Source organism: Solea solea, chromosome 14 (genome assembly GCF_958295425.1).
Source record: "Solea solea chromosome 14, fSolSol10.1, whole genome shotgun sequence".
In the NCBI taxonomy this organism is placed as follows: Eukaryota; Metazoa; Chordata; class Actinopteri; order Pleuronectiformes; family Soleidae; genus Solea; species Solea solea.
In genome coordinates, this window is record NC_081147.1 from 22,226,778 (window position 1) to 22,296,973 (window position 70,196).

Here is a 70,196-nt window from a genome sequence, read left to right on the forward strand (position 1 = left end):
ACATATTTGGAAAAATATATCTCACTAAAGCGAGGGAAGAACTGTTTCAGCTGTGACAGTCATGTGCCACTTTTAGATCATTTTAGATCTTTGAAATGCATATAGACAGTCTTGTACTTGGACTGTCAGAATAAAAGCCTCTTTCTCTGCACAGCAATAACTGCCCTTTGTTAATCCTCACCCCTTCCCCCCTCCTCAAACATTCCCATCACTTCCTGCTGCTTTGGTGCTCAAATTAGCCCCAACGTAGCCCTTTTCTCCCAGGGTGGACACTTTGATCTCGCCATTTTCCTCCCTACATGGAAGAGTCATGCTGTGCCATATGAACGCCTGCCCGTGCTCGAGCCCTGCAGCGGGCTGCCGCACCCCGAGTTTACCCTCCGAAGTTACTCCTGCAGGAATTCTGGCACGGCTTCAGAGGATGACGACGGCTGGTTGGGGAACTTCAACTCCAGGATGAGTCCAGAGGTGCGGCCTCCTGCAATGCTGGATCCCAGGTGTGTATTCCTTTTTTTGTGGACTGGAAATCGACGCCAGGAAGCGGGACTGTGGTAATGTGAGAAGGTTAAGAGAGAAATGTCAACCATAGATGATGGGAGGAACTCTGGGGGTGGGGGAGCACTAGGTTATGTAAACGGTGCAAATGCATCATATCCTCCATCTGCTGGCTGTAATTAAAATATACATGTACGACTTTGACTGTCTGTCACTGATGGGCAGGAGAACACCTGATCATATCCACTTCTCTGACAGTAAAACGCTGCCTGTAGTGGAGCAACAATTAAAAATAAATAAATAAATAAACTATTAGTGAAGAGTCAAAACCCCCACTGACAATTTAAGACTGACTAGAACAGACTGAGCAAATATTTTAACAGTTTAATCTTCTGCAGAGAAGGCAGGAGGTGAATAAACCAGATAAACAACTCAACAGACGTCGAGTTTCAGTGTTTTATGCCAAAGTAGTAAAAAAAAACTTCTGTTTGCTACTGTTGTAATATTTGAATGATTCTTGTTTGAATAACGTGTTGTCCTCTTGCCACTGTGCTGAATGTCAACTGAAAAACAACAGGATTGCTCTTTCAATATGTCCCAATCTTAGGGCGGCTGGAAATGATTGGGATTTGTGATTACAGTCATTTTTATGTGATATCGATTCTTGCGAGGGCAACACTAGCAATTTCTTTCATGTGGAACCGCTGCTTGGAATATTGTTTTCCACAAAGGGCAAATGGTTACTGACAAAGCAATTTTCCACTCAAGGTCTCCGTAATACATTAAGTAAGGCGATCAAACGACATTAACTGGCTGCGTGCCTCGTCTATGACAGGGCTGTCATTAGAGTGGGACGTAAATTAAAAGCCGCTTTGATACAATACGTACGGTCTTGTAAGGAACTTATACGTTGAGCAAAAACACCTGAGAACCCAATTAACCTTTGATTAATCCCTTTGCTTTGTTGAAAGGTTTTACTGAAATGCACCAAACGGAAGTGCAGTCAGCGGGTACAATGTTTTCTTTACTCCTCCGGCACGCTGGGGTTTCAAATGACACAATAACTTACGAGGATAAAGTGCCGACTTTCAAGTCGAATTTAAAGCCGCTCTTATCTGTGTTTTTTTATATACCAGCCATGAACGAAGCGTAAAGGGGGCCATTCATCGTCACAAAGCCACAGAATTATCACTGAACAGCAGTTCTCTGGCCTGGAAACCTCCCGTCTCTTTCCCTCCAATTCATATACTGTGTATATCCCGCCTTGCACAGCCAATCACTAACATTTATCTAAAATGGGGGGTGGATCTGAAAAAGGAACCGACATGTGAAATATAAACTTCTCCCCCATGTGAAATATAAAACTGCACAAGCCACATTTTTCAGTTGGAGCCAAATCAAAGCCACATGCAGCTACTGTAAACTGTGTTTGTAACCAATTGTTACGACTTTTTTTTTATCTATGAATAAAAGGTAATGTAACTGCGCGATGCAGCAACAAGCACATGTTTTATCACCTACTCACCAACAGAAAATAAACTGTTGTGCCAATTATTGCTGAGGAAGTGAGACCGCGATTATGATTCTAAAGATGAGCTATTGTCTTTATATGTATCAGTGAAATGTTTCATATAACATCTACTAGTCTCTGACAGCATCTCAGTGAGATAAAGATCTGGGATTTTAAGTAGAATTACTGGATTATTATGTATCGTGTTACATGGTCACTGTCAGTCCACTTGGATCATTTTTCTCAAGCATCCTTTGACATGAGGACGAAATAGCAGATTTTATGACAGTGATTGGTTTTGATCTAAGATCCTTTGTCTCTTTGTCCAAATAATTCAATTTTGGATTCTAAAACACGCTCCAGAAGTCCTGATCTAGCCAGGTGTTCTCTGACAAACGTGGTCTCTTCTTTATGGTAAATAAAGGTTGGTTGGACGACGGTGGAAGTCGTTTTATTTGTTATTTGTCATTTATTTCCCAGATTGCAGAAAGACTGAGTCCAATTTTTTAAAGATCATTTCATCATATTCCTTTCCAGATTCCACAATCTCATTTCATAGAATAGTAGGGAGCTCTATGAATCTCACCAGTTTGACAACCCACCAGCCAAAGCAGATGTCTGAGGTTTAAAACAAGACATTTTACGGGATTCCCTTAGTTTTATGAAATAGTTTTCCTATAAATGACATTTTAAAAAAAGAATCATTTATTCGGTTTTATTTGCTTAGTTGCATCACATCCATTGCTCAGTTTTGTTAAAATGAAGATCAAATGTCCATATGTAAAAAAACAAACATGTTCCTAGCATTTTCACATGACAATAAGTGAAATAAAAATATATGGTGCTGCTCACACTGTAAACCCGTCCCAAACAAGTTCATCAAACTTGACCAAAAACCTGATTTCAATTTTGAACTTTGCCCACAACATTGTGTTGCATCCCGACAGTTTTTTTTACGTGAAATTCTATAACCGTCAAACATCAGAGTGAGCACTTAAACCTCTTTGAGGGATTTAAAACCCCTTTAGTGTTTAAGTGAAGCCGGACGAAAAGAAACATGTTACACGCTGCATACATGTACCTGTGAGTGAAACGTGTTTACAACAAGACGCTCGATCAGTTGCAGTGAAACGCAAAAATCTATGGTCCGCTTTTTTTTTGTTTTTTTTCCTATCTTCCTTGGCATAGTGGTCGGGGGACGAGAGCGGCCGAGGACAACGTGGACAAGTCTTTCATCAAACATCCGTCATCTCGTCTTCCATGTCGTCGCCCTCCGTTTCACCTTCTGCCTCGCCTTCCTCTTCCTCGTCCTCCTCCGATGTCACATCCAGCTCGTCCATCTGGGAGACGCACTTTGGACACGAGCAGACAAACAGGTAGTTCTCCCTGTGTGAAGACAACAGGAAACGATTAATCTGAGGCGTTTTATGGAAAAATCTGCTGTCAAGAAACCGCCGTGCACCGGAGCAAATTAATGTTTAATACAGTAATTAACACTTGTGGTGCAGTTAATACTTCAAGCTGTTATGGAGGGGGGGGCGGGGCAGAGGCTGGTGCCCGCAAAAAACCAAAACTTTATGCAGCTCAAAGACCTGCAAAACAAACTTGCTCTCAGCCCTGAGGACTGGAGTGTAATTCAACGATGACATGACATCATGTTGATCAATGAAGAGCTGGAGCACAGGAGCAGCCATCAGACCCCTAACATTTCTGCCCATTATCGCCTGGGAGGCTTTTTATTGATCCAGATGGGATTTTTTTGCAACAGTGCGAGGCCCCATTCAAGTGATTCATCCGAGAGATTACAGATGTTTACCTCAGGATTTTGTGTCGGCTATGGCGGCTCCGGTCCCGCTGACAGCAGTCCAAGTAACTGATGCAGATCTCCTGGAAATTGGAGAAAGCAAAGAGTTGAAGTCGTCCAACGTTAATGGTATGAAGTTAGCGAGCCAAGGCGACTTAAGGTTTAGGCCAAAAAAACAAAGAAAACAAAAACATGATACTGTTTTTCTTTCCAACGTCTTTCCTTCTGCTCACGCAGGCGCTTTACGTCTTTAAACTTCATTTACACGACTCGTTGCTTTGTTAAAAAGCATAAATTCTCCTTTACATGATCCCAGTGTGTTAGTGGCCTGGCATCCCTGCTCTCTCCATGCACGTGTCATCAAGATGAATCACACATCACAACTTTTTTTGTTTCCATCATGCAAACAAAGCTCCTGACTCAGTTTGAGTGGATAAAACGACGAAGCTGTGGGGTGAAGAAAAACTAATCTACTGTCCATGTTCAGGGGTTGTTCTTTTTTTGATGTTTTAATGCATAATTAATTTATCAAGGCTGTGCAGCAACCTCCGTCATCTCTGCTGCTTCCAGGTTGCGGTTGCTTAGTGATGACGGACACGAAAAAGGAGTGCAAACCCTCCCCCCCAGCATCTCTGGCTTCTTCCATGTAATTTTCAATCTTTTTTAGACACTGTATGTGAGCAGCCCCCCAACCCCCCCACCCACCCCTAGCCAGCTTTCAAAGGGGAGCTTTGCTGTGAAAAGCAGTGTTGTTGCTATGACATTACTGCGCCGCGCAGATGCAAGGCATCTCAATCTTTCCGACAGCTTGACAAACCCACTCCAATCCTCAAAGTCTCAGCCTTCTAATACTGCCCGACAAGGGAGCGCACAGAGCTAGAGAGGGAGGTTCTGCCTCGTCTATCCCCGGCCTGAATTTATCATCCCACAACCAGTCGTGTCAGCTGACCTCTCCCGGGTTGATGTCACCGAGGGCACTGAGGTGAAGCAGGAAATTGTTGTCGGGGAAGGATGCCTCTGCGTTTGGTAAGCAGCTGTGGTTACCTGCGGAGGTCAAGAAGGCAGCATGAGGAAGGGGAAAAAACGGGGGTCACGAGGTAAGGTGACACTTTACAACATCACGTGCACTTACATGAGCTTTGGAGCAGAAAAAGTCCAGAGCCCTCGCAGTTTAGAAAGTCTCCCGTTTCTACACACAGAGACAGAGAGAGAGAGAGAGAGAGAGAGAGAGAGACACAGAGAGAGAGACATTACACACAGATGCTTAGATCTACACTCACTCAAATGTTGCAGGACTGAGATAAAACTGTGACCTTTCTCAATGTCCTTGTACAGCTGGTCAATAAAGGAGTCCAACTGCTCCCTCTGCTGGACAGCAAGCTCAAGTGCATCACAGGCGTGAACCCACTGACTTAAGGAGCTGGAATTGAAGCAGACAAAAAAAACAAAAAAACAAAACAAACCAGGAACATGTATGAGAGATGGTTTGGGATCCGGAGCAGGTGAAGAGAGGAGAGGACGGTGTTTGTTTACCTGGTGCCGACGCCTTGTCCGTTGGTTCCCACCAGAGCAAAGAGAGAGCGAAAACCCTCAGGAGTGAACCACTGTGAAATAATAACACCTTTAACTGATCAATATGAGGAAAACTCCGCCACTCATTTAACGTTTATGACAGCTACAGTATCACTTTTCTGTCTGGATTTTACAACACATACGTATTCATGGTTAGTCAATCGAAAAGAAAGGAAATTAACTAGGAACTATTTTGAAAATGGTTGAATTACTTTAAGTTTTTTTGTTATCATTATTGTAAGTTAAACATTTTGGGCCTGAGCACTGATGACAGAGCACACATTAAGCTTTTCCTCAACCTTTTAACCAGCACAATAATCAATAATTTGAGTCATTATTTGCAGCCCATTCAGGATTATTTGACTCAGCAACTGGTCAATCAAAAATAACTTTGAACTCTGCACTGAGTTACAACCTCAGAGATATTACTGGCAGCTGTTCAGCCTTTGGAAAATGAATGTAATGAATGACTGACGCTTAGTCAAGTAAAAAAAATGAAACAACATATGGTGACGTTCTTACCCGACTGAGATGGTCGTCATAAAGTGCTGCTTTAAAAAGGCTGTGTAACAAGGCCAACTGCCCCTGCAGAAACAAAGTGAAATACAGAATGATTCCATTTTACATAACAGCAGAACACACATCACAGGCATCAGCGGGGGATTAAAAATGTGTCAAGGGAGAGTTTTACAGCGTGCTGCTTTGCTCACTGACCCATAACATAAGAGCGGAGAGGATAATGTCTTTGAAGTTGCCTTTGACTTGACACATTTTTTGCACCTCAACAGCTCACTGTTTCCAGCGGAAATAACGCGGCGGTGAGTGACTCACTCTGAACTTCTCTCCCAGGAGCTTGTGTGCGATCTCTTCTTCTTCGTTGGCGGCGCGGCTGCAGAAGTGAGAGAAGAGCTTCTGCCAGTGGGCTTTGTCTTTAGCCTGCGAAACGCAATCATCGTTATTAATACGTTAATACTAAATGTCACTCTGGTTTTTATGGTGTATTTTATAGTGCACATTAATGTACTCGTGGTGTCCATGTGTGAGTGAGTGTATTTTGTTTACATTTTAATTGGGAAACAATAAGAAATCAAAAGTTGCAGCATCTTAATTCCAAGTCGTATACACACGCTTTCTCTTCAAACTAAAGAAAAACACTCTCTTCCCATTTCTCATCTTAGAAAGAAATTATTTTCACAACCAACTCGCTTTGCTTTCAAACCCATAAACTTTGAATTTAATGTATATGCAATATTGTGGAGTGGGCAATAAAAAATCTAATTCCATGCAGCACGTGCTGTCTTTTTATTTTTACAGAGGTCTTTTTTTATGTGCGTGAACATCTGCAATTATTCCCAGAGACGCACAGGAACAGGATGAATGAACACCGACAATAATCAGTTACACCAGAGTTTGACTCACCTGTTTGACCACAGCTACCATCCTGGCCATCAGCATGATGCTCGAGGTCTCTGGAGGATAATGCACACTCCTGAAGAGGAGGAGACAAATATATATATGTTGTTGTTTTTTGACAGGATTTAACAAATACTGGCACATAATAACCCAATCTGAGAATCTGCCAATACAGAATCCTAATCTGATACTTGTATCGAGCAACATAACAGAGCAGCATGTTACAACTTAACCCTTGAATGTATGACCTACCCATACCGTCACTCTTCCATGACTGGGGTCAAATTGACCCCAATAGACTCAATGCAACTTAAGAAATGTCTTGATGATGAGGATTTTCATCACTTCCTATCATTCCTATCAAACAAAAGATTGATTTGTACTCAGGGTAACCCCCTTTATACTGACAGTCATAAGAATAAGAATCAAAGGTTCCTAGAGCTTCCATAAGAGATGCTTGGGGTCATTTTTGACCCCGCTTATGGAAAATAATAGTGATACAAGAAACGGCAATTTCTTAAAATTAATGGGAAAAAAAAAAAGAGAGAAATGCAAATGGCCTCATGTCACAAACATGTTTTATGGGGAATACCTGGAATATGAAAATGTAAAAACTTTTAATTTCAAAGATTTTGAAGAATAACAACCCATGGGGTCATTTTGGACCCCACTTACGCATCTAAGGGTTAAAAAAAACTAGTATCCTGACTATATACAATCCTGACTGAAGTTTAGAAAGGAAGAACAGAACAGAACTTGTGAAAATGTTGCTTTTCTGTGTGTTGTGGTTTAATACCACATTGTTTACATTTATATTGTGTGCAAACACTGATTGTAAACTTAAGTTACAGCAAACTGTGTCCCCACTTAGAGAGAAAATCGTGTGTGTGTGTGTGCTTTAGAGAGGCAGAGAGGACACAGTGAACTGGAGTGGACCAAAACAAGGAATCAAATTAAAATGTGGCCAATTAAACACAGTAAATATGAGATTAATTCCACTATGAGTGGTGCCCTAAATAAAGCAGTCCACAGCTGAGCTACACCAGGAACCTGACAACTAAAAATAAACACACACAGCTGCCACTGCTGATCCCCGATCAATTTAAACTTGAGAACGGGGCACGACATCGTTACCTCTGTATAAAATGTTGTCCGGTAAAACTGAGCAGATCTCTTGGACTGCAATACATTGTTGTACCACTGTGGCCTCACCTCCATGCATCTTTGAGCTTGTTGATGGGGTGGTCTGGATCTTCCTGGGAGGCACCCAGGCACAGAACCCGATGGTACTGGTCTGCTGCAGCTTGTCGACACTCGCTGCTGCAGTACATCACCTGCAGAGAAACACTTGTTCAGAGTATGAAATACTGAAAATGTCCTACACAAAAGAAATGTAAATCATTTGAAGTGACAGGTGCTGCCATACGAACAAATACTCTCAACAGCTGCACCACTTAATACAGCACCGTTTCCTCCACCACATACTGGGAACAACCATTGCTTAGCAACAACTATTATGTGAGGTGGATGTAATCAGGGAAATATTGTGTGTAGTAGGCAGAGGTGACGTTTCACATCTGCCAGACTGAATAAAGCAGACGTGAACACACCTACACAAGATTTTACACAGCCGGACTACAAGATATTTTACATTTTTTTCTGTATCTCAACAGTCTGTTTTAGGCTATTTCCTGTAACATGAGTTCAGAGCTGCACTTTCCTACATGATGTGAAACTGTATATAACCAAGTGTGTGCCTTTCCAAATCCTATTTAGTCAGTTGAATTTATTTACTACAAGGAAGCATCTGGGAGGAGATTACATTCAATGTTATATTTCTTTTTTCTGTTTTACTTACATTGAAAAATGTTATAATGGATAACTGAGTGTGGAAAACTATGCCCTCCCAACACATGTCTAGTCTTGTCTTGTCTTGTCTTAGAGAATATTGATTTCACCACTTTCTCCTTCAAATACAACATCAGTCATTCAGTTCATGATCAGACCAGCAAACCTGACAATGAGGGCAGGCTTGGTGCAGCTCTGGTCGTACGCAGCAGAGCTCAGGGTGAGGAAGGCTGAGTCCAGGTTTGCCACTGAGTCTCCTCGCATTCTCCTCCGCCGTCTCCAGAGCACGAAGGCAGAATTCACAGGCTGTAACAGGAAACGGTACGAGAACATGAGCAAAAGGTAACACGATCTCTTTCTAAATGAAATGGTCCAGTTCCCACAGTCAAAACTGTGATGAAAGATTTGGATTGAGCCCGAGAAAATCTCTCACCACCACTCTGGTTCAGGTGAATGTAATAATGTAACAATATTGTTATAAAATGTAAATAAAATAAAGTTGTAATCATGTGTTCAACGGTTTATAAACGCAAAGAAATCCCAATAAACTGGCAGCACCTCACCTTGCTGATGCCAATTTATGTGCATCCAAAACCACATAGCATGCAGGGTTTTTTTCTAAACTGGGTAACAGGGGGCACTGCACCCTCTTACCAAAATGCTGATTTAGCATTGGTTGAGCGTATATGATGAATAGTTGTCACTAAGACGTACCAGAAGTCACCTAAATTGGATTTTCAGTCCTGCCCCCACTGCTAAAAACACCCTAGAGAAAACACTGTACTGGAGTATATCTGTTCACTGTGACCATAACATACCAGCATCAAACAGGAATTTAACACTAATTTCTCAGTAAATCATCATTTTATTGACGGACTCATACAAATCAGCACGTTTGGGTCCTGGGACTCACTACACTGAAAACCTATCATCATCATTCATGCCGTTTTGATGCCAGTAAACAATATTCCCGTCAAAGTAAGTGATAATACATGTACTATAGGTAAGCTGTCTTGATTAGTTATTGATAGTTCATAATGATTTTAACCCTTGTTGATCTACACTCAATGATTCATCATTCATTAATGTACAAAAGTCATTAACTGTTAAAATGTTGTATTATTTGCCATTTAATCTTACCTCTCCCACCTTTAAGGTGAATACAAGAAGAAACAATACTTTCACCCCCACATCAACCCAAGCACCACACGTGATTCTGAGTTTTAGTAGACAGAGACAAAAAAGAAGCACTTTGTTTGCATCTCACCTTTATATTTATATAAAGAATTCCATAAGAACTGGGAGCAGACGAGAGGTCGCTCAATGAAAATGGCGTCTCCCTTCTTGATGCTCTTCTTTGCAAAGAGACCTTTCCCCTAAATGTGAAAGAGAGAAAAAGCTTTACATTACACACAAGTGGGGGCTGCGTGATATGGACAAAAACAATCTACATATATTTGATGTACTTTTTATATCATTATTATATATTAGATGTATAATATTATTGTTGACATGCATTGTGATATAAATCAAATCACTATTTCTGTCAAGCTTAAGGCTGCGCGATATGGTTTATAAGTAATACCTTAATATTTTTAAGCTATATCACAAAGCTTGCCATACACAGCAAATACAATATCTATCTACAATGACATGCTTAAAATACAGCTATTACCCTTCATCTCACATAATACCTGGTTTATTTCTTTGGCCTTTTAATGTTAAATGCAGGACGTTTTAACGTGTATTAGAACCAGTGTAATTCCACATAAATACGGTCAAATTGAAATGAAAAGTACTGTTAAGTGACCTATAACATTGTATATGTCATATTTAACTTGTACATTTGTTTATTTCACAAATGTATTCAGTTATAATAATAGTAATAATGCAACAGCCTTTATAAACCAAGTGTACACATTACCTGTCACACACAGTAGCCTCATTTACACAATTACACGTCACAGTTTATGATGACAAGTGTCAAATTTCATGCACAAACCACCACAGAGGATCTAAAAAAGGCTATTTTATAGCTATAAATCAAGTACACTTCATTTAAACACTCAAACTACACCAATACAAACACAGTTGTGGAGGTTTTGAACAATAGCAACAGTTCATTGTTGTCACATTTAGTAAAAATGAAGATGACGTGGTTGTGCTTCAGAGAGGCGACACGCGCACGCAGCCGCGCCGCCGTACAACCGCTCTCTGTTTTTTTTTTTAAAAAAAACGTCGTCACTTTTGAAATAAAACAACGCGCTTTACCTTGACATTGTCGATAAATGTGACTTCCACGCACGCGGACACTTTGCCGGGATCCACGCAGAGGGAAAACATGTCATCCACGGGAGCGGCCATGTTTGTCACGACCTCTCAACTTTGAACCCTCACAGCACAGAGAAGCTTGCGCGTATGAGCGCAGAGATGCAGCGCCCTCTGCTGGTGAGGCCTGCAAGAGCAGCTTTCTTTCTTCTGTCCATGAACATTAGGACCCAGACTGAGATTGAATTTGAATTGAATTGAATGACTTTATTCCTCCCCCAGGGGGGAAAACACATTCACAACAGCTCAGTTAAGAAAATTAGAATAGAATAAAAATAAAAATAAAATAAAATAAAAATAAAATGAAATAATTTTTTTATATTGATGTTTTGTTATGTGTGAATGAATAAACTAACCCTTAAAACATAAAGCAGTATCAGGTCTGAGTCAGTGAAGTAGAAAATTATCCACAAAAAGGAGAAAACAACTAATCATTAAACCTGTTACTTAAAGCTGCACAATGTTTTATCTTAATACACAATGCTTTACAGATATTAGACCACCTGTCATAAAAAAGAGAACATATATAATATTTTAGAAACCTTTTATTTATTTGGCAAATAACAAACTGAGTTCACCTTTTATACCCACATTTGAGGCGACTTCTTCTCTGAGAAGTCAGAAGTTAATCAAGCGTAACATTTGACCACTAAAACTAAAGATTTTCTGTTCAGGAATGCAAGTAAATAACTATAATCTGACATTTTAATTAAAGAAATAATATTGTGTTTTACTATTTTTGTTATGCTGTATAACAATAATAATTATATTTCAGTATTAAAAATATAATTTCGGTTTAAGAGCTTCTGCATATCGGCGTGTTAACCATTACAGGAACATAAGAAATGAGTTTGTTAAATAAAAGTTATGTTACTTTAGGGCAGCTGTGGCTTTGTGTGGTGCTCTAATATATTTGTTAATAACTTTCTAATTTATATGACTACCTGTTTAAATAAGGGTTACATAAATAAATACAATTGTTTCATCTGTAACTGTTGTGACAGCAGTGCTAATGCTTGTTCCATATATTTTATTATGAGGAAATGGTGTAAAAAAAAAACAACTTAATACTTTACGTTGTCAAATATTCTGTCAATTAACTTATTGATTAAGTGAGTAATTGTTACAGCTCTAAAAAATAATTTCTCTTTTACAGTAACCACTTTAATGCAGCACAGAAAAACATTGACCTTCTTTGAGAAATAAACTATTTTCTAACAACACGGAGGCAAAGGTCACAGTGTAAATAACCCAAACTGTCTGTACATAAAAACATCACAAAACAAGGTGAATAGAGAGATTATTTATTATGTGTTTTTATATGACTATTATACTGTCAGTGTTTCACATTGTTTGACTGGCAAACATTTAATAAACATTGCAATGCTAATAAAACTGTTATACAAAAGAATGTAAATCATCATCTTCATCATCATGATCAGAAGTATAATATATACTGTAAGTTATACATTTAACATTTAAAATACTGCAGTAGGAATACACAAAGTCGTCAGTAGTGGAGTCAAATCCCTGTCAGACAGTAGTTCATGGCTGTTCGAGGAAACGTGGAAAACACATGGTTGATTCATATTATTTAGGTAAACGTACTTCACATTAGATCGTTGATTAAAAATCTAAAAGAATGTAAACTAATCTACAGTACAGTCTCTAAATGGCCCCTGATTGTGGCTTTACACATTGAGGTGTGATTCTTTCATTATGAAGGTTTCTCATTATACAATATATAACGTGGCGATGATACAGTACATCAGAGTCTGCAGAGTGTCCCTTTGCCACTTTCTCCATCACAATAATACAATTTAGCACATCATTTGCTACTGGCAACAGTTACTGAATGTCGTATTCTGAAGGAACCCTAATAGAAAACAAACAAACATTTACATTTGTTATTATTTGTTATTATTCAGGCTCTAAAACAAGCCTCTAAATCTAAAAAGCACATAATATGTGTCTTCCACTACGTTATGGCTCACACTCAGGAGTAAGGACCAGCAGGACTGTATAATGTGAGGACGGACAATGTGGAAGCATCCAAAAGTGGAGCCTAAAAACACCTGGATCGCCCCCTTGTGGCAGCATTTTATGGCCCCCGTCACGTCAGCTGCAGCTGTTGTTATATATAAAAATCCGCTGTAGTAGAAAAGAGTATTTTAACTGCTAAATAACCAGAGATTTTGGAGCATTAAGAGCAAATGTTGCAGTACATAATGTGTTGATCTCATGTCGACATTTAAACTGCATTTATGAACCAGTCTCTCTTTTAAAAAAGGCTCCAAATACACTTGATAAGCCACAACTATACATGGCTTATAAATACTGCAGTGTACTGTATATATTAAAATCATCTTAATTCAGTAAATGCTAAAAAAAACACAACAGATTTTTCAGTAAATATATATTAATATCTATATGCAGAGCTTAAAAAACAAAAGACTCACTAGATTTTGAGGCTCAGATTAAACCACGAGTCAAATTAAAGGTTAAGAAACCGCGGCTGAGTATGTGAAGATCAACTCTCAGACGTTGGGAGGAGGAACTCGACTGTAGCTTCTCAATCCTGCCGCTTCTCCATCATAAACCTTTGTTGTAGGTTACCACTTTGCAATCTGTTGCCATGGCAATCTCCGGCTCAAGGCGAGACACCTCAATCTGGAGGAGGAGGAGAAGAAAAATCATTAAAAACTGAATTTAGCTCTATATTCATTCAATCATCACCCGCTTTGTCCTCCATACGAGGGTCGTGGGGGTCGCTGGTGCTAATCCCAGGTGACACGGGGTGAAAGGGCGGGGCTTCAGCTCGACATCTACGACTGAAATCAGCTTGACTTTTTAATTAAAAGACGTAGGTAAACACGAGGCGTGTGGGTCGAGGCTGTTCATGTCCAGTGGTGTATGTGTAATGTGAATTTTTTATTTATTTTTTTTCCCCAGCTGCTTCCCTCAGCCATCTGGCCCTGGATTCATCATCAGCAGCAGCAGCAGCAGAAGGAGGAGTTTGTGTGACAGTACGATGAACCCCGCACCTGAGAAATCTGCGGGAACAGGCTGATGGCCACAGGCAGCGAGAGGCCGAACGTAACCAGGCACACGAAGCTGTGGACGGGCAGCAGCAGTCTGCGGTGACTCTGCAGGAACCTCAGCCTACACGAGTCAAGACAGTGAGACAGAGGCGTGGTGAGCTGGTGCAGTTTGAGCGTTATTTATAGATCTGAGACAAAAAAAAAAACCAAACCAAATACATCTTTCTGCAGATTTGAGAGAACTACTTCACGCAATTAGTGGGTGGGATTTTTTTTTTTCTGTCTGTGTGAAAGTTCCTCTTGTGGGTTTATGAGTCAGACTCTGCAGATACTGCACCCTCATTACTCCAGATTCTTCGTTTTTTACACATTTCATGTTTTCTTTAAGGGACCGTTTGAATAAAATACATCAGGTTCACTTTGGAGCACAAAATGAATTCACTACAGAAATGGTGAAGTTGTGGGTAAATTACAATTAAATGCATTTTAAAGCAGATTATTCTACTCCTTTGGACAAAGCTGAACATGTGGAGTTTCTATCTTATTTATTTCGGAAAATAAAGCTTAGTTACTGAGCTTAAATCAGGAAACTATAGGTAGGTTTGTGAGGACCTGTGACCTTTTGTTTTTTTATAATTTTTTATAAAGTTGACATGCAGTTCTGTACATTTTAATTGCGTTTTGAGTTAAAAGATTTTAAGGAGGATTAGTTAGTTAGTTCTGGATTTTTGGATGATAACGATGTCGGATGTAATTCAGTGTGCAGTGTTTTAAAATGGAAAAATGGATGTACTTGATTGGTTATTTTATCCATTAATTAGTAGACAATCTATCCATATTTACGTTTTGTGCAAAGATATACTGGTTCTTGCCTCTCATATCAATTCAATTGTCTTTATTTTTCCTTTAAAGTTTTGATTTCCTACAAAATACTACATTATAAAGGTGTCCGATTCTGCCCTGGGACTCTGTGATGTGAATTTCTCACCATTTTGCAGCCACTTAGTGGAGCCAGCGATTACTCATAAAACAGAAAAATTGTATATTTATATGCAAACCTCTCTAGGTAGGACATGATGATGGGAGGCAGGACAAAGATTGGCATCGGGAGAACCACACGTGTGAAGGCTGTTTCCATGATCGCCTGAGGGAAAAAAGATGAGAACATTGTGCACACGCTTCATTTCAACACTGCACGGAGTTTTTCATGAAATCCGATGGGAGCTGAATAAATATGAACTTTGCAGGAAATGATGCATTTTCACAATTAGAAGTTATTCAATACGGTTACAAAGCAATAAAGCAACGCGGACGCCGAGAGAGCAAGGACATGACTTCTTTATACTTTTAGTATTATGTATACTGATTTACACTAACTGCATACATAATACTATGTATGAACACTAATATTCTGTCTCAGAATTCACATAGCACCTTTTATATGCTGCAATTTTTATATTCAAGCTTACGTTCGTCATCTATTCGGCAAATGTTTGGACTTAAATGTGCGAGCTGCGTTAAAGTTTTTATTTTCTTGATATTTGTATGTTTTTTTTTCCATATCTTAACTATTAGATTACATTTTCTGCTTTAATGTTTACACCAGCACGTTGGACTGCGAAAAATGTTTTTTATCCTCACCCTAACCATGACAAATCTAAAAAGCTTACTCACATGTCTTGCAGCGATTTTGGACGATCCCACCACGTTCCCGTTGTTGTCCAGCACATCAACACCTTCAGACAGTTCGTTGTGTCTCATCAGCCCCACGTTACAGATGTTTGCACTGGCTGCACAGGGCAGACAAAAGAACTGTATGAACACTACTATTAGTAGTACCAGTAGTATCAAGGTGTTGTTTGAGTATTAGGGCCACATGTAAAAAAAAATTCAAGAGAAAAAAGTCAGAATTTTGAGATTACAGTCAGAAATCTGAATTCTAGGATTAAAGTCAGAATTTTTCAATGTATTTGTTTTGAATGTGGCCCTAATACTCTTCCGTACATGTGGTCCGTACATGTGGCCCTAATACTCTTTCGTACCTGTGGCCCTAATACCCTTCCGTACCTATGGCCCTAATACTCTTCCGTACTTGTGGCCCTAATACTCTTCTGTATATGTGGCCCTAATACTCTTCCTTACATGTGGCCCTCATACTCTTCTGTATATGTGGCCCTAATACTCTTCTGTATATGTCGCCCTTATACTCTTCTGTACATGTGGCCCTAATACTCTTCCTTACATGTGGCCCTAATACTCTTCTGTACCTGTGGCCCTAATACTCTTCTGTACATGTAGCGCTAATACTCTTCCTTACATGTCGCCCTAATACTCTTCTGTACATGTGGCCCTAATACTCACATTAACTATTAGATTATTTTTTTTGCTTTAACCCTTTAACACCTAAGTCCACCTGGACTTTTTTAAATAAATATTATTACATTATATTTATTTTAAATGTCTTTAAGCTGCTCCCTCTCTAGGGGTCGCCACAGCAGATGGTCCGTATATTTGATTTGGCAACACTCCCATTTATCCAGGCTTGGGACGGCACATGGAGACCCTGATTTACACTATTTTAAAAATTTTCCCACAAAAAAAAGAAAACAGACGCTGAAGAAGAAAGAAAACAAACTTAATCAGCAAACCTTTAACACTGGAACAGTGTTTGTGTGCGATTTAACTGCAGCAAAACAAAACCTACCTACAGCCGGGAACGGCACTAATCTCTGTATTATCATTCTGGTGGCAGGGGACAACTTGTTTGCCTTCTGAATCAGCACGTTCAGCCCGACCTATAAAACACAAAATCAACCTAAATATGACAAATACACGCACATTAATAAGCAAAAACACCTTTGGTAACAGACATCAGACTGAACTAATGGATGAAACATATCAGTACAATGTCGTTTCGATTTTATTTGTAGGAGAGCTAAAACATTCTAACATTTCACAAATTCACTTCTTATACCAACTACTGTTTGCAAAAACAAGAACACAAGATATTAATCAAACTCACGGCGATGGAGACAGCACTCGTCACAGCTCCTATGTAGCCTTGAAGGAACTTAGATGTAGGCGTGGGCTGAAGTGGGACAAAAGAAAAAATACTGTTTTTCAGACTAAAATGATGTTGTTTTTTCTTCTTTCTTTTTGAGAAATCTGAGTACAGTTTCTACCTTGGTGGCGTTGCGGTTGGCATAGTTCACACAAGCATTGTGACTCTGATTCAGCCACTGCAGAAAAGAATAAGGAAGGAAACAGGGAGATATGGTGGTTACAATACAGCATGAGCATAAATGGAGGACATGAATGAATAAAACAGGAGAAAAGAGAACAACTTTCTATCTAAATAGCTATTTAGATAGATGTGACCAAAATGCACCACAGGCTAAATGCAATGGATTTACGGTGTTTACAGTACCTGCCATATAATGGTTGACACCACAGTCTGATTTGGGAGGAGAAGGCCAATGACCTACAGTAGATGAAACCAGAGAATAAGATCTTATTTTTATAGCAAAATAAGTCCAGTCTCCTTTCATCTATCCCCAAAACATGAGCACATGAATGGACCTCTGCACAGCCACGTTTACTTTTCTCTATGAAATGTGTGTTGATTTGAATGTGTGATTTGAATGCGGGACTTACAATTGGCGTTCCAAATGGCACATAACCTGCACAATGAGAACAATGTGAAAGAAAAAAACAACGGCTAAATGGACGAAAAACTTCATCAGCAAAGATCTTCATCTGAGGTCGTACCTGACATTCGAAATGGCATGAAGATCTTCTCTCCTGTGTCAGGGTGAATGATGGCCTGCGTGCAGAGAGCATGGCATCATCCTCATGCTGTCAGCAGCCAGAGGCTTGAATGTATGAGAGAGTGCATACACGGGAACCTGTGCTCACTTATGACTGCTCTGCCACTCACTTACCTGCTTGATCTTCTGGGCTTCCCACAGCTGCGCAGGTTTGCAGCACATTATGGAGAAAAAAACACAGTTCACAATTAGGCTTCCTGCTTCTGTTTTTTGGATACGTGGCATTTCTTTATGATTTAAATAAGGTGTTTGGATCTGGCCAGAACTTTGTTTTTCAGGATTCAAGGTTTGTAAAACTTTGTAAACTCAAATTCAAGCATTTTAAGATATTTCAAGGTTTGTTTTTTACGGAAGAGAATTAGGGCCACATGTAAAAAAAAAATGAAAGAAAGAAAAAAGGAAAAACAGCATGAATTCTGAGAAAAAAAAGTCAGAATTCTGAGGTTTAAAGTCTAAAAAAAGTCAGAATTCTGAGGTTTAAAGTCTAAAAAAAGTCAGAATTCTGGCTTTTGAGAAATTTAGAGAAAGTTTGAATTTAGAGGAAAAAGATTAGAAGTTTAAGTTTAAGTTACCCTTAAATTTAAGAATTATGAGATTAAAAAATCAGAATTATGAGATTAAAGTGGGAATTCTGACTTTAAAGTCTGATAAAAAAGACTGTTGTTCATTTTAGCAAAAGGATAACAACCTGTATACAGTAAAAGCCTGTGACTAAAGTGTACTAGTGTAATTTCTTTCTGTGGTATTTAATCAAAACTCCTTTGAGGATCAAATGTGACCATATTCACCTGAAGATCAGTGACTCCAGCTGGGAGAAAACCCTGTTTGTAATCATCGAGGAGTTTGATGCATTCCTTCAGCCGCGTCTGTAAACAAATGAAAGACAGAAGAAAACTCTTTAGACTTATTTGACTGCATTTTTGACACTGAATAAATAGCTGAAGTGGAAAGTTTTTGCATATCCAAAGCTGCAGAGACCAGTTGCTGTATTCACATTATGTATTAATCTTTTTAAATGCTCGTGAATTTTTCATTCAATTTTTGGGGTTTTGGGGAAAAAACTGAAAAAGACAAACTTTTAAATATGAATAAATAAAAAATAGTTTGTTCGATTCAAACCTTGGTCAAATCATTCAATGGACGCAGCATGCAGATAACGATACATCATTTCTGACCAAACCGATTAATAACAACAACAACAACAACAACTAAAATTACATACTGCAGTTTTAATATTTTGCCAGAGCCTCGGCTCAAAAAACATCAGTGAGGTCTCGTCACATTTGCTTGAAAACTAAAAAAATGATGATGTATTGACTTCCTGTCAGTTGCACATTGTGTACAGCGTTGATAATATTGACAAATTGATTTTTACCTCTGACACAAACAGGGTGCTGGGGTCAATGATGTCTATGAAGTGTCTGAGACGCCCAAGGAAGGAACCCTGGAAAAGACAAAAACAAGAGTTAATTCTCAGTGAAAATTGACTCACGTCTCCGTGAGTTAAACATTATTCCCGTGAGTCCTCTGCACTGATTTATCGCCACTTTACCGCTGTACAACATGGCTCTTTATCTGTCTCCCACAGACGCTGTGAAATAGTAAGTATGAAGTCACTGTGTGCTTAAAGTATCATGTACAAGTACAATTTAGTGTTTCGCATCCACGGAGCCACAGCCGGGATTACGGTTGAACTACTGCTTAATTTTTATCACGTCGTATTAATTAATTTAAACTGCTCAGTTGTTTGTTTTTTTACTCGTAATTCAGCACACAATTCTGCACACTCAGTAATACCATCTGTGAAAAGTCAAATCCCTGCAGGACAATGAATTGCTGCTAAGAAAGGAACCAAATCATTGATTAAGGATCTTTTTTAACTTAAATTCTGTAGAATATAAAGTAATTTTGCCCAACGGTCAATGTCTCAGTAGGAAAAGCACACGTGTTACTCGAGTTACTGATGTTACTGAAAGTGAGGACAGGAACAGAACTCTGCCATCGTTCATTTCATCATTTACTGCTGTGATTTTCCTTCCTGTGACTTTCTCTCCATTTATGTAGAGATTTATCCCAAACAGGAAGCAACAATAAATATTCCCTGGTGTGTTTGGCATAAATTGATGGTTCCATTAGAATGGTACAGTCATGGTACAGTTAATGGATGGCAGCGTACCGCAGACACTCGTATGAGAACCACCATGCAGGACAATAAATGCTTATTTTGTCTATTATTAATGAGATCATTTTGCTCTGTCATCGTCCTCCTCTTCCTCACATTAACTTAAAAACACTGGTGTAGTGAAATTAGATTAAGACGGAGCGAGACATAAGTAGGGTTGTGAACGATAAACCGATGCAACCGGATATTCGGTTCAACAAGTGAGCTCGATTACATCGATTACAAATGAGATCATTACTATTATTATACTATTATAATTCCTAAATGAATTGATGGTGGAGACCCGTATGTTAAAATTTTGCACCTTTGTTACCTACTTCTAGTGTTGAAAACACTATGCTCACTATTCTCTCTGTGTTACTTTTAACACAGAGTTAAACATGATGTTGATGCAGCCAGACTTTTTTCGGTCCATGTCTAAAAATAAATACATTGACATGTGATTTTGTGGTTGTTCTTTTTTTTTTTTTAGATTGCATTTTTGCTGGAGCCATAAAGCAACAATGCTTGGGGATATGTGGACTTACACTTACATATTTGAAAAGAAAATATTGTACTGTGCTGTCACTTTCATAGAATTGACAAATATTAACTGTAGAATCAAATCACATTGTATCGTTCTTATACTGTATCGATTGGTATCGAATCAGTCTGTAATAAAAGTATATCGTTTTTGAATGGTATTGCAACCCATGTGTCTAGATGCGTATTGGATTGTTTGTGCAACCCTAGAGATAAAGTGACTCTACTTATTATTATTGAAGTTATTGTTGTTGTTTTTTTGTTATTTGTTTTGTTATTTTCTTACACACTCCAAAGTCAAATTTCCTCAGCTGCACTCCGAGCACAGTATTTCTGATTTTCCTCCAAGCACCACCAGAGGAAGCTCATGTACACGTACCACAGTCTGAGAATCTGGTTTTAGCCCCTCATCACCTCACACTGTTTCCAAAGGTCAAAAACTAAACAAAACAAACACAATGTATTGATATGCCGGCGTAAAATCGATACATTAACACCACGAAATGCCAACAAACGCGGCGTTAAACGCTCAGATGTGAAATATCGCGACAATTAAAGAAAAATAAAGACAAACGAGGAGTCTTTGTTGTACAAGGGAAACAAAAATACTGCTGGAAATGAGCCGTTTGAGACAAACACTTAACAGACTAAGTGCTGAACATATTCTTCAGAGTCGTGCTTGGAGCTTCTGGTGAAGTGTTCTCTGTTTCCCTCTGCCGTCTACATCGGCATGCCAATTGCTAAGTGCGGCGTGCGTGCCAGCAATCTGAAAAGGCCCAGTAGCAGTTTATGCCAAGAGTGTGTTTGGTGAGCCAGATGGGGGCAAAAAAACATGGCAGCTTTCATCTGATTCCCTCGGACACATTTATCAGTTATGAAGTGACGGCTTCTCTATATTCAAGTATCTCTCCAGCACAGAGTCCTAATGGAAATGACTGGGAAAACGACCTCTGGTCCATCTAATGACCATCTACAGCGTGTCTCTGTTTTTTTCTGGCTTCCATCCTCCTCCTCCTCCTCCTCCTCCTTCTTCTTCGTCTACAGGCCGTATGCGCTGCTGCAGTGGATCCATGCATGTGAGGAGCCGGCTTTAATTATGCATGAGTTTCAGCTCCGCTAGAGAGTACACAACAAGGCTGAAGCTGGAGACGGAACTCGGGGAGAAAGCAGACACACACAAACCAGGCGAGATTTATGCTGATTCAAGGACTGACCTAATTTAAACTGCTCTGACACAAAGAAGTGGAAGTGTTACAGCGCCGTTAATCAACACAAATCACTGGCTGCTAAAGGGAAAAACAAAAAAGCAGGTTTCCTGGTGGAGGAACTACTGTATGTATGAGCGGTGCATGAGTGACACAGAGCTGGAAACCTATTAATAAGCACTCACTTTTGTTTTTTAAATCACAGCGATATGACAACTGTACATGAAATGAATTTCTGTGTGTGCACCGTGCAGTGTCATGACACAAAAAAGATCCTCAAGACGTAGACATGAAACACACACACACTCACACGCACCTCCTTTATGTGTATGTGAGGTCACACTGAGTTTCTTTATGGCTGTTTTAACCTGGAACTCTGGGACTTTGAGTTTGTTGAGGGTTCTCGTGGTTGTTCGAGATCTTTTCTAGGTTTTCTTGCATCTTTGCAGTTTTTAGAGTTGTTTTCTTATGTCTTCACTTCGGGGATAATTCACTACACTACTCTCATCACATGACAAAGGAGGTGACGCGTGTCTCTAGTTATAGCATGTGCTTCTGCTTAAGCATTAATGTGATATTTAAGGGGTTTTTGGATCCTATCGGATTTCATGATTTTCTTTTTCTGTTCGCTGATCCATCCCATGAATGAATCAATGAAAAAAATGCCTTTTGTGTTTTTATTGTGTCCATGTTTCAACAGCACATCGACAACAACCGGTGATTTATTTACACGTCGGACTTCAACCTGTTTAGTGCCATCACCAGCTGAATAATCTCCTATGGAGGAAAAAAAGGAAGCTCGACTGCAGAGCTCACACACGTGAAGGTCACATTATCTTTCAAGGCTGACCAATGCAAATTTATCGGAGCAGATTAGAAACTGAGACACACACACACACACACACACAGACCGTTCATCTCTATAAGAACTCAAGCTGCAGAAAGATGTATAGAATTAGATGTCTTTTATATACATATGCTGTATATAAATTCACATCTATACTGCAGTTTCTCAGCTATTCTGCACATTTGAAGCCTTTTACACCCACTTCTATTGTCTGGAACAGGTCATACCGTTCTTCACGTGGTGTTTCCGGGATTATATCTGTAAGTAAAGCAACACATTTATCATAGACACTAAAATTGTATAAATCTCAATTTTTGTTGTTGTTTTTCCACACATTGCCACACAGTTCAGGGTGTACCAGTTTCAATTTGGCCTGGCATAAGACAATAAACAATATTATCATCACCCATCACAATTAAAGGTGCTAAGGTGATTGTGGTGAATTTCATGTGGGGGGATTTGGGGGATTCTAACTCACCAGCACACAGCACATGCAAATTATTTTGAAGTGCCAAAAAAGGGGTATTGACTCTTTCCAGTCATTTCCAGAACCTGGAACCTTGTTATATTATTTATAAAAGTATTTATAATCTTGTTTTTCACTTAAAATGTTTCCTTGGTAACATACTTGTAACATAGTAACAGTGACATTTTGAATACAAGTCCATTTTCTTTTGTAATGTTAGTTAGTATTAGCTCTTCTAACAGGATATAGAGACCAAACTAATGATGTCTTATTAAAACTACAAGAAATAGTTAACAGAGAGAGAAAGGGGGAGGGGGGACATAATTTAAAAATGCATTGTGTCAGAACAAGGGATTAAATTATGGGACTGTCGAACAGATGAATGAAAACGAATGTGCACAATGCAAATTTTAAATAAACATAAGGATGAAGAACAGCAGTTTAACCCACGGTCATGGAAATGGTCGTGTTTAAAGCCATTCAATATTCCTGTGTTGTATCGAGAACTTTAAGGACATTTTAAAAACTGTATATCGTGTAAATAGTTGGAGGAAGTGGTTGATAAATTGAGTTGAGTGTGTAATAGGAATGTGATAGGAACATATATTTACAATTTTGTTTTTTAACATGTGACAAGAAGGAAATAAAATTGTGAATGTTGATGTGTCAAATAAAAATATTAACATTTCACCTGAATATGTGAATACCAACCAAATGAAAGGTATGAAAATGTGTACATTTATAAATCTGACAGATATATTGTCACAAGATAATTAAGATTTGTTGTGATTTCCATTCAAAAACATATCTGTCAGTGCAGTCAGGTAATGTTATACAAGAGCCCCCACTGTACACGTGAATGATTCCACATTTGACGGATATCTGCTTTCTCACTGGCCAATGAAGCTTATAGAAAATTAAAAACCAAGACAAATCGCACGTTGATCGTGATGAAGTGACAAAAGAAGGAGAAGATATCATCCACACATGAGCTGCAGATCTCTCACACGCGGCGCTGCACCGACACCAGGGTGTGAGAGAGATGATCACACGAGCGATCTGCGATTCTATCCCCGGCAACTAAACTGTGACAAAGTCACAGCTGACGCGGTCACCATCTCAAAGTTGCTGCTGCCTTTTCTGAAACACCACAGAGCATCGCGTCATTCGCAGATCACAGGCAACTTTGTCCACAAAGAGTAAGAAGAAGAAGAAGAGCACCCAGAGAAGGAGCGGGGCGGAGGAAGAGGAGGATCGGGAGGAAGAGGAGGCTGTTTTCCCACCGCAAAACCCTTCAGCAAATAAAAAAAAAAACCGGGACTAGCGCGCTCGTTAACGGAGAATAACGAGCACTTGACTCACCTGGTCGTATCTGGGTCTGCCGAGCTGGAAGGCAGGACACGCTGCGGATTCCGCCATGACACCCAACTATTTATTTATTATTAATGTAGTGAATCATGAGCCGAGTGTCAACTGGAGCCAACTACACTCACGGTGCCAACTCTAGTGAAGCGAGCGAACCGCAAGGTCTGCTGGGACGCGGAGTCCTCTCCTCCTGTGCGTAAAAGCCAGGCAAAGTTGAAAGCGCGCGACGAGTACGCGTCCCCCCCGAATAGTCGATCCGGTGAAAGCTGTTGCGTAACTGTTCGCATTGATCTCGGGAGAGATAACAGTTGATTTGCCCATAGATGTTTGACTGAGCTGTGATCAATAATTATATGAGGAGGAGGAGGAGGAGGAGGAGGAGCCTGGTGTCTGAATGGAGTGATGATCAGCCCGTGGACTACTTTCAGGAGCACATGTGCGTCAATGGATAATATATGATGTCTGTTACAGATGGTGCGCGTTATTGTGAGAAGCTCTAGGTGGCTCTGCAGAGCCAGGAAGACAATAACAGCCCTCCCCATCCCGGCCATCAACTTCTCACTCTGCTGCCCTGAGGAAAACAGAAGAGGAGTTTTAATAAAAAAACAAAAACAAAACACCACACCTTTTTTCCCCATAGTTGTGACACAAATTCTAATGTAGAAATGAGTGTAAAACAGCATCTAACAATCTGAAATCAATGCTGTAGGAGAGACAAAGCAGAGTTGACACACTGTAGGACAAAGAAGACTTAAAACCTTAAAATCGTTTTACTCTAGCCTTCAACTAGCTTCATTTTATTCCACTCTGTGTTGTTTTATTTGCATTTTTAGTTTATTTTAAAACCAAAACAGGGTTTTTAACCTTTTGACTCAAGTCTTTTCTTATTTTATTCCACCCTGTGTTGTGTTTTACTGTTTTATTTGCATCTTTTGTTTTATTTTAAAGTTATAACAGGATTTTTTTTTTACTTTTTTCTTCATTCCGCCCTGTGTTGCGTTTTATTGTTGTATTTTAATGTAATGTTCTTTATTTCTATAGCCACAGTTGACCAAAGTGCTTTACAAAATAGCAACATTACACACCCACAGCATTAAAAGCAGACGGTAAAAACACATTCATGGAACATAAATCAAAGCATAAAGAAATACCAAATAAAAACACAAGAAGAAAAAGTGTTGTATTTGCATCTATTTTATTTTTTATTATCAGGTAGCATTATTATTATTTGATGGAAATCCATTGGAATTCTTTTTAAGCGTTATTTCCGGCATGTGCATAATATTCTGTGGCGCCATAAACCTCATAAATCTGAAGTAATATACAGAGGTTGCTGTGCAACCTACACTGCGGTGAGGAGCGCACCCTAGTGGAAAGAAATAAGCATTGCTGCAGTATGTCATGTACATGTCAGGTCAAGGGGCCACATGGTTGGTGTAGTCTCTGCATGTTTTTGCATGCAAACTCCATGCAGATTTGGGGATTAGGTAAAGTGGACACTCTAAATTCTCTTTTCGTGTGCCGTTCCACGCTGGTGGAATGACCTACCGAGTGCTACCGGAACAGGGGCGGACTCTTGAAGACCCAGCTCTTCCAAGAGCATCTTCTGTCCGAGCACTTACCTTACTAGTGGACTGTTGTTTGTCTCCATGTGGCCCTGTGATGGACTGGTGACCTGTCCTCGGATGGGATTGGCACCAGCGCCTTCTGCAATGTGTTACTGGTGAAGAGTAAAAGAAGATGAGTTGAATGAATGAATGAATGAATGAATGAATGAATGAATGTCAGGTCCATAATAACAAGTCAGAACCTCTCCATTGATCCATGTGTACTTTATTTTTAATTTTTTTATAACAGTACAGTACTGCGGTCATCTAGAGCATTGCGGGTAGCTACAGTGGTACTGGAGTGGTATTAGAAGAGAATATATTATCATGACAAAAGTATTTTTGATAGAAATAAGTTATATTCTTATTTTACGGCACAGATTGTTTCTACAGTAAAATGCTGCGCAGAACAGAAACATGGGATGGAACGAAAATATATATTAAAAACATTTTCTCGGGTTTTAATGTTACAACAATCAGGAAGTTAAGGAGCTGAGAAAATAATGATAATAATTAAAAAACAAAAACTCTCCATCCTCTTTTTTTTGCATATCATACAGCGATGTTAATGCAGAAACATCTCTCGTAGTATTCACACTATATGTCTTGTAGCATTTTCCTAAATATACTGAATATGTAATGAGGTCAAGTTAACCTTTGTGCACTATTTGAGTTGAAAATCTTGCTTCTCTGCTTTCATTTTTAACTTGAACTAACATCGTATTCTTGCCAGCAGACGTCTTTGAATCCCTGAAGAGCATCATCTGATGCACCTCCAAAAACAACCGTTCCCTCTGGTGTGTTGAAGCAGTGAGGTTAAACTGAAAAAGCTGATTACCTGAAATCATATTAGTAAGCATCGGTAAAAGAATTATTTGCATTCACTTTAATTTAAGCTCTTTTGTGTGTGTGTGTGTGTTTGTACGTGCCAAATAGAAAGTGCATGCATGTTGGGTAATATTGTGTCTACATCAACAGGGCAGTATTAGCAGTGAGAAGAAGACCTGGATGATTTGTGGAGCATTTGTTTGACTGTAACAGTGTTTATCAGTCTTCACTAATAACCCTGTGTTTTGATGCCCCACAGAGAGGAAACAGTCTTCAATCACACATCATGTGCAGTAAACCTCACACGCGCGCTCACGCGTCTGCCGTCACTTGTGTCTGGTTCGCACTTGAAGCAACGTCGGTGTCTGCTCCATGATGCGCAGTAAAAGGTTATCGATGTAGTCCTCCAGGTCCCGGACCTGTGCCTTGACCTTTTTCAGCTCGGTCTCACATTTTTCCAGCTTCGCCCCCTGCTGGTCGGAGGCCGCTTGCTGTTTCTGCATGTCCATCTCCTGCTGCAGCAGCAGGGAGATCAGCTCCATGTTGGTCAGGTGCTGGTACTGAGCAGAGTTGTCCACAGTCGCCTCCTACAGGAGAGAATCGGTAAGGTATGTTATTTAAAGGCTTGTAAGAGTTTATAGTGTTTTTTGATAGTTGTATGAATTACTGACATAAGAGTCAGCATTTCCTGAGCTGTGTGTGCCCCCTGCTGGTCCTCCATGTTGAGAACCAGACTAAAGCCTGCCCCACACTAGAGGAGAATTGGCCAGATTTCGGTCCTGATCTGGCCATTCCGACAATCATGGTTAGAGCTGAAACAATTACTCGATTAATCGATTATTAATCAATTACTAAATCAATCGACAACTATTTTGATAATCGATTAATCGGTTTGAAGCTTTTTTCATGATTAAAACAAGATTTCTGATTGTTTTGGCTTCTTCAATGTGAATATTTTCTTTGTTTCTTTGCATTAAGTGTTGTTCAAGATGTTCCTCAAGATTTTCAGTCAGAAAAACCACATTACTGTAACTTTAGTAACACTGTAGATCAGAGTCTTGGAAGTAAAGTACAGCGTAATTTTGAGAGAGCAATATTATGTAAATCCATACGTCAACTCCATTGCCATATGTTATTTAAAAGTGAAAGCTGTAATCAGAGGGTCTAGATTAAATCTATTGCTTTGTTGGAAAATAAAAATAGGCACAATTTCAATCGCAGGTGCCAAATATGAAGCGAGTCACAGGAAACAATGAAGTCGTCACAGCAGCAGTGTATTCATGAACACCATGTGCCACGCTGGCCTTAATAAATGCTCATGGAGGCATTAAACAGACTCCCAACCTCACAGCTTTCTGTGATTTAGTGTGACATCCTAATGGCTTCTCTCGACTGTGTGCACACAGCGAGACACTTTTTTTAAATCCCATTTATTGCTTGTTGAAAGGTACCACAATTAAGGGGGAATGGTTGTCTGCACACAGCTCAAACCTTAGTGCTGCTTATATGGTAAACCAGCTGCATATTAAATATCTGCAATCCGGGAAACTCTGGAAAATCACCAGGAAGCACCAGAATCCAGCCACGTCACCTCTTTAAGTCCAATGTGTGAGAAAAGAAGAGGAGTAGAACACAATTTTAGGACCTGAAAACTCTTTTCTGGGCCAGTAAATGGTGTCAGGCTAACAGAGGAGTAATGGGATCAGCATTTCTCTCCCAGGTGCTGAAAGTAGGAACCTCGGTCTAACAGGGAGCTGGTAGGTAACAGCTGCACACTTACATGTCTTTTTTTTAATTGCTGGACTGGACTGGACTAATAAAGCTCCTAATATTTTTGTAGAAATTAACATGGAAGTTCCCCCCCCCCCCTTTTCAGACATTACCTGACTCTTCTCAGCTTCAGCTACGGCCTGGTGTGCAGCGGCACGTCCCGGGTGGATCGTGGACTTGAGCTTCTCCAGAACCGAGCGGCCCTCCTTCTTCTCCGATTGGCTGGAGGTCAGTGGCTTCACAGGATGAGTTCTGCAAAGCAGAGAGGTCAGCCCTCACATTTTTCGACACAGATGTACGGTATGTTTGCTATGAGAGCAGCAACGGCTTCTGGAGGGACTCATCGTGTACGGTCAAGTGACAACAATGAGTCACTGTCATGTTTGAGTATACAATCTGCAGTTACTCTGCATCTCCAGTTGCTCATGTGCAAACCAGAAAAATGCTGACTCTGCGATGGTTTAGCAAGCACTGCAGGCATATTTTAAATCTGCTACTTTTCTGTTATTTGGGCATTTTAAAGTGTGTGTGTGTGTGTGTGTGTGGGGGGGGACACTTGCTGAAACATCCTGTTCCATCCTATCCTTCAGAATAAGAGGAAAACATCTAGGGAGGAACACAGGGTTTTACTTTACAACAGCAACAACAACAACAACAACAACAACAACAACAAGGGAGTGTTTAGACACAGAAAATTAGAATTAATCTGAAATGTAAATATACAACGGGAAGAAAAGCTGTGTTACTGCAATAACTATATTTTTTGACAGTACTTGAGCGTAAAGAACGGATTTGAATTGCATTTTCTGGGGATGGAGGGTGTAGATTTTGGTGGAGGTTTGCACTCTTTCACTACATTTTCTAGTTGTTTTTTGCAATTATTAGTGAAACTCTGAAAAGAGGGTGAGTAAACAGCCCAGCAAGTGATTGTATGACTCTTTGTTTGTACTAAAAGCACTGCTGAACTCAATGATTAAAAGTTCTCTCCTGCATCCATCGTAAAATGTTTAAAACTGAACCCAGTTGGCACTGGCACTGGGTCTTTTGAATAATTTAGTGTTCTTTAGCCCAGTCATGCTCCTGCATCTCTGCTGCCCATTCCTTTGTATTTAATATTATGTGGCAAATTGTCTTAAATTATACACTACCTAACCTGACAACTATCTTACATTCTGTATTCTAGTGATATAACCTACAGCTGTCTGGAGATGTGTATATATATATATATATATATATATATATATATATATATATATATATAGCTCTCAGCAGGTGGTCAAAAAGCAGCAAACGTAGCTGAAAGAATGTGTAAGAAAACAACAAAGTACAGCAGCCAACAAGACGCTGAAACATGAGATGAATAACATAAATGCAAAGCAGTTGCACAGCAGTTCTCATCCAAACCAGCCAACATTTGGATCGGGGAACTTAGAGATACACAAACACATTCTACACCAAATCATGCCAGGCCGACAATAAACAAAGCAACAAGAGCAACAAAATGTAAAAGAAATAACAATGACTGTGTGTGTGGGGGAATATTTTCTTGCGACTACAGATTGTAAGTAATGACCTAGTGTGAGGATTCTCACCTGCTCTCCTGATGGGGCAGGTTGCTAGCTGGTTGTGTCTCCTCAGGCAAAAGTGAGTGCCTTGCATCGACCAGGGGCTGGTCAGTGGTGGAGGTGGTGGAGAAGGAGGTGCAGGAGGTGTAGGGGGCCACAACCAGTGTAGTGCTGGCTCCAACATGGGGCGCCGTGTTTGAGAGATTAATGGAGGGGCAAAAGACAGGGGGAGGGTGGAGTTTAGCCTGAGCATCAGTGGTCAGGGAGAGTGTGGAGGGGATGGAGGGAGAGCAGGACTCAGGCTCTTGCAAAGATTGTCCAATCTTTGACTTAGAAGGGCTTCTTGAGTCTGGCGCTACTTTGTCATGGAGGTCTTGAAAGCTGATCGCAGAGGGTTTTCCCGTTAAACAGAACTTTGTAAGGCGAGACATGTCATCTTTTAAAGACGTTGTTTTGGTTCTATCTTTAACGACGTGCACGTCTGTGTGTTTATCTAACGGCAGCATGGAAGATTTGGTGGGCTGATATGACATCGGCCCCTCACAGACTTCTGAGAAGTTTTGAATGAGGGACAAAAGCTGCTCAAACTCTTTGTCTCCACTTTTGCTCTGGCTGCTTGGGCTGCCGCCGCTGTTCTGTCTGGACAGGCCTTTAGGTCTAAAACGTGCGCTCACCACCCCGGAAAATGACTCTGTGGCTTGCTTAGCTTGTGGGTTGCCGTTATCATCAGTGTCTCTTCGTGTCTTGTTAAAACCATTGTTGCCTGCCATTGTATCTTCACTAGATTCTGTTTTAAAACTCGATGAGTTAGACATTTGCTTTAGAGATGATGATTCAGCAATCTCACTGCCGTTGACCCTGGAGTGACCCCGTGGTGCAAACTTAGTAAGCTCGTGTTGACATTCTTGGCAATTGCCTTGGCAAACCGGAGACACTCTGCACAGTTTCCGCGTAGCAGCGGTTATTTCAAAAGAGGAGTTCATCTCTGGTATGTAGGTGTCCTTTAACGTGAACATGTCCTCATGTGTGGTCTCCTTGTGGCAAACAGCTGTCAGTGAGTCGTCTGTTGGTTGTGAGGAATTCCCATCCAAACTGACGATGCTTCTGAGAGTATCCTGTACCTCAGATTGAGAGGAGCCGTCTGAATCAATAAATCCAAAGTCCAAGTTATTCACATTCATATTCAGGTCTCCTAACACTGATGAGAAAGACACGTTATTGTTGATACATGTGGTTTCATTTGGATTAGACTCAACTGCCTCTTCTACTGGACCAGAAGTACCATCTAGTGCCTTTACCTCTGGGTTAGGGGAAGTGGAAGTAGTAGTAGACATGTTCAAAATGTCTTGAACAGAGTTCTCACTATCAAGCAGCACTTTGTTTGTGGAGTTCTTTAATGCAATGTTATTTCCGGGAGTTTCCTTTGTGTTTAATGACAAAAGATGATTGTTTTCTACGGGTTTTCCATAGTTTACTCTGCACAAGCGTCCATACAAATCTTGCTCAAACAGCATCCCTCCCCAGCGGTCAGCTTCATCTTCTAAAGGCTCATATTTGAACTTTTTGAGCTTTTCTTCAGAGGTGAATCCTGGTGTTGTGACGTTTGTTTGCTGTTCGGGGGGAACACTGAGGGAGTCCGAGGTCTCACTGTGCGCTTGAAGGTCTGGAGAGACACTGTTTCTTCCGTGTTGTAGTGAGGCCACGCCGGTCTGTGAGAGGAGGTAGGCTTCTTTATGGACGGCTAGCTCCTGACCTCTGTGCAGCCACCCGTCGGAGTAAATCTCATTCACCGAAGTTCTTAACAACCTCCTTGGAGGTAAAGGGGGAGGCTGCCCTTCATGTGTATGAAGCTTTTGTGTGTGATTTACTGTATTAAGTGGATAACTACATCCATGAGATGATGTTGGACTAGTTCTCAGTCTTTTTTGAGGAAGATTCCCTTTCGGTGTATTGAGTCTGCTCGAGGCAAAAGCGTCAAAAAAGTCGTCCCACTCTCTTGCACTTTCTGACATGGATCGATGGGCTGTGTGGTTTGGGGAGTTGGATGCAGGTACTTTAGGTAATAACGCAGGGAGAGATATCTGTCTGGCTACTGGCCTGGGGCGCTCCCGCTTGATAGAAGCTATATTTGTAGCATTCGTAGCAAGAGAAGGGCTGGGCGTGTGAGGCTCAGAGGGCAGGGTGGTGTAATGGAAGGGGGATGAGCCAGAAGAGGAACAGGGGGCAAAGGTAGGGGACCTCTGTGACTCTTCCGCTATGAGCTCCTCAAAGAAGGGGTTGCGCTGTATGTGTGGGAGGAAAGGATTGGAGGGGGAGATGGGATTTGAGGAAGGAGAGTTGGAGGGAGTGAAGGGATGAGACTGACTGCAGTCATCAGGTGAGACATGACCAGAGGGAGAGGAGCACTGAGGGGGGAGAATAAGGGAGTGAGGGGGTACATCTGAGCTGCTTTCTACCTTAGGAGAAACTTCCAGCCTGTGAAAGAAAATAGGGCACAATAGTCCTCTTAGTTAATGATTAGGTTGATGACCAGGTGACCAGGTTACCGAATGGTGAACATGTTTCTTACACAAACACAAAGCACAACTAAAATCCCGGCTGATATTTCACAACAAAGTGTCTTGCTCAACCAACTTTAGTCTCAAAAGTAAGATTGGCCAAAAAAAGAATAGAATTGTGGAAAGAGTAACACAGATTAAACAAAAAAAGAAGAAAAAAAAGCAAAGCACATTTGCAAAATAATCAAGCAAACGAAACAAAATAATAGTAATAATGCACTGTAGCCATTCAAGACCATCTCTGTTGGGTGAGCTCATATCAGCATGGAATGAGTTTCCTTACATCGTCTTGCAAGAGCTATTGTCTGAACCGCAGGGATGTTGCATCTTTTATAAGTAAAGACGACACACACTGGAAAAGAAAATACAAATGCTGGAGTGCTGTTTGTGGAAAATATAGAGCGAGGTAATGACACCGTGTGGTGGTAAAATGGAGAAAAATATGCACTAAATCAATGTCCATTTTCAAATGAGCCAGGAGAGAAAACAGAAAAAAACTCAATACACCCAAGTGAATACAGGCCTCCCATGTGCCTGATATTATTCCTGAATAAACGACATTATTCAAACATGGTTGGAGCCCAGAGGTGATCCTGCAAATGACCCTGACTCACCTTGGCTTGTTCTGGGAGTCACTGGAGCCAAACCACCCTCTGAGCCTCCCCTCAGATGTGTAGGCAGCCTGGTTCAGGTCTGACTTCACAGGTAGAGACTCACTCCTCCCTCCAGAGAATAAAGTCTTTCTTAGCTTTCTCCCCTTTTCAGGTGAACCAATGGCAGAGGAGACGACCGGCATTGTGGTCTGCATGGAGCAACCCTCTGTCTGAGATTGCTGAACTGGAGGAAACGACGCCGCGGCTGCCTTTTCTTCCTCCTTTTCCTCTTTCCTTGTCTTATCAAAGGACCAGCGGCGGCCCTCGGAGAAGGAACCTTTGTCCTCACTTCTCTTGGTGAGGTTCTGCAGGGAACGCGAGAGCGGCGAGCACTTCTCCAGCAGGACCAGCTTGGACGGAAGAGTACCCGAGCTCTTTGGAGTCGACAGCTCAGAGTCGTAGACGTGGCTTCCGTTGATACACAAGGACGACTTGGACTGAGTCATGGTCTGACCCTTGAGGGATTCCACTGCTGGATTTGTCCAAGGGAGCGCTGTCGTGATCTTGCTGGCTTCATCGCTCAAGGCTCGCTTGTGGGTGAGAACCTTTGTGGTGTGCTGGCTGGTGAGCACTGTAGGACAGAAGGAAGAGCTGAGTTACGAAATGTGAGGATTCTCCATGTTAAAGCAGCTGTAACTGAAAGAATTATAATGTTGTTTAAATGGCCCTACTGTCCCAACTTGACAACATAACAGTATATTATTTACAATTTTGTGTTTCCTGATGATCTTTCACTGGTTGTGACTCTGCTGGTGACAGGTCCATAACATCTACTGGTGGTTCCAAGGAACATAAAACATAAAAAATTAAATGAAACATTAGCGTACCATATGTATTTTCTGTTACTAAGAGTCTCTTAATCAAAACAAAAAGAAAACACCTGTTTTGATGAGGTTGGGAAGCAGCGACTCGAGGAGGTTTGTCCCAGAATTTATAGAAGATACAGGTTTATTTATTAAATTGTCAGTTATCTTGAATAGAAATATGAATAATTTTCAGGTATTTTAAAGTAGAAATGAAACACAGAGACACAAGTGCAGCTTGGATCTCATCGTCACATGAAATAGAACCTCTGTATCTTCTATTATTATTATTTTGTTTGTAATCATCTTTGCAGCTTTGCTGCAGCAGCATGACTCACAAAGACACTGTGGGGAATGCTGATTTGTCCTGAGCTAGCCTTATTTCTCACACACTTCAGGAATCTTACCTTTTTTAGCGAGATCTGCCTCTCCATAGTGGGTGTCCACTCTCACTTTGCTAGTGTAGATGGGGGAGCTGGGAGGGTCTGAGAGCAGATCCAGACTGGGTGGAGGGCCGGGGTTATCACTGGCCACGGAAGACATACTACTATCTGAAGCAAGTGACGAGCACGACCTGGTGTCTGACGACTTGCGCAGCTTCCCCTTGAAGAAATCCTTCACCTTGCTCCTCTTCTCCTCTGGTACCTCCACGTCTTGCGGCTCGGTCGCTCCTCCGCCCTCGTCTCCAAACGGCTGCCCTATGGATCCTGACAGGGCGGCGTATCGGCCCGGCACGATGGCTGACGAGGACTCCACGTCGCCCCTCTTCCTCCCCGTGACTCGATCCTTCAGCTTCCCAAAAGCAGAGCGGGGCTTGTCCTTCATGGTGAGGTCGAACATGCTGGCCGTCATGTTGTTGCGAGTGAATTGGACCGTCACCTGGAGTTCACCGCGTTCCTTCTCCTTCCGTCCTGCCTTGGAGTTGAGCTTGAACCATCTGGAGGAATAAAAAGAAATGAGGCAGACTTGTTATCTGGCCATTCACTGGGACAACCCCCCCCCCCCACTGATTGCCTTTTGGCAATACTCTCCGTGAACTGTATTGCATAATCTGGAAGAAATGCTGAGAGATTATACTTAAGAGAAAAATCTTTGAAAACAAAAGCCAGATTCCTGTAAATCCGCCCACCTACACCTGGCATGTATGTGCTACAGAGGACGAGAACAACGTGACGAGTCCACCGATGGAACTCGGCCCCCTGTGTGTTTTTAAGTGGACCAGAGAAAGTGTTGGAGCCAAAGCTAACAGCAGGAATTTAGTGTGAGTTTCACTCTGTGTGTGTGTGTGGAGGGAGAGAGAGTGGGAGAGAGAGAGAGAGAGAGAGAGCGAAAGGGCGGAGAAGCCGCAATTAAAGCCAGATGTGTTGTGTTGCTTTACTCTGCTCTTCAGTGATCACAGTGGTGATGTTTCACATGTTACTGGCGAGTCCTGTTACGTCACCTGACACTCAACCGAGGCCTTCGGAGACACACTTTCAAGACGCACAGAAAAGTAAACAACAAGCTGTAGCTCCATCACGTACTACAGTGATAGTAGTAAATAGCAGAAATGTTATGTATTGTATCTTTTAACTGTTTAAATTGTTGTAGCTGCTGGATTTGTAAACGTCAAACAAGTTAGAAGTGTTTTTCCTCTTGACCAGATATTTACTTGCAAAACACCTGCTAAATATTGTGTGTGACATATTGTTTCACTCAGGAAAATACACCATTTCAAATCAAAAGCAGTTCAGCCAGTGCTAATACTTAAAGGTCTGGTGTGTAAGAATTAGTGACCTCTAATGGTGAAGCTGCAGATTGCAACAACGGAGGACAACTTTGAACTACTTTGGCTTTCACATACTCGTTCGGGCTGCTGTAGAAACATGACTGCGCAAGATTTCTGCAGAAATCAAATTATTAATGTTCTAAAGTGACTGTACACTTAAACAAACATCGTTAATTTGATTTATGGGAACAGATCCCCATTAATATTACACACTGAACTTTTTACAGCAAATAATCGGATGGAAAACTTTCATAAATAATAAAACAGTTCCATCTCTTAACTTTGCTCACCTTGCGTTGGTCTATAATTACTTCTCCAGACTCACTGCGTTTGTCTGAGAGTCACCTGAGCCTGTGTGAGGTTTCTGTTGAGTCCTCAACACATCAGAGGAAAAGCAGAGGAAGCTAAAAGTGAGATCGATACAATAAAAGGTACTGATCTCTGTCTGCACTCAGAGTCATCGTGTCACGGCTGCACCAACATTCCCACAATCTAAATCTGCAGAGACATTGTGAATGTAATTGTGTGAGGGGGAACAGCGCCAGGTGTATTAAACCTGCTGTCTCAATGCTGAGAGAAGTCATATTTATTTTTATGTACACCATAAAAAACTTGGTCCAAATTTACTTCACAAATTTCAAGGACCTTTGACCTTTCATGATCAATGCTGTAAACCCCCCCCCCCCCCCAATTTCACCTGCAGTTTACAAAGCTGAAGCGTCACTGACGGCTCTATTTATAACTGAGCTGAGACGCCAAATGTGTATTTTTGACTCATTCTCAAAAGCCACACCTGGATACAGGAGCAGGTATAAGACAGAAAGGACGCAGTATCCCTCTGTCAGGTCTTTAGTGTTCTATCATAGGTGTTAAAAGAACATAACAGTGTGGCATTGTCAGAAATATTAGCTGCAACCCAAGAAACAATGTCTGCTCAACATGTTTCTGTCTGACAGGAATTGCAAAATAAAATGCACTTTTATGGCATTGTTGGAAAGTAATATCATGCTAAACATTTAATTTAAATAAAAGTGTCACTGGAAAAGGAGACTTTACCTGGTCAGGCTAAAGGCTAAATGGGCAGGTCCATGAGTGCCACCTAGGGTCTATATTTATTGTGGATTTTGTCGGATTTAGCTACTTTACTATTCTATAGTTTTTTTCATAGGCTACTTTGAATCTGATTCAGTCATTTTGGTAATGATTGGACCAATATCAATAAGTATTGTATCAGTTCATCGCTAATGTACTTTTATATTGTTTGTTTCTACTTGATAATTAGCATTTTATGACTCATTTTAACCTTGGGAGGTGCTTATTTGCTGGAAAATATCTCTCTGATGATGATGATTATTGTTATCAGACATGATTAATCAGGCACAGGCTGCAGTTACACATAAACACAACCTACTCGTCTCGTGGACACGCGCCCTCCTGGAATATCCTATCGAGTGGGATGATGGTTTGACCGAGAAACACGTCCAGTCCGATCAGCACCCGGTGCATGACCGTGAGGACCAGGTCCCCGCTCCCCGGGGGATAGTCGCCCCGGCCTCCCTCCTCCAGGATCCCGGGCAGCAGCTCGAAGCAGCACTCCTCGTTCCACTCTGGCACCGCCGCCTTCTCCACGAGCCCGGTGGTGAACTTCTCCTTCGCCACCTGCATGATGGTGTAGAGGTAGCGGCTGCCGTGTTTGCCCTTGGTGCGCAGTCCTCTGGCGCGGAGGACGGTGACATTCACGTGTGTGGGCACCCATCGCTGATCATCATCCAGGTCTATTAACGACATCATTGTGGCGCCGTGTGTCGTAAACGTTTCCTCTCAGCAGATGTGGCTTCGCTGTCGTTGTCACTTGATCATTCCCCCAAAAAAACAAAAAATCCGCGCTGCGCCAGAGTTTCCGTTCTGCGCAAAAAAATACCTCTGCAGAATGCCTCCAAAGTGCGCGGAGTTTAGCCGAGGTCAGTTTCCACACACATGAGCAGACATTGTCTTTCTGTTCAACTTCAGGCTCTGCTACTGCTACTGCTGCTGCTGCTACGTGACGTTCCCAAATGCAATCACTGCAAACCTGGTTAGAGGAAGATCTGCATCAGTGTTACTGTCCGAGCTGTTCACGGCCCGCCCTCCACCACTACAGCAGGCCCGCATACAGTGAGGCAGATGCCGCAGAGTTTAAAGAGAAACACCCTGCTGCTGCTCCCCTTAAACACACACGCACACACACACATACATATACACACGCGCGCGCACGCTGATGCTGTGGAGAACTGTGGGCATTACTGCATGTCATCTGAAGACACGTTCAGCTTTGCTGCTCCTGGTTTTGATCCTGGTCCACAAACACAAACTGCAGACAGTAAATGTGGTTCCCTCAGACTCAGAAGTTTCTGGGCGGAACCTTCACAGATGTGTTGTTTTTGTTTCATGAACTGCAACCAATTCCAAAAATGTCAGTTCCCCTAAAAGCCAACAACATGCAGTGACTGTGTAGGAAATGCTTTAATATAACCTATAAGTCGTTTTAATACTTTTTCATGAGTAACTTGATTCAAAATATTAATATTTGTGCACATGCCACTGCTCATGTTCATTGTCAGGTCTGGTAAATTCAAATATTCATATATAATGACTGCATCAGTTACTGTTACTGTTTCTCCCAACTACAGCGCCATCTGGTGGAACAGGACCAGCAACAGCACAAGGTGCAGCGTTGTTTGCTGTGTTCACATTCTCCTTTTCTTCTTTGCGAATTATTGCAAAAACTCAACACTGGACTCTTTTATTAAAATAATAATAAAAAAAAAAAAAAAAAAAAAAAGAATTAAATTAAATATTTTTTCATTTATTGTTAATTAAAGCTGCAATGCGTAACTTTTGGTGATATTTGTATATGTTTATTGCACGTCTGTAATGTCTGTGTGTTTTAAAGTGGTATGAACATCAAAAACTAAATATATAAAAAAAAGAGAGTGAATATTGGACTCACATGCAGAACTCGGCTAATGCCTGATTCAATTCCCGCGCAGCTGCATCTGCCACAGAATCAAAGTTCCTGCTCCAAATGTTGCACTTCTTTACTGCAGTGGAGTTTCCTGACAGCTGGAGTCACTTTTCAGATTAGGAGTTTACGAACAAAACACATGATTACTTCATGAAATGATGTATAATGCAGAGCTACAGGAGTCCAAGAGTATCAGACTGTTCAAATGACCAACACTTTTCCAGCTTCAGTGCTTGTTTTATTCATTATTAATAAAAAAAGAAACATAAACTATTATATGTGTAAAAATCAGACTGATGTTTCACAGTGTTGATAACAGCCATTTTGAGGGTAAAGGAACAAACGCTCACATTCAGCAACAGCATCACGACAACAGAATCCAACCTTTTTAAGGTTTCTGTGGCACTTTTCTACTTGGCTTTTTATAAAAGAGGGAGACGTGGTATTTGAAGAACACCTCAGAACACAGTTACTGTACTTTATAATACACATGTACACAGCACAGTCAACATGGCAAAAACCGACCTAATAAACCTGCTACATTTAAACTTGGAAAACTATGCCGTGGGCAGGAAGCTACCGAGTGGGAAAAAGAACAAATACAAGTCAAAGAATGAAAATTGAATTCTGTTCAAGGACTTTTTTTTCACTCCAGAGCAGCTTCAGCAGCGATGAGACACACACACACACACACACACACACACACAAAAAGGAAAGTGCAAGTAAGAGCTTCAATGAGAAACATGTGCTCAATTGTTTTCCAACTCAGGGTCAAAATGTAGCTGTTACAAAGTTTCTGGCATTATCAGGGAACTGCAACTAACTGAACAACCAACGTTACATGATTTCTGAAACACACAGCTTTTAACACTTTACATGATTAAGGCATTTTATATGGCAGCTGCCTTTAACACAAAAAAAATAAACAATAATACAAGGCCTACAAAGTTTGTTTTTGAGTGCTGCGTAAAATGTTCTGGGCTATTTCTGCAAACGCTTTTGTACAATTATGAATTTTAGTCTTTTCTGCAATTCCTGTGCTTATTAATAACATGTTTTTATGTCTTGGTTTTATGTTACGGTCACATACATAGAAGTTGAAGAGATGTCATGTTGCCTTTGTAGATTATTGAACGCTTGGTTAAATTTTATGGTCAGTAAATTAAGAACTGGGTCAGTAGGATCTCTCAATTCACCCTTCCTTTTAGTTTTCATTAAAACACAATAGGTGTTTAGAGATGAAATGTAATTGTACACTAGATTTTCTTTTTTAATCCTTCCAACAAATGAAAATCATTTTTTACCAATTCTTAAACACTGGCCCTTTAAAATATCAGTGAATATCAGTTGTAGAAAGTCCAAAAACACACCAGTGTTGTGCAAAACCTATTTAGCACATTGGAAAATATTTAAAATGTGCCTTTTAAAATGCATTTTTGAAGATAAACGTGAGGATACATAGTGCAGAACTATAGGTAAAAAAAAATCATGACTTTCCCAGAGGCACTCACTGAAGAAGGCTAAAAAGTAAAAGGTGCTTCATCAGCCACGCTGACTTACCATGATGGAGGTGATGGAGGCTGCATTGTCAAGTCTCTGAACACATTCAGCTTCCAGGTGACCTTTAAAATGTGCGAGTAAAGGGTGAAAAACAAAAAACAAAAACTGTGTGAACAAACCAACCTCCATCCCCCAAAACTTAAAACACCAAACCACTAAAAAAAAAAAAGCAGCAAATGGAAGACTTAAACTCTTTTAAATTTAAAACACTCAACAAAATATTTGTTATAAAAAAAATGGCAAAAGGCTACAAAACAGTTTGAAAAGAGGACTGCAGTTATATTATATATATAACGTTCCTCTGGAATGTTTTCTTCACTGTGTAAAGTGACAGAATAAGGTCAGTGATTTTGGGATATGTTGTTGTTGTTTCTGTTGTACGGCTACATATCTGGCGTTTGTCTCTTCATATCCCCTGTAACTTCAGTCTGACTGACCGTTCTGGCAGCCCTTCAAATACAGGTCGTCCTGTGACAAATGTCCGTCAAAGCTGTCCATGTAGAGGCTGCTGGTGCTGCTACAGCTGCTGCTCAGGAACGTGCCGACCGCTCGGCCCTGGCGAGCGTGACCCACGGCATCGCTGAACACTTTGTTGATCTGCTCCTCTGACGGCATCCACCAGTCTGGGTTTGAGGCACAGTGCATCCGGATGAACTCTGATAAAGAGAGGTTGAATAAAAATAGCGATTACAGATATTTATATTCCAAATTAAAGAAAGTTAGTTTTGATGGTTTGACACCTTCTGCATCATAAGTAACTGTTTCTCCTGCTAAATCGCCTCGAACGCCGCCCAGGTCAACACGGTCCGCGTCAGGTGTTGAGGAACCAGGCTAACCTGATGAGAAGTGGTCACACGCCATAGATGGACTACAGCAGAGAATAGGAATCTATATGAGCAAACCCGAGTGAGAAGGAAGGAAAGGACACATGCAGAGGATGTGGGACCTATGGATGCTTTGAAACCCAGCATCCAGACTGACAAAGACCAAAGGGCTGAGTGAGGAGTGAGAGAAGATATGGGGAGAAAAAGCAACTGTGGTCCCTGTGGTGATAGGAGCATGAGGAGTTCAAACTGGGAGAATGTAATACAGTGTTTCTGTTACTATTTTCAGTCTCTTTTTTAGCATATTTAAATGTGGAATATCCGGGAAATCATCTTCATCTTCTATATTCATACGACTTGACTTATAACTTGCTTGATTCTTGCAAAAATGACTTTAGACTTGCTTGAGATTTGCATATGAGAGACTTACTACCATCTCTGATATGTATACACTATATTTAATATTTAAATCAGATCCCAGTCCACATGTAAAAAAAGCTTAACTTCTTTCCACATATTTGATTATTGTCAAACCGCTGTTTCAAGTAAATGAGCTCATAAATAACGAGTGGTCATTTGTTGGATGTGAAACGAGGGGCCCACAGATGAAGAGCATTTAAATTAGTGTAAATAATCGTCCAAACACTTTCAGACTGAAGTAAAACCTGGATCAACGTCGTACCTCTGAGGCAGCTGACTTTGACAGGGTTGAGCGGGCGCCTCTCCAGGCCCGGTTCCCCTGAGTGGACTGAACGCTTTCTTTTGCCCAAACCACAAGAGAACTTCAGCTCGTCTGTGGTGAAGATGTAGCGTATCAGGTAACGTAGCAGCCGCCGGCCGTCTTTCTTAGAGGAGTTGACGGCTTCGTCCCACTGCTTATTAGTGATGAAAAGAGGATAGTTCTCCAGGAGCTGTTTACTGCCCTGCAGAGAGGATGTGAGCATCAAGGACAGTTCAGGTTTTTCCGTGATTTTACCGCACTACCAGTTCAAGCTTGTAATTTGAATTCATAATGCAGCCTCATGTTCACTCTTACTCCAAATCTGACTGCACTGTCTTATGTTTTATCATCTTTGAAATGGGCTTTTCAATGATGCGTAATTTCGTGTGACTGATCTTTCAGGCTACGCAGGACACCATCTAGTGTCAATTTTGATAATGTGCCACCACATTTTCTTGGTTTCAGAGGCAAAAATGTAACAAAAATGGCATAAAAACATTTTTATGCGGGTTTAAATGAAAACACCAACCTCGAAGACTGTTTGCCGTTCTTCTTCCTGCAGAGACAGATTTCTTTAAGTTCATATATTCATGACACAGAGATTAATATAAATGAATTCATTACTAATATTATTTCACACAATGTGATAGTAATTATAACACACACACACACTTTACAGAGCTGTGACTGTTGTAAGAGAAGCTGCTTCTTCACCTCTGTGAGCTGCTCTTCTGGCATCGGCTGGATCAGCTGGTTGTGAAAATCCAGAACAGTCTTGAAGTAGTCGAGAACATTTTGACAAGGAACTGTATTTTTTTTAAAAAAACAAACACACACAAACACAAAATAATGTGACCAGGAAAGCAAAAGTTTCCTACAAGCACAAATACAACATATCTGATACACAATTAAACAATAACTGAAGGAGTCTTTTAGTAAAGCATAAATAGTTTGATTGCTTGTGTCTGTTCATGTTAAGCTGTAGCCTTACCTTTAAGTTTCCATAGGTGGCACTATGGAGTAGTAGGGTAATGTGAGATCAAACATACTCGAAGATCACTTACATTAAACATATGGAAACACATGCTTGATTATTTTGCAGTTTGTGTTTGTTTATGATGTAAACAAAATTTACAGGGATGTAAATTGTATATTTTTATTTCATCTTCTTATTTCCAGCTCAGCTCCTTGAGTAAAGTGTTACACTCATACCGTTTAGCGCAAAAAATGTGCCATTGAAACCCACTGAACCTGCATTATTTTTCTTCTATTAAAGCACAATACATGCATATTATTATATCTGGGTGTCAATCTTGGCTTTCACTCTACACCAGATGGTGTCATGTTTGGCCATATTCGGCATATGGAGAAAAAACATGGTTCCACTAGGTGGCACTGTCACAAGTTTTTACTGCTAATCATTGATATATCCGAGGCTGTAATAATTTAACACAGAAAAATACTTTGCATGAAGTTTTTTTCATCTAAAAGAAAGGTTAAAATCTTTAAAAAATGTATTAGTATTATTAGTATATAAATATATAATGGTATATAAAGGTATATAATGTATAATTTTTTTAAAAGCGGTACGCGTGTGACTAATATTAGACCCGGGTTAAATGGGAATCTCACACAAAGCATTGATTTCCAGGGGGGGGGGAATGAACTAAAAGAAATGAAAGTCACAGACATGAGAGAAGAGGGAAATTAAATCAATGGTGTACGAGCGGAAGACAAATATCTGAGGTCAAGCAGCAAAAACAGTGTTTGTTTACAAAACAGGCAGAACTGAAGCTTCCCACTGTTTCCAGGCAATCGATTAACTCCACGCATGTCAAAATGGATTTTTCTGAATAAGCACTTGATGCACGTCACAATCAGATGACTTATTTTTATGCCAGGGAAGTAGTCATTTCTAATTAGAATGATTTTATATCGACGATTATATAGACGATTTTCCCACCAAAAGTTAACAATCTTGAAAAATCCACCCATTTTAGTGAAAACAGTTCAGCATTGCTGAGTAGTTAATAAAGAACCTGAACCCTGCGAGGTCTTTGCTTTCATTACTCCACCTGGGATGTTCTCCAGCTTGTTGCGGAGCTCCTCGTTCTCCTGCTGCAGAGACAGCACCTCCTGCTCCAGCTCCAGGCAGCGTGGACAGCAGTTCTCCTCCTCCTCGTCCTCCTCGGGCAGCGTGGACGACGGGTGGCCGTAGGACTCGGATGGAGTCGGCGAGCCCCACCCTCCCATGGTGTGAGTTGGAGGAGACGCCCCTGAACCGGGCTCAGCTAATGGACACTGCTCGTCCCCCAGACCTGCAGCCACATGCTGCACCTGCTGCTGCTGAGGCTGAGGCTGAGGCTTTGGGCAGAGGTAGTTCTGTAGGGAGTCTGTGAAGATGCGGAGAACGGCAGAGGTCTGTTGTTGGTTGAAATGGCTTTGTTGAGCCTCCTCCTCTGGGTCTGTGGTGGACGAGCTTTCTTCAGGTTTGGCCTTCCCTAGTGAGGAGCAGTGAAGCCCCTGAGTGTCTTCCAGCTTGATGTTGGAGGTAAAGGAGGACGAAGGATCCAGGAGACGGCCATTGTTGAGGAGGCCGAGGACTCGACTGCACTGCTGTGCAAAGGCATCCAAGATGAGCCGGTTTTCTGCAGCAAAGAGGAGAAATCGAGGTTGTAAGAGACTGTGAGAATGACGTAAACAGAATTAATCTCATCTAGATATCAGCCATTGTTTTCTCCACCAACAAGGTTATGATTCCGGTTATGAAACGTTTTCTGTTTGTTTGTCTGTTTGGAGGACGGATTTTGATTACATTTTCTGGGAATGTAGGTTAGGGCCTAAGGAATGAATGATAACATTTTGGTGGTAATGAGGGAAACTAAGTGGCTGTGGCACAGGATTACACTCTGTGAGTGCTTTCTGTCATGATATAATCACATTGGCTTGTTTGTCTTCCTCAGTGATAAAGGTAATGAAAAGATTCAAATTTAACCTTGGAATCAGCAGCAAGACAAAACACTCACCAAGGTCTGGGCAACAGAACAATAACAATGTATATATCGCAATATGATTTTCTTCAATATCAATATGACAAACACTCTATGCACTGTGCAAACACCATCTGAGATGTAACAAATAAGTGATGCAAGTGTTTTTATGCTTCAGATCTGAGAAATGTTTCCGAGCTTTAACATGTGATGGTTTTTTTTTTGCCCATTAAAAGAACTGGTTTCTTTAACACTCTTCATGAGCAAAGCTCAATATTTCTCAACATTTATTTAACATCTGACTGGTTCAGTGAGAAGCTGTTTTAGAGCCTTTAACTGTATCACAAGTTAACTTCATCAGCAGATTGTGTTTGCTCAATTATGGTGAGAAGGAATAAGAGGACGTTGCACAAACTAGTCAGACGTAAAACATAATTGACTAACTCATATTCTTATCTATCTATCTAGATGGAAAGATTTTTCCCTGCTGCTCTTTCCTAATGTTCTTCCCCCATCTATCATCTCTGAACTATAACGATGCTTTTACTGCACATAAATCAAAAAGTAAACTGAATGAATCTAAAGCTGGTAAATAAATGTAGATTGGTTCAAACATGTAGTACATTTCCCTGGGAAATGTACGGTGAAATGAAAAATGGGGCAAAGGGAAGCAGAGCCCCAATGCACAGTGACGGAGACAATGTGAATGATTTTTATGCTTCACTAGTTTCTGTTTTCCTCTTTTCTTCTTCTTTTTTTAACCGCGTCTCGCTGAGGCAAAGCTTTCCATTACAGTAGCAACGCGCTCAGTTCGCTCTGGTGTTTATTGATATAAATGTCGGCCTGATTGTGTCGATTCATTCAGATGTCAATAAACTGTGAAGTCGGAATATCTGTTGTGACCAAACTCGGCCAAGCGGAGGAAATGTGTGTGCAGCTATTGTCCAGAAAACATGCCTCTGTGTATGGTTTCCCTGGCAGTCTGGGCACGTCTCAGTGAGATGATCTCACACATACTTCCATACACTGATTATCAGACCACTAGACTCACACAAACACAACAACGCGCACAAATGTACACACACACACAGACAAAATGACTTCTCGACTACAACTGCTGCGTTGCCACTCGCTCAGACGTGTCTATCTGCCTGGTGCAGATGTGTCGCATTTATTAATATGCGTGCTGTCTCTGTTTACCCGTGGAGATGTATCTGATATCATTCCCCTTCACCCCGCCGCCCCCCCTCCTCTCCTCTCCTCTCCTGTCTCACCAGCTCTGTGGCACTGTGAGCTGAGAGCCTCATAAAATTTCATTAAAAAACAACACGCTCTGCAGAGGCAAATTTATGAGCCCCATTTATTTTAATCACAACTCTTTGGGAACGGCTTTTCAAAGCAATTTGTGCTATTGTGTGCCGAACTGATTGCCAAGTCCCCAATGTTTCTCTGCATGAGGACAACATCAATGGGGTTTTTTTGTGTGTTTTTTGCTAGACGGTATTTGCACCCAGGTGTGTGAAGCCGTTAATGCTGTCTGCACCTGGGATTGGCAGCCAAGGTTGGCATTTACACCCACATTTTGAGTCACATGGAAGAAACTCAGGTACAGGGACTATTCTGACTCAAACTTCTCGTAATCCAAACCAAACTGGCATCAAAAACTGAATTTATAGAAGATAAACTCACAATAATAAGTCAGTAAAGTTATAACTGGCAGGATGATTTATTTTGTGTGTGTTATATATCAATGCTTCCATAACAACTAACAAAACAAGGTATCACTTTAGTCAAATAGCCAAATAGCTGCCATGTGACTATTTTCCTCTGGGTGCAAAAAGACACTCTGAAAAACATTGGCTTTCCCCCCTGTAAGCAAGCAGCATTGTTACCTACAGACACCTGGGTGCAAATATCATCAGTCTGTGATATTATGTTGCTCGTGCCTTGCAGACAAAACACTTCAATGTGTCATTTGCTGGTTTACGGAGCGATGGGGTGTTTGGTAGGGATTACGGCTTGTGTTATAGGAGCAGGGGAAATATCAGTTTGTGTTGTTATTTCACTCAAACCTGGGGTTTACGCTTACATTAGTGTGCACAGATTGAAGGGGGCTGAACTGCCATTAAAGCACTAATGCACACATTTGCCCGCTCACATGTAGGCGAGTTCCAGAAAGGGCCACAGTGCAACCTGACTCATGGTGAACACTTCATAAGTGGCAGCAAATTGAGACTGTGCTAAAACACAACAATAAAGAGATTGACATCTAATTAGAGGATTAAATAATTAATGTTGAGACAAATTCTGAAAGTGCCAGGATTTAGGGTTCACAGCTTTCATGTTCATGTTCCCATGGACTCACGCCCTGCACACAGGAAACACATTTCTACCACCTCAACAGATATACAGGCTTCTAATGAACAGCAGCAGCTGAGAAGAAAAAATGAGCAGGGAGTAATGTGTTTCAACAACACACACATAAACACAATTATGGACAGACAATTACCCACTGTAATTTTTGCACATGCACACTGGAGATTCAATCATGGCTGCTCTCATTACAGCAGCAAATCAATCACTGCTGACAAAAAGGAAAAAGAGGAGAAAAGGCGGAAGACAAACATAAATCTCAGGTGATGTGGAGAAAACAAAAGAGACAATGCTTCTGCTAATTGGACACTGGTGTGTTTTCCATTCAAGTTCATTGACTCTTAACTGAGCAGCAAAATAGCCCAAAACACGCACATGAATCGGGACAATGTAACGACATGTGGAAAAGAAGAAGAAGAAGAATCCACTCTCATCCCACCCACTGTGAACAAGTTTGAAACCCACCTGAGCTGATGCCGTGGGTGCAGTCTGGAGAGAATCTGGGCTCCGCTCCGCCGCCGCTAGCGCGTCGCTGCTGTGCGTTGTGAGACGCCGCCGCCGCCGCCACCGTGGTGGATGTCGGGACTCTGCTGCTGGGCCTGACCTCACATGGGAAACGCTGCTGCTGAGGCGGCGGGTGATGCTGTTGGCTGCTGCTGCTGATAGCGACGCTGGTTTGGTGGAGCGGCTGCAGGCGCTGCTGCTGCTGGTAATGACGGAGATGGAGCGGCTGGAAATGATGAGGCTGCTCGGGGTGAAAAGTGAAGTGATGTCCGTCGCCAAACAGAGGCACCTCCACCACAGCGGACCTGTCAACGCGCGACTTGCCCGCCGAGCGTTTGCTCTGGAAGATCTTAGTAGTGCTGAACGGACCGCTCTCCTCTCGGCACATCTTCGGGGCGCACGGTCCTTCATCTGCGGGCTGCATCTCTCTCTCCATCCCGACAGCGGATGGACGGATGGGTGGATGGATGGCTGGCTGCAGGTGGCTGTTGTTGCGCGCCTGTGCGGTGTGACAGGCAGTTAAAGAGAGCAGGGAGATCAGATCCGTCACTGTCTGGCTTCGTTTCTCTCTCACACACACACACACTGTGTGTGTGAGCTAAGGATGAGCCATTTCAGCTACTGACAACCCGCAGCTCCAATCCCCAGATACTGAGACTCCTCCAGAGGGAAATACAGGCGGGACTTGTGCGCCACTGCCTCCTTTGTAGCCCACATCCACGTCCACGCAGCCATCAACGCGCAATTTGGCAGCTGAACAAGAAAAAGATTATAGAGCTTAATATAGCGGCATAATAATAATAATAGTACAAATGAATATATTAAAATGGCATGCAGAGTAAATAAATGGTCAGAACGAGTAGTTATTAATTATAGAGTGATTCAAATAACTGGCCAAAAAATAATGTCATATTAGAAATTAACTAGCCAGTAACTAGCTGATGACTTCCCACAAACCAGCAAAAGGCTAAATAACATATAGAATCTATAACTCTATACATAAATCTAAAACTGGTCTATAATTTTGCTATAACTGACCTTATATGTGAAATCATTATCTTGTCTTGTTGCCCACAGGCTTAGAACTTTGCAGCGCCACAAGGGGGCGCCACATCTATGGGTTATAAAAACAACCACAGAGGGCTTTTATTATTGAGGGAGGAGAGGAAAGTAACCTGCTGCCATTAAAAGTTTGTGGTTTTCAACAGGTTTTTGCAGCCGTGTGATTTGAAAACACACGTGCAAGTGTTGGGTCAATATTTTTCTCAGTGTGTTGACTTCAACGTGGCAGCGAGCCAATAATGAAAGGCTGAATGAGTGAATAAATATTGAAACTTGAAGTTTGAAGCTGATTATATGAATGCGTATGTGGAGGTGTGAGGTCAGTGGCTTTGAAAATGATTTTACGTGTGTGACACATGACAGTAGACTATATATCTATTAACAATTTAAAATGAGCTCAATGGCCACAACAAATTGTATAGACTTAGTTTATTTGCCATAATTTGCATTTGTGGTTTTAGAAGCAACAGGGAGGACAAAGCACTACCTGGGGCCCTAATCTGAGTCAGGGGTCCTGTTAAAAAGCGGACTAATGGTCAACGTCCCTGATTTTGTAAGGCTGGTTTTCCTCTAGAAAGACAGTAGGGGGCAGGCTGGACAGCCACGCAAACTCCCCACAACAAGCCATTTAACCATCACAATTACTCAGGAGCTATGCAATTGGGGTAAAATACTGCTTAGTTCCACTTTAATGTAATGGGTTTTTTTTATGTTTATGTAAGGAAATGAAAGTGTTTGACATTTAGGGGAGCTTATTGGCAGAAATAGGTCCTTTTTGACCTGGGGCCCCAAAGTCTGGGGAAACACCCCTGTTTCAACTGTAGTCTCGTCCACCAGGTGTTAGCATTTCACATTAACATACTGTAAAAGCAATACTGTCCACAGACACACAGTGAAATAAGAATTATGTATTTACTCACTTGAGCAGTCAAGCTGATATTTGCCTGAAGAATTAAAACACATATATAGTTAAGAAGTTGGGATGTTTCGCAGGATATTACATGGAATACAAACATTTGTGGCGACTATAAAGCCTGAATGCTAAACGCTGCTACCAGGCTAAATTGACCCTTAACTGTGACGCATGCGCAAAACAAAACGTCCATTATAAAGTTAATGCAGTTTGTTAAAAAACACTATTAATGGCAAAGTATAACTGTTGAAGAATAATTATATGATACACAAAGACATATACAGTATCTAACGGTCAACGGAACATTACGGAGCCAAACTCTTTCTCGAATTTTCCGTAAACAGGTGAAAAAGCCCCACCCCCTGTGCTAGACACCGGAAGTGACGTAATCAAAGCGACAACGTAATAGTGAATAATAAAAAGGGTTTTTTTTTCTACTGGAACTAACATCCTTGTGTAAATCCCTCAATTTGATAAACAACAACAAAAAAGCATCATTATGAAAAATGTTCCCCTAAAATTTGTCTCTGATTTATTTAAACTATATTCGATCTGTCTGTGATTTTCATTGTGCTGTTTGGCATCAATGTATACCTTGTTGATTCTATACTTCAATATGGCTCAATACACAAACAGATTATTTTTAGTTTTACTTTTCCTACTTTTACAAATCACCTGGATGTCCATTTAACATAAATCACACTGTAGGTTGTTCCCTTCCTTAAAATTATAACAGTAAATGAAATAAAAGTAGACATTTTTGTTTCAAAATGGAATACAAATGTATGTTAATCTTAATCCTGACTCATTTCCTCAGATTAGTCGCTTCTGTGTCTCCAGAGCAACAACATCTCTCTGACCTAAACGTGACGAATTCAGATATTTCACGCATGTTATCTTGGGCACCTTCACGGTTTATAATGACGAGTAATTACTGCCATCACTTACCGCTGCGCGTCGTGAGCGCGCACGTCCTGTTGATGGGGGGGGTTACGTGCGCGCGTAAACACCCATAGAGAGTCACACAAAAGCAGCAAATCTCCAGTGGAGTGGACGCACACAACTCCTGCTGCAGCGGCACGAACACTTCAGCTGCTCCACGGCCACAGAGAAGGAGACAGAGTTTGGTTCTTATTTTGCCGAGTTTGGATCAAAGGAAACGTTTTCAAATGAAGGATTTAGTCACGTGCACCTCAGCAACTTTGAAGAGTGAGAGGATGAAGGTGACATAAGTTTGCGCAGAGTTTCTCGCAGTAACTTCATCTCCATGAAGAGTGTGTGAGCTATAATAACCCGGGCTGACGCAGTTTAAGACCGTTCACGGTGTTAAAAGTCCACAGGACGCGGGTTCGGGGGGGGGGGGAGCGTCCAGCCCACTTGCAGCGGCTCGCCGGGATGGTGCGCCTGCTGAGCTGCCTGCTGCTCGGTTATCTGACCTGGAATCTGCGGATATCGGACGCGCAGGGAGAATACTGCCACGGCTGGCTGGACACGAATGGGAATTATCACGAGGGCTTCCAGTGTCCGGAGGACTTTGACACCATGGACGCGACCGTGTGCTGCGGCTCCTGCGCGCTGCGCTACTGCTGCGCCGCCGCGGACGCACGACTGGACCAGGGAAGCTGCACCAACGACAGGGAGGTGGAGAACACGGAGTTTGCTGCGCGTAGGTTCCCACTCTCTGTTTTCTTCTGCGCTTTTCCACACAATTCCTCTTAAAAGCGCTCTGATCTGGCGTCACTGCAACAAAAGGTCACACAAAAAGGCACTTTTTTCCTTTTAAAGCAACATAAAATTGATAATGTTTAGTCCTAAAAACGCACCAAATTGTGCGCACATTTATTTTGATCCATGGGAGACAACAAAACGTTTAGGTAAAGGCACCAAAAACGCCCCACATTTACACATAATTTCCATCTGATTCATGACAGGTTTGATCTGATTGAACTTTAGGAAGGTTGTCCTCCACAGAGAGAAACAAAGACACTTTAATGCCTTGCTCACTGGCACTTATTAAGAGCCACATATGGGTATCCAAAAGAATCTGCTGCATCACATTGGTAAAAAAGACGTTGTGATTCATTTATCAAACATCTCTCTTGGGGATGTGGGACTTAGTAAATTAGTCAAAAATGTTATATTGTGCACACATTTAATTTGGGAATTGGCTTGTGATCGTTTGTCATCTTTAAAAAAAACTGTCTCCATGTAAAACACAATCTCCACCGAGGAGACAACTTTAACACGATGCTGTAATGCTCTCCTCCTCTCTGATGTGTCCTAAAAGGAGAAAAACGAGTTCCCCGTTTCAAAACTTACCTCTGTTTCGTGAAACATTCAGTGTCCTTTTTAAATGTGTGCACGTGTTTCACTGAATGTCTGAGGTCTGAGGTCCATCCAGTATTAATCAAAGTGTCCAGTTTCCAGAGTCCGATTTTTATCTCGCTTTGCGTCGTTTGACCTCGGCTCGCTGCAGATGGTTATCAGCGTCCAAAGGGAAGATGGAGGCGCTTCTCCTGACGGCCTGTCACTCACTCAATGCAATGTGCAATTCTTCAAGCACATACATGTCACAACAAAAATGTCAGATGCATCACAGTCAGCAGGGACAGTTTCCTCGCACAAGGCTAAACTATATCCTGAAAGCACAAGTGAAGAATCCACAGAAGCTCATTCAACAAGCATCAAACCAATAACAGGCCACTTTAAGCCAAAGGTTTAACTAGTTTTCTTTAAATTTCCCAAATGGTTAAGCTCTTAGGTCTGAGGCTGAATGTAATTTCCTAACACCCCCCCCCCACACACACACACACACTAAAATAAATAAACATTGGTTTCAAGAGAGCAAAAAACAGCTTCATCGAGTTGTAACTGGAGACGTTTGAGTTTTCAGCGGGAATGTTGTGTTTTCGAAAAATTAATAGCATAATGAAGGTTAAAAAAAAAAAAGCACAATTAAATGATCAGTATCTTGTGGTAACATAAGAGAAGCCTTTAAAGATGTACTGTACATATGTTCATATATATCTGGTTAAAAGTGACCTTACATTATCCAAAAAAGTCTCCAGCACTCTTTAAAACCATATCAAATTTCTATTCGAGATAAGGAACCGTTTAATTTGGGCACCATAAGCTTTACCGTCTATCATTTCCAAAGACAAAAACATCAGAGAGAGGTAAGAAATATCCAGTACCATGTGTCGTCGTTTGTTTTTTCACATTATCTTGTGGAAAAAACAAAAAATTGTTGAGCAGCACCACTCGAGGCAACAAAACAACAATTCCCATTATCCTACGCTGCTTCCCAATGTCGCCAAACTAGATCTTTTGATTGAGAGACCCAGAAATGACATACTGTGAATTGAAGTGTATGAACATGTAGTTAATACTCTTCCTGTTGATGCTGACCTCCCCTCAGAGCCCATCTACGTGCCCTTCCTGATGGTGGGAAGCATCTTCATCGCCTTCATCGTGGTCGGCTCCCTGGTGGCCGTCTACTGCTGCACCTGCCTGAGGCCCAAGCAGCCGACGCAGCAGCCCATCCGCTTCTCCCTGCGCAGCTGCCAGGGCGAGACCATCCCCATGATCCTCACCACGGCTCCGCCGAGCCTCCGCGCCCCGTCGAGGCAGTCCAGCACGGCCACCACCAGCTCCAGCTCGGCCGGAGGAGGAAGCTCCATGCGGAGGTTCTCTCTTGGGGGTCAGGTGCAGCAGCAGCAGCAGCAGCAGCAGCAGCAGCAGCAGCAGCAGCAGCAGCACAGCTACCTGGTGTCTGCCACCATCTCCTCCTCAGCCTCCACACCTACACACACGCCCCAGACTCTGCCTCCACCACCTCCTCCTCCCTACATGTCCCCGCCGGCTGCCATGTCAGCGGGCATGCAGCACCCGCTGCCCCCCACGCATGCACAGCTGCAGCCTCATCAGCCGTCTCACCAGAGCGCCGGGTTCCTGTTGCCTCAGCAGTACTTCTTCCCCCTGCAGCCCGACGCCTTCGCTGCAGCAGCAGCCAAGGGCTTCGCCGACTTCGGCCAGAGCTGACAGTTCTCCCGTGAGAGGAAGTGAGAGGGATTTATGACATGTCTAGCTGGAGAGCGTGAGCTGGCGGAGGACGAACGCACCACCCGTGACACAGCCGGGTGGTGTTTGGGTGGAGACCGCAGCCGGCTGAGCGGACACGCAGCAGCTCGACAGCAGGACGAGTGATTAAGTGCAACGAGCGCGGCTGTGGTTGAACATGTGGCCTGAAAACGTTTCCTGGTGCCTTCTGCAGCAGCTCGGGAACCCCTTCAGAGTTCAAACGCACCCATCAGAGACACCAACAATCTAACGCACTTTTATATCGTATTGTAAACAGAATTATGGTGGTCTTTATTTTGAATCCACACTGTATAAATCTCGCCCAGTTTATCACGTTCCTTCCTTCAAAGACTCTGCTCACACGCGGTGAGATTTTTACTGGGAATCAGGGAATTTTGTTGTGGGTTTTTTTTGACAATCGCAAAAGTCCTGATACACAACTAGGGCTGGGTATTTATTAAACAAATCCAATACAGTCACAATATGGACTTCAATTCTTCAACGATACATTACACATTTGAGTAAAATGGTTTAGTTTTAGCTGGCCTGGTCAACTTCCTGCTCTCATACTGTATTTATTCCGTGCACCGTCAACGTTCTCATCTCCTTTGGTCTCTGGTCTTAACTCCCTGCCCACGTTAGATCTCAGTTACTGAGATGGTGCTTATTGGCTCCCTGACGCTGATGAGATGTTCTCTTTTAGGTTCCGCAAATCCGATACCATCATGAGATCATGGTTTTCGAGATCAGGTAAAAACCCAGCCCTAAGTTCAGTCAAGAACACATAAGTAGTGAAGTTACGTCATTTAGACGTGTATATATACAACTGTAAGAGATGTGGACTTTTATATAATGTGGCACAATTTTTTTTTAAGAATAAAAATAAAAATGTCTCTTGGTTACTGTCGCTCTGCTGTGACGAGAAGTCAGTGGGACAGTGCAACATTTCAACATGACACTCACGTGTCCAGGAGGACGCCTCACTGTCGCTCAGACAGACTGACAGGAAACCGGAACCCCCCGTCCCCCTCCCCGTCTCACTACCTGTCGCTCAGTCTTGCGCCAGACTTCACAGCAGGAATGCGGTGCTGAGATCAGTCATTGTCAGTGTTCAACGAGCATGGCACGGTCACAGTGTTAGAAACAACTCGTGGCCCAGAAAACAGAGGTTTGGGTTGCGCCGACAGGTAGAGCAGAATCTCCACAAAGTCGAGATCATCTGTTTTATGATGATCTCGACTGCGTTCGGTCCGAGGACGTTTGCATCCAGAGCGTCCCGCTTTCATCTTTTATCCGCCCGTCACACAAACACAACCCTCTGTGATTAGTATTCATCAGATTTCCCAGGTCTTGTTAACACTTGCCGAGCGTCACATTCCACACTCTCTGCTCGCGAAAAAGAAAACACAGCGACTCGTGAACATGTTTCCGTGACACTTCCTAAATCTTTCGGATCGCTCTAATCTTCTATGCCTTTGCCAGGCTTCAGAGAAAGTTTCAAATGTCTGTTCCCCAGGTTATCCAGGAAGATGGAAGTCTCTCCCATTATTATTCCTCACACCGAAGGCTCTCACTTTTACTTTAACTTTAACACAGTCGTTACTTTTGTCCTTGGAGTGTCACTGAAAAAACACAAATGGTGCTTTCAGACAGACGCGGTTCTGGTTCTGGCCCCATTCTGGAGTCTCAGAACCTTGGGGCTTTCTGAGTTTGGGAGGAACCAAAGTGGGAGGACCTTATTCTGGGTTACTCCAGTGGAAGTAAACAACACCGGCAAAATCTACTTCCCGCTTGGGCCAGTTCAAAATTAGGTTCGGGAACCTAAGGGCTAAAAGTTCCAGAAAGTCTCGCTGTTCAGCAGTTTGATGGCATAAACTCTTACTCCCCCCCCCCCCCGCCACCCTCTCCTGCACTGCTGATGTATACACACAAGCGCTCCCACAATCAGGTCTGATAGTATTTCATGACAAAACTAGTTTATAGGTAAAGGACGCAGCACACAAACAATATTGCGTTGTTTCTGTTGACGAGGATCGAACAGAGGCAAAATAACAACTGTAAATAAATCACCAAAAGGAATATTTCATATTTCTTGGTGCTTTCACAATAAAAGCTCTGACGTGGACAAACGCGGGCAGGCTTTTAATGTGAAGCCGCAGTGAAAGGAAAACCACAAGCGTCTTAGAACAAGACAACAGCGTCTCTCTCTGCAGGGAGTCGAGGGACACGAGGGGATGAAACGGCGGCAAACAGATCCAGCAGCTGCTCTCGAGCTTGCGGTTATTTTTTTGACGGACACCTTTATTAGATGTAAACGGATTACGCAGATGCTCCTCCTGTTTTACAACCGACCGTCCACAGAAAACCCAAAGATATATGATTTACAATGATGTCAACAAACACAGTAGTTCTGCTTGATAAATAAGGTAAAAAAAAAAAATGCTCTGGATGTGAAGTCGGCGTCTACGTGGTTCAAGTAGGAACATATTTGTGTCTGTTTGGGATCAGGGATGAAAGTGGAAGGTAAACATGGTCACAATAATAAATAAGGACTCTATTCAAATAATTTCCTTAATTGCAGTGTCATGTCTCTCCCTGCCTTTTCCTGTTTAGGGTTCTCTGTCCTGTTTGTCGCCGAGGCGATTACTCCGATACACAAGAATTCAAAAAGGATGTTCACATCTTTTTTTTTTTTTTTTTTCCTCCATCGTTTGTAAAGTTTATTTCATTGTGTCCTTCATGGCAGTAAAAGACAACACTTACACGTTTGCAGTCCCAACATGCAGAACAATCATCGAACGAAACGACAGAAAAAAGAATGTCGAAAACAAACAAACAAAAAAAGGTTTAAAAAGGTGCAATTTTTTTTTCTTTTTCCTCTTTAGTAAAAGTGATCAACACTCGAGAAAGAATGAAAAGTAGTACAGTTAACACACAGGAGAAACAAGTTGGTTGTGTTTATCCATTCATGCAGCCCACGACTTTCACAGACAACAACAGTGTGTTTTTCATGTTTTCTGGAAAAAGAGTAAGCAACAGTCAAGCCTTCCACGACCACGGCGACGACGACGACGACGACATCCACATTCAGCGGTTTGGAAAGTTTTGGGACAAGATGACGACCAGTTAAAGTTTTTTGAGACATTAAAGACCAGCAGAGAAAACCCCTCACTAACGCAAAAGAACTTGTGCATAAAGAACAAAACAAAATTAAAACAGCCATGTACACTAAAAAAAAAAATAATTTACCAAAACCAGATTATACCAAACATCCACTACTGGACAAAGGTACATCGAGTGCATTGTGCAACATCTCCTTGTTTGAAGCGAGCGAAGCGTCAGAAATTCTCACAGTCGGGAGTTTGACCACAAACACACACACACACACAGTCATACACAAACACACACACACACACACAGTCATACACAAACACACACACACTCTCCCATAAAAACCATGCATCAGCACACAGTAGTACACCATAGCTATAACTGGAGTCGTGCAGACAAACAACTGAAGCGAATCTCTGGCACACGCGCACACATCAAAGACGCTCCCTGTCAAACATGGACACACACATGCAGCGCATACACAGAATCTGTCCTTTGTTGAGGTCTCACACACACACACACACACACATATACACACACGCACACATGCACATGCAGGCGATAAACCGACTCACACTTGCACTGCCCAAACAAATGTGATCTCCCATAGGGAGAAGAACGCAATCACGCAGACGTTACAGTGAAGTGGCCAATCATAAATAAATCAAGCGAGAACGATATTAATGTCGACAATAATAACAACAATAATAATAATAATAATAATGAGAGACATTTACGAAAGCTTAGTTTCCTCGTTCCACCTACTCTAACCTGCCCGTTTGTCAGAAGAGAGAAAAAAAACGAACGTTACACGGACGAGTCGTTACAAAGCCAGTCGATGCAAAAAATCCATACATCTCCAATATAAAAATACAAATCCACGAAATAACTATAGAGACAAAGTAGTTTTGATAATGTCGTGGAGCTTCTTTTTTTTTTTTTTTTCTTTTTCTTCTGGCTAATATTATGTCTCTCTCCCTTAAGATAATGGCACTTATGTTATAAGGATAAAATCTCCATTTTAAGGGGAAAACACTTATCAAGACTTTTAAGCTTCCGACGAGACCATCGTCACCCGTTCACCTTTTCAGGAACAAACCTGCGACTCTGCAGCTTTCACTATTACGAGTGCAATACTGTGGTGGGGGGGAGGAGGAGACAGTGATTTTTGTCAGTGTGTGTGGAGCGACTGGTCTAAACTAGCGTGGTTCAACTATTCTTGGCTACTATATGTGGTGTGTGTTTTTTTTCCATCTAAGGGAGGGAGAAGTTCTATGTAGGCACCATCGTGAGAGTTGAGACAGAGGTGACGTGTGGAATGCCATTGTCAGTCAGAAGCAAACGCTTCTGCTGTGAAACGGTGGAAAACGACGGCGTCTAAAAACATTTTTTTTAAAATGTGAACCTAAAAATAGACCTGTGGATGAAGGCATGAGCAAAATGTAAGGCTTTTACACAAGCGATGCTTCAGTAAGTGCAAAAAAAAAGAAGAAAAATAATAAAGTGAAATTATGACTGATCGGCTCTGATGTGGTCCGGTTAGTGCTGGAAAACACTCGGGAGTGATTACATTTGGTTTGGAGTTTTCCCGAATTCACTAGTACTTGGAAGATTGTATCCACGACTGCTCTTTGGCAATCTCTCACAAGTTTGAATCTTTATTTTTTTTTTTTTCAAAAGCGAATAATAATAATCGATCGTCCAGTGATTTGACTCGGTTGATAACAGTGTTTGATTTCAATTGGATTAAGTGATTCTGGCTACGGGCAAACGCGACCGCTGTGACGAGCGCCGTGAGAAAAACAGTGAAGAAACCTTAAACCACAGGCTGCTAAGAAAGCACAGTGCTCTTCACGTCTGCTGGAAACACAACTACAGCTGATAGTGAACACGGTTGATTCCTTTGTTTTGTTGGTCTTTTTTTCCCCACCCTTCCCTGTTTTCAAAAAAAAAATTACACAATGTCACTTTCCCCCTTTCTGTCCATGTCCAAAAAATCCCCGTCCAAGGTGGAGGCAAGTGCTCGCACCTCTGCTTCTCTCTCTCTCTCTCTCTCTCTCTCTGTGTGTTAAGATTCAAATACCCGCCACAGTAGACGTCTGCTGTGGCTCCTGGTTTGGCCGGCCCGGGAACGAGAAGGCCGTCAGCTCACCACTCGTTGGTTCTCTGTTTGGTGGTGTCGTACGCTCTGATGACCTCGGACTGAGACACCACTCCATTCTCGTCTTGAGAGAAGGCGTAGCCGTCTGAAAGGAGGTTCAATTAAAGTTTAAAAAAAACGAAAACACGCTCACACAAATCAACTTATACAGAAAATAACACAAATAAAATATTAATAGTTTAACATTTTTGGGAAAATTTGCTTACTTGCTTCCGATGACTGACACCACTCTGTCAGATCGATGCTTAATATAGTCAAAAAATAAGTTACTTTCCTGCTATTTTCTTCCCTTTACTTAGTATTATTTACTTTGTTTATTTTATTGGTATTTTACTTACTTGAGATAATATTTTCTGCTATTTTGTGCACTTTGTTTCCGCTCCCAAATTGTGTAAAGGTTCATAAAATGTGACTGTTTTATATGGTTTGAAAAGAAATGTCTGTGTATTGCAATCGATGCAGTCTGAAAAAATCAAGTATTAAAACAAATAAATAAAAATAAGTTACTTAATCTGTTAAATATTTTGTTTTTAACGGCCCAGTGATGGACTGGTGACCTGTCCAGAGTGTACCTCGCCTTTCACCCTGTGTCAGCTGGGATTGGCACCAGCAGCCTCGTGTGGAGTATAAAGTGGTAGATAATGAATGAATGAATGTTAGAACTGGACTATGGTGTGCTAATAATAGCACTACAGCGGTGATTGTGTGAGCAGGATATTATTCCCTTTCAACGCAATGTCTCGCTAAGCTGAGCTACCTTGGTCGCTACAGCCGCCGCTACACCCAGTTTGATACACAGAGCATCGACAGCATTTCTTTTGACAGACCAAAATTCCATCTGGGTTTTTCCAAATCATGGGGACTACTGGAAAAACCCAGATGTTGGTTTAACAACATCAGAATCCCCCACACTCCTCTAAACATCTGGATGAAAAAACATACACACAGTAATTTAAAGGTTAAAAACTTTCCAAGATGTGATCACCAGCCACCACCTGTTTCAAGAACTTATGTCTCAGTGTATTGAAAGAGAGGCACACAGCTCAGGCTGCGGAAAAGCTAATAATTCAATATATTCTCCTGTACAGCGAGGTCGAATGACGCTTCATTGAATGAAGTTTGTCCTTTTCTGCTCCACAAATGGGACAAAACACCTCCTTTTTAGGTTGCTGGTACAAGGCAGTTTCTGGTTTAGCTGGTGACTAGTTAGTAGCACGTTGAACGTCATTTAAATGGGTAAATTCTTTGATATGACAGAGCATAGTCTGACTTCGAGAAATCCAATTTAATGTTTACGTGTATTTTAAAAGTCTGATTTAGCCGCACTAAATACAACAACTTGGTTTTTACTGTCATACGAGTGGCATCATTCATGACATGGAACGCAAGAAAGCAATATTTTCTCAAAACAATGTCCAGCCTGTTCCTTTAAAGATTTAAAAAGAAATGAACATGAAAACAATAAACAGGTTTATTTTACACAACTTCTAAGATCTACCACCTAAACTTCCCTACAAGGTTCCACTCTTGACCTTTGACTCCTGACTCACCTTCAGGTGTCAAATGACTCGGTCAGTACCTGGAGGCCAGCGGGCAAGTTCAAAGGACCCCGCTGAGGCGAGTGCATAGTGAGGGAATAACAGCGCAACATTTCATCATTTCACCGTTATCTCGCTCTACTCAAACTCAACTCAGGGCACACGAGTGGGAGGACAGGAAGTCGAGAGGGGGAAACAGAAGAAAAAATGGAGAGAGAGGGGAGGGGCATCTATGAGGGAGCTACAGGGGGAGGGGGGAGGATGGGGCGGGATGGAGATGTAAACATGGTAAGGTTTGAATAATGAAAATAAAGGAAAAACAAAAAAAAAGCATCACACAACAAAAGGTCTCACCTGAACCTATGAGACAAACAAAAAAGCAAACTGATCAGACAAACAAGAGAAAAATGAACAGAAGGAAAACCAAACCCATGCGAACGAGCGCAGAGCTGAGATCCACGCGCTGCTGATACCAAAGCTGCTGATCATCTCCGTGAGACGCTGAAATATTCACCCGGGTTTTGACCAAATTTGATTTTTATAAACTGCACGCATTTAAAGGAACATCTAAAGGTAAACACTCGTCCTCCCTGATGGAACTGGCTTCAGTCTCCAGGTGGAGAAGGCTGAATAATGGTGAGAGGAAGTACAGAGAACACAAGGGCTGCAACAACTAGTCGAATTAAAAAATCGATTATTAAAATAGTCGGCAACTAATTTATTAATCGATTAGTTGGACGAAGAGAACCAAAGCCACGCGTTGTGTAGCTCACGTGACGTGATTCTGGAAGAATGGCGGAGGCGGACACAGCAGAGAACAACATTAGCAGAGAGAATGAGATGTACGACCCAAGTCGTCAAAAACTACGGTAGCGTTTTACATGAACAACGCCTTCAAAGAACAGCGTTAGGTGCAAAATGTGCACAGTTGATCTCGCGTGGCACGGCAGCATGACGTCGCCGCGTGAGCGCATGAAGAGGAAGCATGTTGGAGCCACGGGTGAAGGAAGGAGATTCACGGTAAATTCGTTTTATCCGATCAATAGGAAAAATGATCGACAGGTTAATCGGTTATCAAAATAATCGTTTGTTGCAGCCCTAGTGAACACATTCTTAAGAAAGCACAGATTTTTTGTTGACAACAGACAAAGCAGTGAGAGTAACTGTTGCTCCCTGGTAGCGGCGGCGTCCCGTCACGTGAACAGACAGTAATAAAAAGTGTAGAACGAGGCTAGTTCGTTCTCAGAGATACTCCCCTGTCATCTGCTGCTACCTCACAGGTGTTTATACTTGAAAGTGGACATTTGATATCCAGTCCTGTCAAAGCTCAATGTATTTATGAAGAGATGAGAGATGGGGGGCCGAGTGTAACCGCTGACGGATGAGCTACTCTGGAGATACAGTACAGTGCAGAAAAAGGAATAATGATGTGCTCCCTCTGACAAGGGGAGTGAATCTAATGTGGATAAACTAACTGTCTCCGCCTGGAGGCGTGGTCAGAAAGAAAAGAAGCAGTTTTGGGGAAACTCACGTAGCAGGTTCTGCTGCATGGACTCGGACCGGTACAAACTGACTGTGCTCTTCTTAAAGACGTTCTTCAGGAGCTGGGCCCTCTCCGTCAAACTGCACACAAACACAGAGGGGGGAAAAGGGGGCGTGTGTTAGCGACACGCTGAGCACCACAGGCACATTTAATGATCCATACATCATGACTCTGTCCAAGCACCTCCGGAGTGGAAGGACCTGCCAAACGGCTCTACCTGCTGGTACAAACACCACGTAGGGGAGTCGAGACTCTGGAGACTCCACGGGAGAAACTATGTACGTGTGTGTGTGTGTGTGTGTGTGAGAAATATCTGAAACAGCATGATGACCAGAAGGCATTCAGGTACAGTACTGCACATACCTCCATGTCTTTACGTGCAAATATGCAAAAATCACCCATGCATCTGTGTTTTATTTCTGTGTGTGTGTGTGTGTGTGTGTTGGGTCTGGGACAGTGGCCAGGCAGCAGGATCACTTTCAGCCGGCAGGAGATCTCACACTGATCTGCTCCGTGTCGGTGCCTGCTGCAGGCCTCAGACCCCAGAGAGCAGAGCAGAGCAGAGCAGAGCAGACCTGCTACAGCTAATACGCCTTTTATAATGTATGGCTTTAATATAAGACGACTGCTGCTCTAAAAGGAAACGTTCAGTATTTTGGGAAGGGGGAAAAAAAGGGGGGGTGGAGCATCTCGTCTTGTGACATGATTACTGACATTACACTGAAACTCCTGCAATTTAGCGGCAATTTGAACATTTCTCTCCGACACGGGAATACTATTACGGCAGAAACTGTGATTATTTGAAGAGTTTGTGGAGGTAACAGATGGATTCTTCTCCCAAGATGTTGACAATTTGTGAGGTTAGAGTTAAATGTCGGGTTAGTGCGCACGCATACGCAACATCAATATCAGATTCGGTACCACGTTTTCTTTGGACTGAATCTGACCGGTTGTGACATGAATCGCTTGCATGGCGTCATTTCACCTCTGGCTGTCGAGGCCGCGTCCGGCAAACAATGTGGGGTTTTGTAGATCATTTGGCAGACTTTTACACGGAGCAGCTCTCATATGAAGAAATCTGGCCGGCCGGGGTTTATTAAGACACCCAAAACCGAGACGGGGCGGAGATGCAATTTTACATGCTTCCCTGCTTTTCTCTAAGAGCAGACTTCTCGAGTACAGAAAGGAGTGGTGAAACAGTGTGGGCTTTACCTCTTCCCATGCACTACTGCTCCTGGGTCTTTGGATAAAGCCTCGAGCTCCTGCACCTCGTCCACCAGAGTCTTGAAGCACACCTTCTTCACCCTGTCAATGACATAAAACAAATCATAACCACATGACAGGTGCTTTCCCCATAAGAGAACCTTCAAAGAAACCCCTGACGGACTGATTCAAACGACCCCGCACACATGAGGACATTTTTTTACTTCCGTGCTTTGCAAATTGCTCCTGACGCCTTGAATCTGCTGCGAGCTGACGTCGACCAGAAAGCGACGACTCCAGTGGAGTGAGTGTTCACAGAATTGGAAATGCCTTACTTCTTTGAAAGTCTCAGATTTGTCGAGGAGTGATGAGCAGCGAGCAGAGCAAAAGAAGAAGACTCACACTTTGTAGGCCACGTCAAAGACCAGCGAGGTGATCGGGATGAAGAACAGGCCCATCCAGAAGACCCCCGAACTGAACATCGTGGTTGCCTGTGTCACACACACACACAACACAGACACTTACTCTCAGGTCACCGCAGACAATGGAGTGTCGAGATAAAAAGAAGAGCTCTTGAGAAGAGAAACACCTGATAAAGAAGGGCCATTATCCGCCCTCTGTAGTGCCACATCATACAAACATTACATGACAAAAGCAGCCAAAACACACGGTCCTATTGTGGAAATAGAGAGGAGATGGGTCCAAATGACACGGCCCAAAGTGGGCTAATCCTCCGTGACTAAATGAAACCACGGTTTTGTTTTGATCCCCCACCTCTGTGTCCCCTCCAGGCGGAGGAAATACCTGTGAAGTATTTAGACAGCGGTATCTCTTTCACAGGAAAACACCTGAACCGCGTGCCGTTTATTGTCCTGTCGATACATCACAGGAGACATGGGACGGCCATCTGAGAGGTGCTTTCAGCGTGAGGGTGGCAAGGAAGCATCAGATGCTGTAATTAGATGTTGTCATTTAGGTTTAAAAAGGATCTTAACCCCATGAGTTGTTTGTCAACATTTTGGCAAAGTTGCAGCAGGTCAGTGTAGCTAACTAGATCTCATTTATGTGAACAGATTAAGGCAGATTTGATTGTACAGATACAGTAGGTAACCTGAAAAATAATACCTTAAATAATCCTCAATACCATGTGTTGGTTAACGAATAATTGATTCATTAACAGAAATATCACATGTTTTGGAAACTGTTTGGATAATTTGTCATTTTTGATTTTTTATAAATGAAAAAAATGTAAAATAATTCCTGGTTCTGGCATTTTTGGACATGAGAATGTGTAGCTTTTCTTTGTCAAATGTAAAAAACACTTAAAGAAACACACTTTCTCTCTCTGAGAGAGCGCACCGAGCAAACGATGTCAACCAAAACATCACTAATGTGAACCAAACTGAATTTAGGTTTAGAGAACAAAAAAACTAAGCTTATGTTTTATTTCTCACAATCACAAATGTTCACATTGAGTTCACGGGGGAAATGAATCTGCAAATGAGACAGATGTGAACCTCAATGAGACTCATTCATCACGCTGGAAGAACAGACACACATTTGGACGCGATCCGATGTGGATTTACGTCACGTCAGGAATGAACGTAGCAGAAAGAAGCTGGTCGATTCATTAACAACGAGACAGTTGCCTGTAATGACTGAAATTAGAAATCACAAAGCGGACTGCTCTGGGTCCACAGAGGCAACCGAAACGGTGGATCATCCGAGTGGGGGTGAAATCTTTCAGCTGTGTGCGAGGACAATGTTTGCTTTGGCTCAGTGCACTGAAACGATCTGTCATTACATGTCAAAGTGCAAAACTCACGCTCCTAGCATTGTAACGTGCCCCTTGTTTAAACTGCTGGGGCCCCTCAGCAGTGTCCTTCCTGTAATGTGACACAGGCAGGGCCCTCACGATGCACACACACACACGTACACACACGCAGATCAGTGTCAAAACTATCAAAGCGCTCGGGTTTGCTCAAATTAGCTAATCTGTTCGCCATTACCCGTAAATTGACTTTGATGTCTGACAAAACACTGGGTAGAGGAGGAAATCCCAAATGACAGGAAATCAAAAATGGCTTTTTTTTCCTCCCTACAGTTTGAGATGGAACGTTGGATGAATGGAGCTTTTCTGTGTCGCCCCTGGAGGCTTAAAAAGTGTACGACAGACATGAGGGGAAAAACTGCAACCAAGCATGGGGATATTTTCGTGTCAGTTTCTGAAATGACGCAGCCCCTGATGAAAACGTTTGCCTCTTTTTAATTATTTTTGTTTTCATCCAGTGTATCATACATTTTAATGGGCACATTTAAGCCGCCTTGAGAGTCTTTCAAAAATAAACCGGGGACACACACTCGCCGTTTTCAAATCAAGACTCAAATGAGCTGAAAAATAAACAATTTTAGTCGTCCAGACGTTTAATCTACGAAAAAATATTTATATAGTGGCATACATAATTCTGAGCAACACAATTCTCAAAAAAACCTTAATAATGGCCATGAAATTAGGTACAATAACTTACAAGAACATTATGTACATCTGTGAAAGCTCGACACAACTGTATGACTTTGTAAAACTAGACCTAAATAAACTCTATTTCTTCAATTTGACATCAAAGTTTTGCAATCCAAACAAATGTGACCCGCGACAATCAACAAATGTTTGCCTTCAGGCATCTGGACAGCCTCTATGACTTCAATGGGGGAGGGTGGGGGGGAAAGCAGGGGAGCAGTGCTGGTGGACGCTAGCGATGTCTCATACCAGGGGGCCCCTGGGAGTTGGTCAGGGTGAGAGAGGTCCAGGGAAGCAAGGCTGTATTTTTTAGGACAAACTAATAAACTTGTCTGGCTGGACAGACAGTAGTGTCCGATGGCATGGAGGAGTGTGTTTTGACAGACGACTGACCTCTTTCATGGCCACACACACACACACACACACACACACACACACAAAAGACCTAAGACTAGTACAACAGAAGCACTCATTAGTGCAGGAGTATATTCAAGCAAACTGCCGGGCTAGTGCATCCAAAAATTGTAAATTACATTTGTCTAATAGCTCAGTGGTTGATAACAATGTCACACACAGTCGTTTTTATCATAGAAGCGTATAAAAAAGTCGACATAGTCAAACAAACTCCCATTCTTGAAGCTTTTAGATGATGCGGCAGGGTCAGTTTACTCATGTTTACTCAAGCTCATGTCCAACGACGGTAGTTGTCGATCACACTAGTGAACACTCGTGTGTGTACCATGCGTTATCATCTATTTTATTCTAAATGGGAAGACCTGAAACTAGCGTCTGAGACCATCAACTCTTCAGGGAAACATTTACCGACCGTACAAACCGAGAGAGAAGGGGCTCATTTTCTCATAGACTTTCATTCACATAGAGTTCTAGTTGCCCCACTCTTGCCTTTTCAGCAGTTTCCTCCCACAGTCCAAAAACATGCAGATTTGGCAGATTAGGCAAATTGGACACTCTGAATTAACGGTAGGTGTGAGTGTGAGAGTGGATGGTTGTTTGTCTGGCCCCGTGATGGACTGGCGACCTGTCCGGAGTGCACCCCCCAACTTTCGCCATGTCAGCTGGGATTGCTGACATGACCTGATCACTGTGAACTAACTAAAAAAATGCAAGAGGACTGTTCATTCGGGATGTGTGGACAGATGATCACGCAATGCTGGTTTTGGCATCACTTCAGGGACACGTGGGAGCACAACCGAATGGGACCAGCCGGTGCAAGTCCTAGAAAAACACAACCTGGTTTCAAAGTTTTGAGACAGTCAACTCAGGTCAGAACTTGATTGACTGAGAAAAAAAAAACTGTGGATAACCACTCTTGGTACCAGTTTTGGTTTTTCCCAAGTGGACTCATGCGATGGATTCTGCTTCATCAATGGCTGCTATTACATTCATAGTTATTGAATTATTGATGATACAATCGATCCAATACTTCCATTCACCCCACAGGCCCAACTGTAGCAGCTGTACGATGCTATTATTCATAAACTAGATTTTTGAATGCACAGAACGTCTTAGTATAAAACATTTTATTGCATAAACTGAGGGAATTCCAGTTGGCTGATTTTAGTTGGCTCGCTCAGACAATGGTGTCAGCTTCAAGCAGAGGTGGGAAATTGAAGGTGAAACTGTAAATGAGGCTAAATGGGGCTGCAACAACCTGCGGCCGTTATTCTGGATACTAAGTTAAGAGCCTATTATGGATGAATAGCTGGAAAACACACACAGAACGGTTAAGAAGGAGCCAATGAGTGAGGATGACAGGAGTGTACTCCATTAGAGAGAGAGAATAAAAACCTACACCACTAAAATCATCAAAAATGCAGCTTCCCTGGCAAAGCCTATCCACAAAGGAAAACAAACTTCTTCCACGTTACTATATGTCCATGGGTTACCTCACCAAGACAAGAAAACACGCACAAGAATACACGAGGGAGTTAAAACGCTTTGCATAAACACGTGTAACTCCGTAGCCTCACAGCTATGACAACACACGCGGTTTACGTCGCGTTTACGGCAGATTAAAACTGGTCCCACACCTTACCATGATCAGTAACTACACCAACCGTGTGTTATTATCAGTCATGTCCAGAGAGAGAATGAAGGGAGACAAGACAGATACTAGAATACTGGAAAACAAAGTCAACCCAACTGACTCAGCAGAGGTCGGGAGCCTAACTTCCTTTAAACCAGGAGAATCACAACTACTTTTAAAAAAAATCATCACAGATTTTCCGATCGTCCTTCAGCTCAAAGACAAAAAAAAGCCTTAAAACGATTTTCAAAATCTAAACGCCTTTGCAAAACTACCAAATACCAATAAGCAAATGCGGCGGAAACATAAAGACGTCTAGTTCACTGTGATAGATTACTTGTCTGAAGCGAGTTTCACGTTACTCGTCGAGTCGGTTTTCCAAACTTCTGACTGCCTGGAGGGCATACAAAAGCAAAACCACACGGAAAATAACAAGAGCGTAGTTTGGAAAAGAGTCTTAAGTAACGGAGTAAAACATGAAAGATCATGTCCTTTATGAAAAAGCAATATCAAAGACGTAAAATGAAATGTAATATCATCTGTTTCAAACACATCTATAGACCAAATTGAAAAAGATGATATTTTATTGGCGCCCAGAGCTGAGTAGCAACAATATTTTCTTCCATTTATTGAGATCACTGCTAGAAAATACATGTTCCAATACTTGGGGAAAGTCCGCAGTGAGTAAGGAATAGATACAAATGAAACCTGTGGATGATGGACCGCTGACGAAAGATGTTCATCCCTGTTTTTCCAAGGATTTTGTCAGCGAACACACGCTACACTAAATACATCTGACGCCGAATCACTCAATCAAGCTGTCTATAACTGTTTTCATTCCTGCTCTTAATCTCACCTCGGTAAAAAAGATTCCTTTCCGAGAAAAATGTTTCTTATCACTGAGCAGAAACAGCGGAAGACTCACACTTGCCAGGTGTTAAGCCCATGTGCCAATGATAAGCACGTCAGTCCGTGTGAGAGCGAGGGCGAGGGGCGCTCTGTTGCACAGCAGCAGTAGCAGAAACTGGAAAATTGCAAAAGGTGTTTTTGAGAAGTAAGGAGAGAGAGAGAGAGAGCAGGGATCAACTGTACTGGAGACAGCTGTGTTGATATCAGAGGCGAGTGAGCAGACAGCAGGTCAATGTGACAGATGCTACACGAGACACCTCCCGATGTGAAGCAAAGCTGCTTACAGTAGTAGATTACACCATCATTTTGACGTTTTCTTTTGATATCTGGGTGTCGGGAACCTTGTCAGGTAAAAATGTGATTAGATATGTGGTTTGGAATCGAGCCAGCGCGGGAGGAGCCGTCGAGAAAAACACGACTCACTTTGTCGGTGAGTTTTACGGATGGATCCTGGACGTCTGTTGTCAGTTGTCCAAGAAAATATCTTTGCACGACGTTGATGAATGCGCTCGCATGGAGCCGAGTTCTACTTGATGTCTCTTGTTAAAGGCACTGAGCTGAGTAATGAGTGAGAACAGAAACGGGAGGAGAGGGGAGTTCTGGTGTCTGTTAATGTTGTTGGCCCTCCGGCAGTTTTTCTACTGGCAGAGTGGGTGGGTAGGGTGTGTGTGTGTGTGTGTGGGGGGGGCGGCTCGGGGGCGCTGAACAAAAAGAGAACAAAGAGGAAAAAAAGGCTGATTCATCAAATAAAAGGGAAGGAGTGAAAGAAAAAAAATAGAGGGAAGGACGGAGAGCACAAAAATATTTCAGGATTCGAGCGCACACGGACAGGGCTGCGCTGGAGTGCGAGGGGCTTCGTCGGGGTGCAGAATAGTTTCTACTCTTCAGAGGCTATGAGGTCTTGGAGGTGGAGATTGCGTCTCTGATGCCTTCTAAGGTTTCAGAGAGATGGGTTCCTGTTTGATGATGTACTGGCATCCCCGAGCCGGCGCAGGGGCATAGGGTTACCAGCTACCCACAGGACACCATTACTGTCGTCAGTCAAGTGCTGCAGGGCGCGGATGAAAGCACCAGGCTCACAAACAAGGGGATGAGATGACGCTAATAAACCTGTGGCCCGAGTGTGTGTGAGTGAGTGAGCTGGTGTGAATGTGGTGT

General features: G+C 42.0%; 6 protein-coding genes across 11 annotated transcripts in view; 1 reads left to right on the plus strand and 5 right to left on the minus strand.

The window, feature by feature from the left end:
- Nucleotides 1-2,706: 2,706 nt before the first annotated feature.
- smyd5 (SMYD family member 5) lies at nt 2,707-11,059 on the minus strand. The gene is made up of 13 exons (XM_058648948.1): nt 10,914-11,059; nt 9,910-10,018; nt 8,809-8,948; nt 8,007-8,128; nt 6,801-6,870; nt 6,213-6,317; nt 5,904-5,966; nt 5,343-5,413; nt 5,123-5,229; nt 4,942-4,998; nt 4,759-4,853; nt 3,822-3,892; nt 2,707-3,391 (listed from the first exon to the last, which is right to left on the minus strand). The coding sequence occupies exons 1-13, from the start codon at nt 11,004-11,006 to the stop codon at nt 3,241-3,243; spliced, it is 1,254 nt and encodes a 417-aa protein (XP_058504931.1). The 5' UTR covers nt 11,007-11,059; the 3' UTR covers nt 2,707-3,240.
- A 1,199-nt stretch (nt 11,060-12,258) lies between these two features.
- sfxn5b (sideroflexin 5b) lies at nt 12,259-24,979 on the minus strand. Its single transcript, XM_058648912.1, has 14 exons — nt 24,423-24,979; nt 19,214-19,282; nt 18,627-18,704; nt 17,953-17,979; nt 17,780-17,834; nt 17,666-17,691; nt 17,439-17,492; nt 17,194-17,250; nt 17,034-17,099; nt 16,716-16,806; nt 15,686-15,801; nt 15,070-15,155; nt 14,015-14,132; nt 12,259-13,640 (listed from the first exon to the last, which is right to left on the minus strand). Exons 1-14 carry the CDS (start codon nt 24,477-24,479, stop codon nt 13,563-13,565), a joined length of 978 nt encoding a protein of 325 aa, XP_058504895.1. The 5' UTR covers nt 24,480-24,979; the 3' UTR covers nt 12,259-13,562.
- A 1,263-nt stretch (nt 24,980-26,242) lies between these two features.
- Nucleotides 26,243-38,350, minus strand: rab11fip5b (RAB11 family interacting protein 5b (class I)). The gene is made up of 6 exons (XM_058650227.1): nt 37,389-38,350; nt 34,617-35,146; nt 33,368-33,977; nt 30,223-32,670; nt 28,744-28,882; nt 26,243-27,447 (listed from the first exon to the last, which is right to left on the minus strand). The coding sequence occupies exons 1-6, from the start codon at nt 37,766-37,768 to the stop codon at nt 27,187-27,189; spliced, it is 4,368 nt and encodes a 1,455-aa protein (XP_058506210.1). The 5' UTR covers nt 37,769-38,350; the 3' UTR covers nt 26,243-27,186.
- Nucleotides 38,351-39,004: 654 nt separating this feature from the next.
- On the minus strand, nt 39,005-50,288 carry LOC131472081 (BEN domain-containing protein 4). 2 transcript variants are annotated; one of them, XM_058648937.1, is made up of 8 exons: nt 49,936-50,288; nt 47,915-48,706; nt 44,162-44,734; nt 42,801-42,892; nt 42,616-42,642; nt 42,048-42,288; nt 41,282-41,409; nt 41,090-41,197 (listed from the first exon to the last, which is right to left on the minus strand). In XM_058648937.1, the coding sequence occupies exons 2-7, from the start codon at nt 48,387-48,389 to the stop codon at nt 41,312-41,314; spliced, it is 1,506 nt and encodes a 501-aa protein (XP_058504920.1). In that variant the 5' UTR covers nt 48,390-48,706; nt 49,936-50,288; the 3' UTR covers nt 41,090-41,197; nt 41,282-41,311. The 2 variants fall into 2 exon arrangements, with proteins under 2 accessions (XP_058504919.1, XP_058504920.1); XM_058648936.1 differs by lacking the exon at nt 41,282-41,409 and having other exon boundaries at nt 39,005-41,197; nt 49,936-50,285.
- A 552-nt stretch (nt 50,289-50,840) lies between these two features.
- shisa3 (shisa family member 3) lies at nt 50,841-54,915 on the plus strand. Its single transcript, XM_058650489.1, has 2 exons — nt 50,841-51,594; nt 53,347-54,915. Exons 1-2 carry the CDS (start codon nt 51,324-51,326, stop codon nt 53,967-53,969), a joined length of 894 nt encoding a protein of 297 aa, XP_058506472.1. The 5' UTR covers nt 50,841-51,323; the 3' UTR covers nt 53,970-54,915.
- A 2,106-nt stretch (nt 54,916-57,021) lies between these two features.
- Nucleotides 57,022-70,196, minus strand: part of atp8a1 (ATPase phospholipid transporting 8A1) — a 90,530-nt gene continuing 77,355 nt past the window's right edge. For 4 of the 5 annotated variants that reach the window (XM_058650484.1, XM_058650486.1, XM_058650485.1 and 1 more), the window contains 4 exons: nt 63,967-64,055; nt 63,574-63,666; nt 62,350-62,441; nt 57,022-59,365 (listed from right to left, as the gene is read on the minus strand). In XM_058650484.1, the coding sequence (XP_058506467.1) occupies nt 59,268-59,365; nt 62,350-62,441; nt 63,574-63,666; nt 63,967-64,055 (372 nt within the window). In that variant the 3' untranslated portion in view covers nt 57,022-59,267. Of the gene's footprint in view, nt 59,366-60,830; nt 61,060-62,349; nt 62,442-63,573; nt 63,667-63,966; nt 64,056-70,196 lie in introns of all 5 variants that reach the window. The other variant, XR_009242165.1, reaches the window with a different exon arrangement.

What these genes read in the sequence shown, in the direction of transcription:
- smyd5 (XM_058648948.1), bottom strand. Translation starts at nt 11,006, where the DNA reads ATGGCCGCTCCCGTGGATGACATGTTTTCCCTCTGCGTGGATCCCGGC. An exon ending in TTCTTTATATAAATATAAAG is followed by an intron (nt 8,949 to 9,909) that starts GTGAGATGCAAA and finishes TTCCTGTTACAG; the next exon opens with CCTGTGAATTCTGCCTTCGT. An exon ending in TGGTAGCTGTGGTCAAACAG is followed by an intron (nt 6,318 to 6,800) that starts GTGAGTCAAACT and finishes TGCGTTTCGCAG; the next exon opens with GCTAAAGACAAAGCCCACTG.
- sfxn5b (XM_058648912.1), bottom strand. Translation starts at nt 24,479, where the DNA reads ATGGCGGAATCCGCAGCGTGTCCTGCCTTCCAGCTCGGCAGACCCAGA. An exon ending in GCAGACCCAGATACGACCAG is followed by an intron (nt 19,283 to 24,422) that starts GTGAGTCAAGTG and finishes TGTCTTTTCCAG; the next exon opens with GGTTCCTTCCTTGGGCGTCT. An exon ending in TGTCAACCATTATATGGCAG is followed by an intron (nt 17,251 to 17,438) that starts GTACTGTAAACA and finishes TCTTTTCTGCAG; the next exon opens with TGGCTGAATCAGAGTCACAA.
- rab11fip5b (XM_058650227.1), bottom strand. Translation starts at nt 37,768, where the DNA reads ATGATGTCGTTAATAGACCTGGATGATGATCAGCGATGGGTGCCCACA. An exon ending in GGCAGATCTCGCTAAAAAAG is followed by an intron (nt 33,978 to 34,616) that starts GTAAGATTCCTG and finishes TCTGTCCTACAG; the next exon opens with TGCTCACCAGCCAGCACACC. An exon ending in CTGCCCCATCAGGAGAGCAG is followed by an intron (nt 28,883 to 30,222) that starts GTGAGAATCCTC and finishes TCTGCTTTGCAG; the next exon opens with AACTCATCCTGTGAAGCCAC.
- LOC131472081 (XM_058648936.1), bottom strand. Translation starts at nt 48,389, where the DNA reads ATGGAGAGAGAGATGCAGCCCGCAGATGAAGGACCGTGCGCCCCGAAG. An exon ending in CAAGCTGGAGAACATCCCAG is followed by an intron (nt 42,893 to 44,161) that starts GTGGAGTAATGA and finishes AAAAAAATACAG; the next exon opens with TTCCTTGTCAAAATGTTCTC. An exon ending in AACGGCAAACAGTCTTCGAG is followed by an intron (nt 42,289 to 42,615) that starts GTTGGTGTTTTC and finishes TCCTCTCTGCAG; the next exon opens with GGCAGTAAACAGCTCCTGGA.
- shisa3 (XM_058650489.1), top strand. Translation starts at nt 51,324, where the DNA reads ATGGTGCGCCTGCTGAGCTGCCTGCTGCTCGGTTATCTGACCTGGAAT. An exon ending in GAACACGGAGTTTGCTGCGC is followed by an intron (nt 51,595 to 53,346) that starts GTAGGTTCCCAC and finishes ACCTCCCCTCAG; the next exon opens with AGCCCATCTACGTGCCCTTC.